At 48.9% G+C, this 71,510-nt stretch overlaps 2 protein-coding genes and 2 long non-coding RNA genes across 4 annotated transcripts; 1 reads left to right on the plus strand and 3 right to left on the minus strand.

Annotated features, from left to right (window-relative positions):
• Positions 1–29,403: 29,403 nt before the first annotated feature.
• On the plus strand, positions 29,404–31,538 carry LOC149326921 (uncharacterized). Its single transcript, XM_089562975.1, has 3 exons — positions 29,404–29,924; positions 29,987–30,199; positions 31,351–31,538. Exons 1-3 carry the CDS (start codon positions 29,722–29,724, stop codon positions 31,505–31,507), a joined length of 573 nt encoding a protein of 190 aa, XP_089419101.1. The 5' UTR covers positions 29,404–29,721; the 3' UTR covers positions 31,508–31,538.
• Positions 31,539–38,047: 6,509 nt separating this feature from the next.
• LOC149326922 (uncharacterized) lies at positions 38,048–38,830 on the minus strand. The gene is made up of 2 exons (XR_016286176.1): positions 38,662–38,830; positions 38,048–38,523 (listed from the first exon to the last, which is right to left on the minus strand). It is a non-coding gene; the product is annotated as an uncharacterized LOC149326922 (long non-coding RNA).
• A 463-nt stretch (positions 38,831–39,293) lies between these two features.
• Positions 39,294–39,966, minus strand: LOC149326923 (uncharacterized). The gene is made up of 4 exons (XR_016286177.1): positions 39,875–39,966; positions 39,671–39,789; positions 39,472–39,591; positions 39,294–39,386 (listed from the first exon to the last, which is right to left on the minus strand). It is a non-coding gene; the product is annotated as an uncharacterized LOC149326923 (long non-coding RNA).
• A 1,324-nt stretch (positions 39,967–41,290) lies between these two features.
• On the minus strand, positions 41,291–45,196 carry LOC149326924 (uncharacterized). Its single transcript, XM_089563650.1, has 10 exons — positions 44,662–45,196; positions 43,390–44,163; positions 42,986–43,159; positions 42,791–42,866; positions 42,611–42,721; positions 42,275–42,523; positions 42,045–42,216; positions 41,763–41,911; positions 41,485–41,682; positions 41,291–41,409 (listed from the first exon to the last, which is right to left on the minus strand). The coding sequence occupies exons 1-9, from the start codon at positions 44,965–44,967 to the stop codon at positions 41,501–41,503; spliced, it is 2,193 nt and encodes a 730-aa protein (XP_089419776.1). The 5' UTR covers positions 44,968–45,196; the 3' UTR covers positions 41,291–41,409; positions 41,485–41,500.
• Positions 45,197–71,510: the final 26,314 nt, after the last annotated feature.

The following is a 71,510-nucleotide window of genomic DNA, read 5'->3' on the forward strand; positions in this document are numbered from 1 at the left end:
TTTTGAAGTCATTAGGGAAGAAACGGAAGAAGTAGGTTTTGCAAAAATTTTTATTGCAATAGATTTCAGAGGCGGACGACATTTATGGTCTAGGACTCCCTTCATTATTCACTAATCGATATGAAAGAGAGCCCAGAGGTTCCTCAATCAACAGATGCATTTCCAGGTAGGAGTCTCAACTACCTGATTTGTGGAATGTTCGCAAATCTGTTACCGGCAGTGAACAGGCCATTCGTTGTGAGTAACGTGCTTCGCTAGTTTCTGAAGCCTTTCATCGCTGAGGAAGTTAAGCGCCTGATTGAGAAATGCAGGAGCTCTGTCAGCAACGTGGCGATACTGTGGATCGAACATTGTGCCGTACCCAGAAATTCTGGACCGGACCATTTTTGAGCGAGAAACCGTTTATGGGCGCACCTCTTTCATATAATCTAATATTTGGCTTTAGCACCCAAAATTGTTGCTGATTTTATTTACAAAGCCTATTTAAACAGGCAGGTCGACCCGAACTTGATGCGTCAGCGGCACGATACCAAAACTTATTGTCCGGCGTGCGCACTTCCTTGTTCTTTCAGGGTCCATAGGTAGCGCGTGACAATATATTTGCAGGTGACCCGACGCCATCTTGTAATTTTTTTTTTACCATTCACATTTGCCATCGTCAAAAGCATTCCTAATCAATTTTCTATGGCAGCCTTAACTGTTCAAAGCGATCGGTGGAAACACTTAAAAAGAAAGATGTGGCTACACGTCAAAACAACACTACCTTCAGTACTGCCTTGAAAACTTTGTCCCTAATAAAATAACAAAATCACGCAAAGCCTCTCCCTGGATCACACGTGAAGTCCTGCAATTGAAAAGAAAAGTGAAACGTTTGAAACGTGGAGGCGCCAGTCGTTCCATTATTCAGTCTTTTCAACTATCCCTTAATGCAGCTGTGAGGACCGCTAAACGCCATTACTTTGAATACAGACTGCCTAATTTCATTCGAACTTCACCTGAAAAATTTTGGAACCACTTATGTCAAAAGAAAAAACCTATTGACCGAATAATGCACGACGGCAAGCCTATCACAGATAAAAACGATATTGCTACGCAATTTAACCGCTACTTCCACAGTGTCTTTGCTAATGCAAGTGGGGAACACGGTCCTTTTGAAACGCCCTGTACTATGCCTTTTGTTACGATATCAAGACCTGGCATTGTTGAATTGCTCCTAAACCTGAAAACTAAAGCGTCGCCAGGCCCTGATAAAATTCCGAACGCTTTCTTGCGCCGGTATGCCGAAAAGCTTTCCGAGTTTCTGGTTGTTATTTTTCGCGCATCTTTGTCATCAGCTGTAATTCCTTCAGAGTGGAAAACTGCACGTGTTGTTCCTGTTCTAAAGAAAGGGGACGCATCACTGATATCAAATTATCGTCCCATCTCTCTCACTTCAACCTGTTGCAAATTACTAGAACACATAATAACCAAGTTCATCATCGGTTTTCTTGACGATAACAATATCCTTTCTAACGTTCAACACGGGTTTAGGAAGGGCTATTCTACTGTAACGCAACTGACATCGGTTGTTCATAGTTTCGCATCTGTGCTTGATAAAACCGGCCAGGCTGATATTATTTTCATGGATTTTAGTAAAGCATTTGACCTCGTCTCCCATTTTAAATTAATTGACAAGCTTAAACAAGTTGGTCTTGCTAACTTCATAGTTAACTGGGTTTCAGCTTACTTATCTAACCGACAGCAGTTTGTTAGTATTGACGACCATTATTCAGACAGCCTGCCTGTCTCTTCTGGTGTTCCCCAAGGAAGTGTCCTCGGTCCCCTGTTATTTTTAATATATGTGAATGACATTGTAAAAGTAGTTACTCATCCCGTTCAAATCCGGCTGTTTGCAGATGACTGTGTTTTGTTTAATGTAATTACATGTCGTGAAGACCAACTATTACTCAATTTAAACCTAAACAATATTCTGGATTGGTGCAACCAGTTGGACATGAAACTTAACGCTCAGAAAACCGTGTTTATGAGATTAACCAAGAAAAAAAACAGCCTTTTATACCCTTACGCTCTTCCATCATTTCCACTTTCGGAGGTAACTGAATATAAATATCTTGGCGTGACGATAACTAATAATCTAAGCTGTAACAAACACATAAGTAACGTATGCGCATCAGGGTTTCGTAAACTTTGTGTCCTCAAGCACAAACTGAAGAATGCTCCTGCGGACTTGAAATTTTTAGCCTATTCATCATTAATCAGACCCAAGTTAGAATACGCTTGCATTGTCTGGGACCCATTTACTAAAACTAACATTCAAGCGCTTGAAATGATCCAGCGCAAGGCCATTCGATTCATCTTTTCGAAATACCGTTCAACCGACTCACCTACTGCCATAATGCGAGCAAACCGAATTCAAACATTGCAGGTAAGACGTAAAATACTCAGATTAAAATTTCTTTTCCTTCTCAAATATAACAAGTTGTCAATGTGCCCGGATCCCTACGTCAAGCCATTTTCCGCTCCACGACCAACAAGACATCGCCACTCTGATTCACTAACTCCATTCACCGCCAGAACTAACCTATTTAAATACTCCTTCTTCCCCCGCACCGTAACTGAATGGAATGCTTTACCTTTAACAGCACTATGTGACATTGACTCCATTGAAGAAATAGAAGATTGACGCCATCTAACTTATTTGCTTTGTATTTCGAATTTTCTTTCAGTGTTTTATTTTGTATATTCATTTTGCACTGTATTGCCCCTCCTGCTAGGGCCCAGAAGGGCCTGCAGTATTCTGTAAATAAATAAATAATAATAACAGTATCCTACAATTTAACAATTTTCAAACTTTTTCCCTGAGAAAGCTGGACATGCGTAACCTGGAAGGTGCACATGCGTTAACCATGAGACCTTGCCCTTGTCGCTACACTGTCACTACACTGATCCTCTGAACTTCTTTCTGACTTTGCTGTGATGTTCGGGCAGCTTACTTGTATCCGTCGCAGCTGTCTCTAGCTTGGGTCTGTTTCTTTCCATTCTTCTCCAGACCTTTCTCTGAGGCTTTGTCCGGTGAGATTCCACATTTATCGGCAGTGCTCCATTTGCTTCTCTTTCTTAATGCTTTCTTTAAAGCTCTTCTATGGGCCACACCGGGTTCATTCCTAGTTGCCTCATTCGAGATGTGTTCCCGCGTTTAAGCCACTGTTTCAGTCGTTTTTTGTTCTTGATCGACAGATTTTTGTCTTCGGACCGGTGTTTTCTTTTTTTTCTTCTTTCTGGTTCTTGCTCGAGCGCAGTGCACGAAGCATGGCTCAGGACTCATTGAAGAATCATTCTCCTCAGTTGTGGTCAGTACTACTTCCTCAATTCTCTTCGTCAGTTGGTTACTTTCAGCGCAGTCGCAAACAGACCTTTCTCTAGTCTGCCCCTTTCCTTCCACTGCGCAGTCTTCTTCCTCAGGGGCAAAAATTTCCTCGCCTTCGTCATAGGTGCAGATTTCCCCCCTTCTTTGCAGGAAAAGCCTTCCTCGTTGCCCGAGGGTTCACTCGTAATGATTTCCGGGTTTTCCCTGAGTGTGCTCTCTTCAGCTATTACTACGTCGGAGCTCTCGTTCTCTACGAAAATTTACCGCTCTTCCTCACTGTACCTACCGCAACTCTATGGTGTGCAGGACTGTGATTTTTCGCTGGAGCTCCGCCTTTCGTCCCCTTCAGGTGACTTCAATAAGGTGCATTCTGACTGAAACGTCAGGTTGGCCTTCTCCTCAGTGCCTGCTACCTCAGCATGTGGATGCACTTTCAATTTCCCGAGGAAGCGACACTGCAGTCGGTTCTTCACTTTCTGTGGTTTCAGCTGCAGGAACAGGCTGTTCCAAAGCCAAGCTCTGACTTATGGAGCTACTTACAACCTCTTCCATGGTTGCTAACAAATGATACTCGTTAGTCTCGAACCCGGCCTCTCCGGGGTTAAGCTCTACTAGCTTCCTGGCGTCGTTCAAACGCCGAATTTCAGCAAGCTTCCTTTGAATGATTGTCATATCTCTTTGAAAAGCCCTTCCGGCCTCTTCCTCCCTCCTCTTCCATTCTCTTTCTGCTGCTTCTCGAGCCCTCTCTCTTTCCTGGTCCACCCATTTCCGCAGTTCGGCTCCGGGCATCCCCATCTGGATGCCGGCCTCTACTAGCTCGTTTAGCTCCTTTGGGCTCATAATTGGAGACCGAACTCTTCAGAGCAATGAATACCTCTACACGATGAACCTCACTACCCGCTTCGGCGCGGCACCCCACAATATCGCTCTGCTGCTATCACTCGTTTACGACCTCTTCGTAAACTCCTCCCAACTCTTTACAAACACCAAACGTCCTGTCGTGGACGCCAGAATAAATGTCACTCAACTTCACGCACTTTAGCGTGCGGTCCCAGAAATCCGTTAGACTGTGGGGGGATAGCGGTCTCGGACTCAAATGAGGTGTCCCCGAATCAGCGTGGCAAGCTCAGTGGAGACCAGCTGCCACGTGACAAGAGGTTTTTGGTCGCTTGCTGCCCAGCTTTCGGCGGTCGCAAGCCAGAGAATGGGTTGGAGCCAAAGATTTACAAACAAAACAAAGTTTATACAGCAATGAGTCGATGGAGAGGGTTTCACAATCACTAGCACAAGCACGTACAAAGTTATTAACAAACCAATGCAATATGTACAAGGTTAAACTCGAGAGAGACTACACTAGAAAAGGGATATTGCACCTAAAGTGCACTAACACAAGAGAGAGGCAAAGAAACAAAACACAATTTCTTTACCGGGCGCTGCGACAGGCCGACGACCAGAGGTCCACGATGATGCCATCCCGCAGGCTGGTGCGCGCTGCCTCGTTGAACCCCTGCTTGGCGAGCGGTGTCCCGGGAGTCGAGCGGGCGTGCTTCACTGCAGCTTATACGGTGCCTCAGACTACACTGACAGAGGTCAACGCCCCTCTTATATAGGCTTGGTCCGCGTCTGTTTGTTGTACGCGCCAAAGTAGGCGCGGACATACAAACAGTATCGGCCGGCGCCGTCTCCTTCTTGTCGCGCCGGGCTCGCGTCCCTGATTGGTCAAACGCCGGGAGTGGCTTCGAGGTGCATCGGGATTTTTATGTCATGGCGCCGCCGCCTACACGCGAGTGAAGAGGAAGAGGGCATGTCTTAGCGCACGCAAGGCTACACACTCTCCGCTGGTTTCGGGTAGAAGCGTCGCCGACGTTATGGAACAATCGACGGCATGGCTGACGCAATCCCCCCGCGCGCCCCATCGGCGAGTGCTGGTGGAGGGGGCAGCCACACACACAAGGCTAGCTCTCCGTGGTTGCCTTCTCCCCCGCTTTACGACCCGCGCTGGCGAGATGCGTCCGCGAGGCACTCTTTTGGTTTCTTAGTTTCAAAATGCGCCCCATTTGGTGGCACCATTCAATTGTAAAAATTTAAACCACCTTAACATTTAGCACATAGTGTGTCCAAGCCACACAAAATTTTACTGGAAACTAACATTGTCCCTTACAACTTTTAAATTTCAATCGCTTCCTTTTCTTACTTCATTAAACGAATGCGATATTTTCTGTATAATTTTATGTATCAGGCACAGTTATAGGACCACACGCAAACATTTCTACTTCTGTTAAAATATTAAGCAAGGCGATCGCAATTCACGATTTTTAGAAATTGATGTTCACCATTAGTAAATTTGAGCACATGTGAGCAACAGAGGAGATATAATTTTGAGTAAACAAGCGTTCTGCGCGGCCCGGGAATTTTGAGCGGTCAGGATGGAGCGGTGCGAGGTGCTGGCATCAACGCGAGGCTAGAGCTAGGCACTGCTGCACCACGTCCTCGCAAGCGGCCTCAGGCGAACGCTTCTATTACGCATAGCACGAAAACTGCAAGATGATAGCGTAGCAATCTTTGCACGATCAAATTCGGCGCATGTCCTCTATAAGAAGCGAGATGCCTAACGCTCTGGGAGTAGCAGTAAAAATTGCATCTTTCATTCGTTTTGTTGCAACGGCTTACAATCTGAATCAAAACTTGCCTCGCATAACTCTTTTAAATATTCTATTTTTTTTTGTTGGAACAGCTTCCAAGCAAATTTTGCATGGTGAAGTAAAGTCAATTTGTTCTCCTGCATTGTTTGACTATCACGGAGCTGAGAAGCGAAAAACATTGCTGCACGGGTAAAGTTTTGCTTGCAGCATGTAAAAACAATCCTTTAGTCTTCATAACCCCGACCGCCGGGCCGCTCTACAAAGTTAAAATTGAAGGAGCCGTTTAAATATTACATTCTTAGAATTGAAGAAATGCTAGGAGCGCCTTCTGATGGAGTTAATGCTTATGTCATATTTCACTAATTTGTCGTGAACTTTCCTGAATCACCGCAGTGATTCCAGAGTTGAGTACGCACCCTCTCCTGCAGTGAATACAATCGGTCTATTGCGGAAGCAGTAGCCACGGGAAGAACGGAACAGCGGTACCATTGAGTAGGAGTCTAAAAGGCTGCGTCTTGACTCTATGTGCGACTAATTGCATTACTTTCTAATTATTATGAGTTTACAATGTAGTTCGAGTCGAGCGGCTCTTTCCTCAATAAAATGTGCCAACGCAAAGACTCCAATGAGCAGTGACTAAATCTTAGACCCAAGTCAGAGCACGCGCAGCTCAGTAAAAGAAATAGTTATTTGGTTTTGTTTATCGGGGTTTAACGTCCCAAAGCGACTCAGGGTATGGGGGACGCCCCAGTGAAGGGCTCCGGAAATTTCCAACACCTGGGTTCCTTTAAGGCGCACGGACATCGCACAATACACTGGCCTCTGAAATTTCGCCTCCATAAAAGTTGTACAGCTGCGACCAGGTTCGAACCCATTGCTTTCGAATCAGCAGCCGAGCGGCATAACCACTCGGCCACAATGAAGGCCTCGTTAAAAGAAAGCAAGCAAAATTTTCGCGTCAAGAGAAATTTTCATTCGCCAGCAATCGCACAGTGTCCTGTACGTGCAGCTCGGGAACAGAGCACAGTGGCCTGCTGTCACGACATTTACTCTATTAGCAGCCGGTGTAGCTTTGGAGGGCTGCGCGGAATACTTGAATGCCGATAACCTAAAGATTGTACAGCCGATATTGATACGTGATAGCAAACTAAAACTGATTTGCGACAGAGATACTCGATGGTATCATCGATACACATCTGAAATCACCAAGATTATAAGTCTAGCAATATGGTTTGCTTAGTTTAATATACATAGTTTAATATGCATGGCGTGGCACCGAAAATTCTACAAAATTTTAAAAAAACGCTTTATGAGCTATGAGGGCGCTTTTTAGGAATGCCATTGTCAGCGATGTAGCAAATTTGAATACAACTGAGGCTTGCTATTTAGGAGGCTAATATTGACGAATATTGAGTAATTAACCTAACAACTAATGCGGCTAGGCTTCTTAATTATTCAGAGTCGTGCAGCTCTGCGTACTTAATGTTCATATCCGTCTTTGAGTTTCCAAAACGTGCTTACTCTCGGCGCTGCGGCTCAATAAATTTTGGTTATTTCGGCGCGTTACGTGCACTGGATAGGTTGCTTTTCCTTGAAGCTTCTCTAAAGCACTGTATTTCTGCATGATGTAGCCAGGATTTGCTGGGCCACATCGCCGAGGGTGTCGGTGTTTTTGAAATTGCAGCAGACGATATGTATATTACTTATGGTGGGCTCACACCTCTCTAGAATAAGGAGCCTGACAGTAGCGGCTTAATAAAACACGTTGCGAATCTAGTGCAGCCCCATAACCGAGTGCCATAACGACCGAGCCACCTTGGGGGCAATGCAGACACTCACTCTCATGTCTTCATAAGTTAACTATTGAATATTACTTAGCCAGCTTGCTAGTTAGAACGTCTTAACTGTATTCTGATGCATTATACCGCTGAAAAAGGTATGCCCAAAGAAGTGCTCTTGTAACTCAAAAAGCCTATTTAAAAATCGTGCAAAGCGTGAGATGACACACCTGGTATGTCACACTGTACTTGAAAGAGCTTGAACGAATCCGGCCGCACAGATGTCTCTAATATATTTAAGCTCCGCTGTCAGCGCACCTGGTGTCGTTAAAATTTCAGCTCTAAAATGCAGCCATGGTGCCGTTTATACGACCACTTCCATACGCAGCCTAGAAAAATGTTTTTAATGCTAATGTTCTGCATGTGGACTGGTCCCTCAGCATTTCACTACATACGAATAAATTTGAAAGTGTTTGTGATGCTCTTCGCTTGTTACAGGAATTTTTACAGGTGGCCTCTGTCTTTCCCTGCTCTAAAAGGTGCATGCTCCGTGCAGTTGTGAAGGCGTAACAGTTTATCTCCCAGCAATATGTTTACCGGATGTTTGCAGTTGAACGCTATTTGTTAGAGGCTATAAGAACAGCAGCAGAGAAAGAAAGGACTGCAAGTTTTCAGTAGGCGAAGCACGTCTAGCTAACCTCTGTAGTTTAGACTTTTGTAACTAACAGTGATTACAGCCTGTTGTCAAATCATCGATCAGAAACAGCCACGGTGATCCAGTCTTCTTTGAACGAAACAAATGAAGAAAGAATTTGTATACAGAGAATACGCGCTGTTTGCCCCGTTGTATTTCATGAAGGTTGCATTTATTGCTCCAGCATTAAGGGTCTCTTTCAGTATAGAAACCGGCGTTGTTCTTGGCATGTCGAGAAAATCACTATTGCCCGAGGAGGCTGTGACATCACAACCTCCTCGCGCAAGTAATTAAAACAACCCAAAACAGTGACATAGTAAAACAATCATGACTTCGCAGCAGAATTTCTCAGTGGTCTACATGATAGGGGCGTCACTCGAGCACCATTTCTTAGTGCCTCTGAAAGAAAAGCGATTGTTCTGAAAAGAAAAAAATGTCGAACTGGAGCTGGAACCGCTGTCCCATGAGTCGTGAGCCGGGCGCTTGACCACTGAAGAATCTTTCTTTTTCAGTATTGCCTTCAAATGCGTGCAAATACAATACGACACCAGTCAAATGGTTACATACCAAATTGCAGCGCCCTTAGCTGCGACTGAACATTCTAACTTTCAGTGCGAAAGCATTATACATCCCGTTAGCACAAAAATCGGCGCCCGTCGCCGTCCAAGCCAAGAAATTCCTCAGTGATGTCACCGTGCTTTCATATGACGTCAGCATTAGACCACAAGGGAGGAAGTCTAAAGGAAAGAAAAAAATTACCGAGCACTGCGCTGTGTTGCATTGGAACGTAAGACACTTTTTCTGCAAGACATCGTTGTCTAACATCACTACATATCCCCAGTATGCTTTACCGTCATACACATCACAAGGCGTTCACCTCGTGCCATTGTTACACACTCGAACGAACACAGATATCCACCTCGTTCATTTAAGTCCCTCTTCAGTGAACAGGGCGCCTTGGTACGGGTGTTTGTGGCGAATTGGACTGGCCGCCTGAATGGTTGCCCCGGTCTTCACGCATGTGTATGTCTCCCGCAATTTTGATACCTTGGTGGAATGCAGTGTATGATAATGTGCTACTGCATTGCGGAATAGTGTGCGTGTGTAAGTAAAGAATCAGATAAGTCAGCGAGGTTGACTTCCATGAAATAAATAAAACAAAAAACCCCTTCGTGGTAAATGCGTTGCTTGCCCACCTGGCACCCAGAGGGTCTCGGTTGGAAACCAGTGCGGGGTAATTTCTTCTTCAAATGTGGTCACGTGAGAGGTGCTACTTCCTGTGGACACATTTTGTGGAGAACGTCTGAGGACAACTTCCGGTGACGGGTTTTCCTTCACTGAACCTTATAATACTTTATCATTAGGAAGTAAAATTTTTTCGCTAGAACTTGGGTGCATTCCTAAATATTAACACCTTTAGACGGCTTCCATATTAATCCAATTTAGAACATAGCGTAACTTTATGGCTATTTTTTTGCTGCAGCACGACCACTTGTAGAGCTTCTAAAGCTGAATTTTAAGTAAGGCGTAACCTTACTGGTTCTCAGCACCCGCTATAATATGGTAAGCATAGCTCGCCCGCAAGGCAGGGCGCGGTGTGTTATGGAAAGTGTGTTTAACGCCAGTAAGCTGTAGGGTGCTATGGAATACCACGAAGTTGATGGCTGCGGGTTACTAAAGACCATTTCTTTACGTGCACAGAGGTCGCACAGCGCGCGGACATCATTTCATTTCCCCAATGTGTATGCGTATATGATCATCGTGTTAGCGCACCGAACGTGCTGTTCGGTGAAGGATTTTGTTTTCAAAAGCAGCGCGTTCTTTTCTACTTTATGCTTAACTATTTTTCTTCCCGTAGGAAGAAGTTATTCATTTTACGTACATTGCAGAAGTGTACTTTATCAGCCAATTGTTAAATACTCATTGTGAATTGAATCCAAGCATGACAGCTCTGCAAAGGCCAGGGAAGCACTGTAAGATATTAAATTCAAGGAAAAGCATATTTGATGGCCTATTACGTAATGGCTCAACTGGCAAACAAAAAGAGCATATAGGTAAAATTGCGTATGTCTATGTTTTTTCTGTGCTCATATTTTAGCAATCTGGATACAAAACAGATGGGCTGTATTAAAAAAAAATGCTCATGTTGCAGGTACGATATCATCGGAAAAGTGGAGACATTGGATGCTGACCTGCAGCACCTGCTGCCCAAAATTGGACTGGGCGGCTGGTCGTTTCCGAGGATGAACGCCAAAAGCAGAACGCACGACTCGAGAGGGACATCCATGCGTTATTTCGCGGAGCTCTCGCTACAACAGGTGCTTATGTTGTACGCCATATACATGTACGACTTCGAGCTGTTCGGATACACTTTGGACGGATTCGCGAGTCTCGTCGGGTGAAATTAGGAGAAATGTTAGCGTTTATAAAAACTTTGTAACTTACAAGGGAAGTTATGAAGGCTACTTGATCGTCCATCGTTCTTAAAACCCATTGTCGTGCGTTATCTCTAAAGAACCGAAGTACTTGCAACGCGATACATGTAAATAGCATTTCGACTTCCTTTTGCGCCTTGTATCAATCTCGACCTTTCGCGAATCACTCATTTGTATATATACATGCAAATTGATAGAATAAACGTGCGCGCTAGTAAGCGCTGTGTTTGTCTCTTCGGTCTGCGTCTCGGTCTTTTGCTCTGTTTTAAGTAGTAGTTTGCAAATACAATTTAAATGCTCACCCTGTGTGTTCCCTCGAGGTGAACGGACGGGAGCAGCTTTCAATATAGCGCTCGAGCGGTACGACTAGGGATAAACTAATGCGAAAATGTATAAAATATATAGCCTTTGTGAGTCGCGATGGAGAGTGAGAAGAGAACGGAAATTATGAAAGAAGCCTGTGGCAAAGAGATTAGCGGTAGATGCAGTTATAGGGAGGTTGAGATCTGCCTTGTAGAGGCCCACAGGGGCAGTCTCGAGAGCGTTTAGTCTGAGTGAAGGTAGCCTAGGGTACAATGTACAAGGCCTTGTTGAGGGCCAGCGCGTGGGCAACTTGGCACGCATGAGCCTCGTGCAGACCTGAGCGTCGAGCGACCACGGGCCGCAAGAGATGAGCTACCGAATGGCAGGTGGTGACAGCATGGTGGAGGGCTTGCACATTCTTCGCCGCATGCAAAGGGAAGCCAAGAATTTTTGCACTGCGTGACGACAGGAATGGGAGAACCAGAAAGGTGGAGAGCGACGAAGTGATTTTGTGAGCGCTGGTAGGAGGACTCATTGAGAAGGAGAAGCTCGGATTTCTCAGGAGCAGGAGAGAGGCCAGCGGTGGTGAGAAAATGGCTGAGGCTTAGCTAAGGTTAAGCCTAGTCAGATGCGAATCATATTGATGGCTAGGCTTGGTAATATATGGCTTTCCTTAGTTGAATACTTGGTCATTTTAATACAACCACTAGAAGTGTAGCAAGGATTGCCGTGGCAGCTATATACGGGATCATCGGTGAATTGAATGCAGAGTGTACAACCGCTGCCCCAGCACCGGCTACAACAGCATTCTTGGCAACCATGGAAAGCACACTGGAAAGCTGAGGCAAGCTCAGCTTTATACCGCTGCTCTAGCGTCACGTGGTCAGCTGCAGCGCCTCTGATGTGGAGCCTCCACCGCCGCGGCCGACCGCGCGAGCCGGCAGCCCATCTCTCCTCTGCTGTGACGTCATGTTGTCACGTGGTCAGCCGCCGCGCCTCTGATGTGTAGCCTTCACCGCCGCGGCCGACCGCGCGAGCCGGCAGCCCATCTCTCCTCTGCATTGACGTCATGGTGTCACGTGGTGTCACGTGGTCACGCTAAAGGTCAATGGTAGCTACACCGCCGCGCTCGACGGGCTGTAGTGTAGCTCTAGTAATATGCTTCGCATAAAAGGAGTCGATGAAATCTAGGCCACGTTGCAGGGTGTCCTGTAGGTGACAGGAAGAGCCAGACGAACACCAGAGAGTGAGGTCATCAGCGTAAAATATATGATGCAGATCGGTTTTCGCTTATCCATCAGGGTTAGTGGTTATTGACTCAAGCGGGTATCTCGCCCATTCGTCTATCCGTTTACCTCTCCTATTCCCACTTCGTCTCCCAATCTTCGTATCCTTTCCCTCCCGACCAACATGTCTCCCGTGCTGCACGCCGGCTGTCGTTATGCGGCCGCGCAGCACCATTCCCGTCTCTTCGATACCCAGGGTGTAGGCTACACGGATGACTCCGTGGCTCCTCCAGGTTCTTGTGGGTACGCCCGGCACCATCCCCACCTCCCTGCTCCTGAAACCCACACCAGCGGGCCGTGTCTACGCCCTCCGGATGCATTCTCTTTCGAGGTCCTCGCCATTGCGCATGCCCTCCTGTCATTTGCCCTCTTTCCGTATCTCTAAGAGTACACACTCTACTGACACTAACAAGCCTCTATACACAACTTACAGAAACACACCCTAACCCCTTCTCTCCAACAGGAGGTCGAACGAGCGGTTTCCGCACTGCAGCCTTCCATTCTTTTCCTCCCCTGGGTACTTCGGCATTAAGGGATCGACGGCAAATAGCTGGCCCATCAGCTAGCCTGCGACACACTTTTCCGGGCACCGTTGATCCCCTGGTCCAAGCAGTCGCAGGACGGTGGGATACTCGCCCTTCGCCGCACCATAAAAGAGGTCTACCTCGAGCTCCGCCTCGACAAACGCCTTTACCCTCCCGCTCATTCATCATTCACGGTGTCAGAGGCTGCATTCATCTGCTGCATTCATCTTGATGTGCCAAAGAAAGCGATTCTTCGGCACATCCGGATTAATGCAGCAATCATCCTGTCCCGCCTCTTTCTCGCCCACTATCAATCGGACACTTCCTGTCCCAACTGCCCTGTTTCTATGCGGACCTGGCCAATTACCTCCTGTATTGCCTGGCTGCTCAGCAGCCGGGTTCCTTGCCCCCACCTTCTCTATACATCACCACCTGGCTCGACTGACTTTGCGCTGAAGGGGAAGAACAGCGACTTCTGGTCGCCCAGGCGGTCGACATGCTCGGCCTGTAAATTACGGTCGAATAAAGGTCTTCTACTACTACCGCTGCAGCCTTTTATGAAAAAGCCTTTAGATCGAACCAGACTTCATCAAAAAACAAGAAAGCCACGAGCACAATACCCTTAAGATAGCAGCTGCACAAAGAATTCACTATTAGTTGTACCGCAGAGCATAGAGCTCTAGAGAAGTGTTCTTTGATCTTTATAATGTAGTTCCGGATAAGCATCTATTAAAGAGAAATGTATTACGGGAAATGCTTTAGTACCACAGTATTCGGTGAAGGCATACTGAGACATGATGTTTTGCCTTTAAGGTAAGGCCATGGAGACTAAGCGGAACGGATATCGCGACGGTGTAGAATAAAAGTATAAGTCGAAGGCAACACCCACAAGTCCAGTTTTCAGGTTTTATTTTCGAGAGACAACACTACTAAAGTAAGCTCCGACTTCAGATGCTACGGATAGAGCAAGCACGGTGAGGCAAATTAAAAGCTGCTATCGAAGGCATGTTTTGTTATGTTTTTATATGAACATAAGTATTAAGAGTGCTTGCAAGATACCACAGTACTTGAAAAAGCATTCCTGTTGGCAATTCCAAATTTAGGACAGCTGCTTTATTTATTTGAAGAACAAGCACTATCATGCTAACGACACCCGCTAAATGCCACTCTGTGCTCGCGGCAGCACCACGGCTCCATCTCCAGCTAATGGGAGACTTGTGCCAATATCCGCAGTAGTAAGGGAAGGGGAATCTGCGCATCGAATAGCTGTGACGAAGACATTTTGGTTTCCTGCAGGAAATATTCAATCAACCAAGACGTGCTCCGCATGCGTTCCAGTGGCAGTGCATCTTTCGGAAAGCACACTTTTTTCCCGTATCATTTTACTTACAGACGTTACAATGTTACGTTCCATCAAGAATAATGGCGATAAAAGGAGCACAGACTGCCCTTAAACGCCGAAGACCAGCTCCGGTGCCCGAGATAACTACTTGCGACACCAGCGACGTTGCAGTTAAATATAATAGATATTTATATTTTCCCTTTAGCCCTGCAAGAGGAAGGAGGTAAGAGTTAACGGAAGCCATAAACGCTATGCCAGAGAATTGAAGTGACCTCGAGTCATCCCACAAATCAGCAGCGACTTGACGCGCTGCATATGTTTTTGAAAAACAGGAAGACCGCAGCAGTGCAACATACATGAGCACGAGTAAGCAAAAATGCATTGTTTTTATGACGGTCCACTACTTTTCTTTTATTGAATAGATGCTGAATAATGTGTTACTGAAGAAAGAGTGGCTTTTTTTTGCTATTAAATGTTTCGCATCAAGTATAACATTAAGCTTTCACGGCGGCAGTCAATATCTCCGCAGATTTGCTTTCCCCCTCGGCAGGCATGCATTCTGTTCGCTATTAACGTTCCTGCTATCATCGAAATCGTGACCAGCACAAAAAAGAGGAAGACAGCAGATAGGAAGGAGGAAGCCCAACACGAACGCTTGTTTTGTGTTCTCGTCTTCTTCTCGGCCTCTTCGTTTTTTTTAAGCTTTAGAGCCATGAATACGTACCATTTAGCCCAGCTTCTCACGTTCCGCATTGCTTTTGAATGCCAGCTTTAACTACTCGACTCAAGCAATGCACATATCTTTAAAGAAATGATATTGCAACGCATCGGAAGAATGAACTATTTCATACAATATTTCGATAACTTTATGTCACAATACTTTTCTGTTGCCTCATATTTACAATTGGAGTGCGATAATTCTGAACGGGAGGTGCAAAAAGAACGGGATACTATGACACCGTTTGCACTATGAATGAACCCTCTCTAAATGCAACAAAAGGGGTTGACTCCGCTTGCAATGAGAGCCACGGTGTGATGAATTCTGTGTTAAACTAGAGGATGCAGAGGACAGCAAAAACAGGAACAAAAAGCAGAAGCGTAGTGCCATGTGGTTTTTACATTGCAATACGTGTCTCCTTTTTACTTAACCTGTAAACGTTCGAGCTTTACGTACAGATAGATAACAACATAAGTTTGATTTCGCGATTTAGCAATACTTATTTATTTGTTCACATACTCATGGACCCTGACTGGATTATTATGTGAGGGAGGATACATAACTGGGCTGCGAAACAGAAGCAAGTAGAAGATGGTTCTTTTAACGTCATTATGCGAGAGCAGGCAACCAACCAGAAAATAGAACTAAATTGACACACTACACAAAACACTTCAGAAGAAAAGGCTGCATATTTGTGTTTGTTTTTTTTTTGAAAATAGCAAAATCTTAGATGCGAACAATATTGTGAGGAAGCCTCTTCCAATAACTGATTGCATTGGTTAGGGCTGATGAGTCGAATGCGGTGGTCCATTCCGAAGTGCGTTTAAAACGGAGGTTATTAATGAATCGGTGAGATCTGCGTACCGGCTTTCTAAGAGGTAGTGTGAAGGAGTGATGGCTGTACACAATTTCATGGAAGAGGCTGATAAGTGAAATTATTCTGCGAGATTCTAAAGATGGAAGCGATAATGACGCCTTATCGTTAGTTATGCGGGAATGTCGGCAATAGTTTCGGGAAATAATGCGAGCGGCGCGACTGTATACACGCTCTATGAAATGAAGTTGGGTTGGTGGGGTGACGAAATCGAAGATGCGTATTTAGGTTGTGGGCGGACAAATATTTAATATGCGAGCTGCCGTGTGGTAGAATGTGTACCTCTGAGGTTACGTTCTAAATAACCCAATGTACCGTTAGCTTTGGCAGTATTTTTTTCTATGCGGTTTTCCATTAGATATTAGGTAAAAAGTGGACGCCAAGGTACTTGTATGACGACACAAGGGGGACTGGACTCTGGTTAAGCGAGTAAGTGAAAAGGTAATTGGACCGTTTACAGCTAAATGTCATTAACTGACATTTATCATTGTTGAGGGACATTTTCCATGATGCGCACCATTTATTATTGCGGTGTAGATCTTCTTGAAGAGCGATGTGGTCATTAACACAGCGGATTGAGCGATACATAACGCAATCTTCAGCAAACATTCTGAGTGTTGAGGTAATGCTTAACTTTAGCTCATTGATGGAAATGAGAAACAGTAACGTGCCTATTACACGATTTTGCGGTACGCCTGATGTTACATCAATTAAAGGGGATGAATGGTTATCAGTAGATGTGTTTTGTTTGCGAAATTATAAAAAAGATTCTTGTCCAAAAAATTGTTAATGAATCGAGACGCAACGATGAGAGTTCCGCTATTCAACGACAGTGTGGAACGCGGTCGAAGGCTTTAGCATAGTCGAGGAATATACAGTCGATTTGAAGATTAGGGTCCATACCTTGAAGCAGCTCATTAGTAAACGCAAGTAGTTTGTCTCACATGGTAACCGTTTTCTCAACCCGTGTTGCTTTGAAAAGAAGAAACCGTTGCCTTCTAAATGTAGTGCCGTGTTAGATGCAATGATGTGTTCGAGAAGTTTGCAAGATATACATACCAGCGACATTAGTCGATAGCTAGGAACAACAGTTCGGTCACCGGATATGAAAATTGGGATAACTTTTCCAATGTTCTACCCGTATGGTATCTGTACTGTTGAAAGTGATTGCCGAATTATAGGAGTTAGTGTGACACTGGAATGAGTCTTGGTATACATAGTGTTTGTTTCACGATAGGCAAACGGCGAACTAAAAGGCCACGTGCCTGTATATGGGCACCGTCCCCTCGCCTGTCTGTATCTCGATATAAGCACATGCGTGCTGGTTTCCTTCTAGCGTACAGGAATACACCACACGCAACCACCCAGCAATCTCCGGCTTCGCTTTTGATCGGGTGACCTCTCAGAACTCGACTCGATTTACTTAAGCCTAGTACGCGTTCAGTGGTCGAGCAAAAGCAGTTACGACAAACTCGCAGTCGAAGAGAACTTCAGAGAAGCTTTGTCGTTGGGGACAAAGTGTTTGTGAGGAACTGTAGAAAAGGTCGAAAATGGTTAAAGGCAACGGTGACGTCACGCTCAGGGCCAGTGTCTTATGTGCTACAAGTGACAACACCACGTGGGGTCATGGAATGGAAAAGGCATCAAGACCACATGCCCACATGGCAGGAAGACCCGGAGGCAACGTCCGCCGACCACGGTTGTGGCGCCATGGCGAGGACTCCTGGCAGCCGTGGCAACCATCTGGATAATCGACGGGTATTGATGAACACAGTGCCATGCAGCCACGAAACAACCAGCGGGCACAGCTGAGGAAGATCCAGGGGCGGTTGCCGCAGGAGGAGGAGTATCGACGGAAGCCCTCCGTTCCGAAGACATCGGTCACGACTCGGGGTCTTCTCCTGGCGACAGGGGCCATGAAGCCTCAACACGACATCGGTATCCGACAAGGGAAAGATGTCCCCGAGATCGGTACACACCAGCGCCGTGATTTTGCCAACCAACATTTGGAACTAGAGTTTGAACCGTTAACTTGTTTCGGTTATTTCTGTATAACAACTAACCGTTTCTAATAAATGTCAACCATGTGTAATGAGAGCATGCATCGTCTAGGGAAGAGGAAATGTAGTGTTTGTATCACGATAAGCAAACAGCGAACTCACGGCCACGTGCCGGTATTTGGGCACCGCCCCCGCGCCTGTCTGTATGTCGATATTAGCACATGCGTGTTGGTTTGCACGGGCAGTCGTTCTACCAGCGGGACGCGCGGTCTGACGGCCGGCTGACAATAAACCCGAGTTCTTGTTACACCTCGGTTACAGTGTCTCCCAAGACACAACACGCATCGTCTCCGCGGCCGGTGTGAACGCGCTTTAACACGCCATTGTCCAATTTAAGTCAATCGCTTAAACACGACGGCGCGGCGGTATTACCAAAAATTATGTAGTAAAACAGAATTACCCTTGAAAGGGATCTATCGCACGACCATCCCTAGACATAAATCTGTCGCGCGACAGAGGCCACGAGAGGCTGTTGCGTCGTGTGACAGACAGCACGCCAGGCACTGTTGACGCGTGAAGATAGGCGTTTTGAAGTCTCTCGCGGGACTAATCCCACGACAGGCAACTCTGTCGAGGCGCGCAGTCTTTGTCGCGCGACACGACTATTTCTGTCGCACAACAATACCTGCGACAGAATGCTGTCGCGCGATAAATCTTGCGACGGGCGCGTCCTTCGCACGACAAAACACAGGAAAGGTATCTGTCGCGCGACAGGACCCACTGCAAACACCTTTGTTGCGCGGAAGAACCCACGAAACGAACCTCTCGCACGACAAAATACACGACAAAAAAGCCTGTCTCGCGACACAAAAGATCGTGGCGCGAGGGATGCGCGACACAAAATTCTGTCGTGCGTTTTGATCGCGCTGGGTTACCCAAGCCATGGGTAACCGAACATCTATACAAAAGAATGAAAGAAAGGAATAAAATCTTTAATGCTAGAAAAAATAGTGATCCCGCTTTGCTTGTGGAGTACAAAAAGATCAGGAATAGACTGTAGACTGAACTCGGACCTTAAAAAGCAAAATCTGAATTTTATGAGAACAAGTTTATCCAGACCAACGCAGAAGAGAAAAAACATGGTACATGATTAACTGCCTTATGAGCAGAAAGCAGGATTGTGATGCTGTGCAAGAAATAACAAATGACAACAAGCATAGGAATGGGCAGGAACTGGCCGATAAAATGAATGTTCACTTCGGGCAAAATATGTGCACCGAAAACTGCCCGCAAGGAAAACTGCCCGCAAGGACATACCCTGCTGGAATCTATTATGCTTTTGCCATCAACTTCTGCTGAAACTGAGACAGAAATTGGGTAACTAAATATGATGAAACAGGTGGAGAGGATGAAATAAAAGAATTGCAACTGAAATACATGGCACCTATTGTTAGCCTAATACTAGCGCATATTAATAATGCGATGCTTCAGTCTGGAGATTATCCTGAAGAACGAAATGTTGCCAAAGTCACACCCGTGTATCTAGGTGCGGGTGTATTACACATCAATACCTATCGGTCGATTTCTATCCTTCCAGCGTTTTCGAAGATATTTGAAAGAGCTATAAGTGATCGGCTCGTGTCCTTTTTAAGGCGGAAGCCTTTAATACCTTATTGTTGTAAGCAGGAGTTGTCGACAGAAATTTCACGCTTTTCAATTGGTCGAAACAGTCGTGACGTCACAGTGCGCGAATTTCAAACGGGGCCAACTGTACTTTGGCTACTAACCATGCAACCAATTAAAGGGATCGTATAGTGATGCTCCAAGTAATTTTGACTGAGTTTAGTTAATTGCTTACCTAACCAGTTAGTCTAATTGACCTTTCTAGTCAGACCAGATAAATAAATAAAACCGAGTAAGAAATTGGCCGAGCTTGGGAATCGAACCCCGGTCTCCAGAGTGCGAGTCGAGCACGCTACCACTCCGCCATGCCAGCTCGATGGTTTGGAATAAACAAAGGTGCGTCTAGTGAATACGGTGTCTTCGTTCACTCCCTTCTTCCTCCTTTCCCGTTACGGCGAGGTTTAGGTGTCCACCGAAATATGAGAGACAGATACATTTCCTTTCCCCAAAAACCAAATTACCAACGAGCAAGGCGTATTTGTCCGCGTTTCAGATTGGTCCAAATTGTCGTGACGTCACCGCGCGCGAATTTTGACGGCTGTCCACCGAAATATGTGAGACAGTTACGGCGCAACTTCCTTTCCTCAAATACAATTTTCGACTAGTGTCTACTGAGATATGTGAGACAGTTAATGCGTAATTTCCTTTCCTCAAATACAATTTTCATTTTCTTCATTACGGCCCCTCTTTCTTCTTTCACTTTCACTACCTGCCTTCCTGTACGGTGCGGCTCAGGTGTCCACCGAGATGACAGAGAATTACAGGCCCATTTCCTTTCCTCAAAAAGCGTTGCGTTCAAAGGGCAACACATCGCGCCGAACGGGTGGTGGCGTTCTTTGGACTCTGTGGCAGCGCTACAACACGCTGTCGCGTTCCACTCCTAAAGGCGAAGCTTAAGCGTCATTAATTGGCAGTTAATTAATGAACCAAAAAAATGTGCCGTGAACAATTGCATAGAAGAATGCAGCTCTCAGGCTTTCGCCTTTCACCACTTTAGCCGCTAAAGTTACTCGTAATTTTTTTTGAGGAGCTTTGGATTATTACACCTGCCCAGTACGGGTTCCAAAAGAAAATATCAACGAAAATGGCTGTGATTCATTGTAAATAAAATATTGTAGAAATTATTGAACATAATCTTTTCACCCTACTTTTATTTTCAGGCGTAGAAAAGCGTTCGACACTGTACACCACAACATTTCGATACAAAACTTTAATTGTATGGCGTACGAGGAATAGCACTCAATTTAATTTGAAGTTGTGTATGTGGCCGTTACGACCATGTTGACATTAATAGCATATCCTCCAGTAAAATGTAAATTCTATACGGTGCACCGCAGGTATCGATTTTAGGGCCATTTTTATTCCTATTATACATAATTTATACCACCTCCATGCTGGCTTTACTGACGTAGCTTTATATTCCGCGACACCTATCTCTTCTTCACTCTAGCAAACAAAGCAAGCTTGGAAAAAGCTGCTAATGAATACTTACTTAAATTATCAGGATGGCTTCTAAAAAAGAACTTTAATCTAAATACATTTAAAGAGAGTGCACAATATTGAAGCCCATAAATAGGCTCGACTATACAACCATAAACATAGCGTGTAATGAAATTCTCCTAGAATAGGTCAAAGAACGAAATTTTAGGGCGTATGGTTCAGCGAAGAGCTTTAATAGACTACGTATATTAATAAATTAAAAGATGAATTCGCGTTAATAACTAGGAGCATCTGGAAAATCAGGAGTCTTATGCCTAACTCTTTAAATCAGGTATTATAATATGATCTTTTTTTGCTCTAGGTTGAGTCATGGTACAGTCTGGTTGAGACAGTCTAAATGTCATGGTAGCAGTCCACCTTGGGTTCAGAATGGTACTAGTGGGTGGCCAACTGCAGGCTACGTTGCAGCAGATCGCACATTTATTACAAATAGCTAGGCAGCCAAAAAGGCTAGGGTTCTGTGTGTTAACGTCTTTCACAGGCTGATGAAAATAAAGTATTCAGAACTTTTCTTTGTAATCACCCTTTCAAGCGGCAACGATCGGCAACTGCTCTCAGGTTTAAGGCAGCTCTTCCCTGAAGAATTTTAGCCGACCTATATGCCTTCATTTCAATAACTTTATCGGATTTGTCGTGCGCACCAGTCAAAAAGGAAAGGAAATATGAACTCCAGGTTGTGGCTAACACCGCATGCTGAAGGAATGCACCACGCAGCTGCCTTGGCTTATGCGGCTTTTACGTCCCGAGCGACTGAGGCTATGAGGAACGCCACAGTGAATGGCTGCAGAAAATTCGACCATCTGGAGTTGTTTAACGTGCACTGGCATTGCACACTACTCGGGCCTCTAGAATTTCGCCTCTATCGAAATTCGACCACCACAGCCGGGAACGAACGGCGTCTTTCTGTTCAGGAGATGAGCGCCATAGCCATTCCGGCTCGTCTACAGAGCCGCAGTACCCGGCATTAACCCGTTCTCGGCGGCCGCGTTTCGATCGAGGCGTAACGCAAAAGGCGTCTTTGTGCTGTGCGATGTCGGTGCACGTTAAACATCGTTTACGGCGTAGATGTCGAAAGCCGCACACAAAATGAGCAGCTTAGAGCACAGATCGGGCAACTGCTCGCCAAAATTCAAAATTTGGAAGAAAAGCTAGCTGCCGCGACGGCTATCCCGAGTCCCGACGCCATGGAGAGTGAGCCCGAACTGCCGCCCGCGTTCGCGTCGGCAATGGCCGCGATGGAGGCGCGCCTCACCACCCAGCTTCAGAAAATGGTAGAAACGGCTATGAACTGCATGGAGTCCAAATGCTCGTCATCGGTCCCTGCAGCCATTAGCCGCTGCATGAAATCGAAAACCACCCGAATCAGTCGGCGGTTCGAGGGGATCCAAGCCTTCAATACGCACAAGAAAATTATCTGCAATCCCGGAGACGCGGCATCGCAGGACTCCAACCCCGCACCCCCACCCAGTGCTAGTTGTAGGCCAGAGTCCAATCAGCCCCCGTCTCTCACCTCCAATCCTAATGATGGCGGCACGGCCTAACAAGCGTTCCCCACCTCCGAAAACACACACGTTGGTAACCGTAACGCAATGGAATTGCAGAGGCTTCAAGGCTCGCCAGAAACGCGCGAACCTGCGCCTCTACTTAGAAACTTTCGAGGCTTTACTCGCCGTGGTCGCCCTGCAGGATCCAGGAGCGGCGGCGAAATTGACTAACTATGTGACGTTCCAGCGAGACCCCTCGTCGTGTCTCCTCGTACACAAGTCGTACACAGCCACCGAAATCGACCTCGATCTCAACATACCGTACTCGTACGCCATGGGAAGGATCCTTCCCCTTTGCCGATCGGATCCTCCCTTGCACGTACTTAATGTATGCTGCTCCCCAAAACTGAAGCGAGTGACCTTCGCGGACCTCTTTAGCCGTGCACTTAAAGAGGCGGGTCGCGACCCCCTGCTGATTGTGGGCGATTTCAACACCCCTAGCCAGCTATGGGGCTATCGTAAGGAGGAAGTGCGCGGACGCATGCTGGCGGAGTTGGCGTCCACACTGGGCCTCACCCTCCACACCGACCCGGCATTTCCTACTCGCGTAGGCAACTCGGTGACCCGAGACACATGCCCGGACCTGACCTTCACTCGCAACATAAGACACGCAGACTGGATCAACACCGAGGATACCCTCGGCAGCGACCACTCCATTATCAACACTACTGTTTATACACGCCCCCTAAAGCGCCCTAACACACTAGCACGCATCCCCAATTGGACCACCTTTCGCCAAAATTTCCCGTCCGACACCAACACGAACATAACAGAGCAGGGATACGGAAACTGGTCCCGGTCAGTCATATCGCACCTTCGCTCCCACGAGAAGCAGATACAGCTCACCGAGGTGGTCACGGACGTGGACAACCACCTCCTCCACCTCTGGGAAGCGCGCCGCGGCCTCACGCGCCGCTGGAAGCGCCAGAAACACAACAAGAAGCCCAAAGCGCGCATTGCGGACCTCACCCGGCAGGCAGCAGAGTACGCGGCCCAACTCGCTGACTCAAACTGGGTAGACCGCTGCAACACGGCGGCGAGGCAGATGTCGAGCCGCAACACGTGGCGGCTCTTCCGAGCCCTCATCAACCCAACACATACCCGCACAGAAACGCAAAAGCAACTACACAAAGCCATGCACTCATTCCAAGGAAATACAACGCAGTTGGCACAGGCGCTCCGGGATCGCTACCTGTGCGCAACTCAGGACGCCCGCAGATCGGCCTACTCCTACGCTGGCAGAGAAAACTCAGAGTTGGATAAGCCTTTCCAGCTTCACGATCTGCAGGCGGGTCTGACCAAAATGAAGAGGGGCACCACGCCGGGCCGGGACAAGGTCACCGTCAAACTTTTGGCGAACCTTCCTGATTCAGCGTAACAGTGCCTTCTAGAATACATCAACGCGATATGGACGGGGGAAACCCCGCTCCCCATTGACTGGAGAACGGCCCTTGTCACCTTCATCCCGAAGGCCGGAAAACCGATCGACACGGACAATCTCCGCCCCATCTCTCTCACCTCGTGTGTGGGCAAATTGATGGAGACGATGGTGCGGGATCGGCTGTCCGAGTACCTCGAACAACACAACACCTTCGCGGACACAATGTTCGGATTTCGCCCACATAGATCCGCACAGGATGTCCTGCTCCAACTCGACCGCGAAATCTTGAACCCCATTACACACCTCCAAAACGACAAAATAGTCCTTGCGCTCGACCTGAAAGGAGCGTTCGATAACGTAACTCACGAGATCGTACTCACACATTTGAGTCAAACTCACTGCGGCACCAATACCTTCAATTACGTTAAAAAATTTCTCACGGACACACTGTCCTACATCAGAATACAGGACGAAGAAGACGGACCTTTCTTGCTCGGCACGAGGGGGACTCCACAAGGCGCGGTGCTGTCCCCTCTGCTATTCAACATTGCCATGATGCGCCTACCCGCCCTACTGGGTGCGGTCGAAGGGGTCCAGCACGCGCGGTACGCCGACGACATCACCATCTGGGCTATGCAAGGGCGCCTGGGGGATATGGAGACCAGCCTGCAAACGGCCGCCAGCATAGTGGACCGCTATGCTCGAGACTGTGGTCTGCAATGCTCCCCGCAGAAATCGGAATTCGTGCATTTGCGTCCCTCGCGCACATGCTCGACCCAAATCAATCTCTCGTTGCAAAGCGGTCCCATTCGCGAATCCAAGGAAATCAGAGTCCTCGGACTTTTCATACACAACCAGCGACGCTGCGACACAACACTCGCCAAGCTCCGGCAGGTGGGGGACCAGGTGGGCCGCATGGTCCGCCGGGTTTCCAACAAGCGCGGTGGGTTACGATGCAAAGACGCCTTGTGGCTGGCGAACGCATTCGTGACCAGTCGAATCTTGCATTCGACTCCCTATCTCCACCTGCGGAAACAGGAGGAGGATGCCCTCGAGGTCGTCCTCCGCAAAATCATGAAACGAGCGCTGGACCTCCCGGTCTCTACCTCTACCAGCCGCCTTTTGGCAATGGGGATGGTTAACACTTTTAGGGAGCTTCGGGAGGCCCACCTCAACAACCAATACACTCGTCTCACAAAGACATGGTCGGGTCGCCGCCTTTTAGCCCGACTTCACATCCAGCACACTCAATTCACAGAGGAGAGATGCCGCCTTCCCGTACACTGGAGACGCGAACTCCACGTGCGGCCTCTCCCCACCAATATGTCCAAAGAGGATCATAATGGCAGGCGCCTGGCGCGGGCGGAAGCCGTGGACCGCCATTTTCGGAGCAAACCAGGAGTCTGCTACGTGGACGCGTCCGGCCCGGACCACAGGGGATGGTACACGGCCGCGGTCGTCCACGAGGGTGAAACAGTAGACGCCCTTACTTTCAAGGCCCAGTCAGCAATTCACGCAGAAGAGGTTGCCATCGCTTTGGCAGCCTCTCACACATCCTCCAAATACATAATCACCGACTCGCGAGGGGCTTGCCGTAACGTCACGCAAGGGTGGGTTACTCCCCTAGCTCATCCCATTTACCAAAATTGTAGCCGAGACTCGGATCGCGCGCACCTATCTCTCGTTTGGGCTCCAGGTCACCAAGGCGTCCACGGAAATGAGGCAGCCGACGCCGCCGCCCGCGCGCTCCCTCTCCGGGCATTTCCAACGGGACCCGACGCCGACCAGGACACTGATTTCAATCCGATTTATACTTTTAAAGAAATATGCGAGTATTACAAATCCACGCACCAAACTCTTCCTACCCCGTGCAAAGGGCTGGGGAAGGTCAATGAGCGGGTACTCCTGCGCCTGCTCACCAACACGATGTTGTGCCCGGCAACTCTACAACATTTCGATCTTCAATTCGACGGGCGGTGCTCACACTGTGGGGAGGTGTCTGACAATTACCACATGGTGTGGGCCTGCCAGCAGAACCCATCCCTACCCCCTATCCCAAACCCCACCCGTGAGGACTGGGAGGCGACCCTGTCCGGTTGCTGCACCCTCGAGGCCCAAAGGGCCTTAACGCAGCGCTCCCGGGCTGCGGCAAACGCCAATGGGGTACCTGACTAGGCATCCCACCTAGTGATTGTAAGGGCGTGACCCTTCAAGTCACGACCCCCAACAGCTCTCCCTATGATTTAATAAATGTTTTCACCACCACCACCAGGTGGTCGAAATTATTCCGGAGGCCTCCACTACGGCCCCTCTTTTTCTTTCTTCTTTCACTGCAACCTTCCTCCCTCCCTTACGGCGCGGTTCAGGTGTCCACTAAGGTATTTGTGACAGATACTGCGGCATTTCCTGTCCTAAAAAATTACAAAAAAAAAACATTATAAAAAGTGTATACGTATGGGATCATTAAGTTGTACTTGCTGATTGTGAGTTGTTTCTGGACGAGAGTTTGTGACAGCAGCGAAAGGATAGTCCTGTGTGTTTCACGTGTGTTTCTACTCACTGTATATATGTCATCTCTCATTCAATAAAATTCAGTCGTGAGTCTTCGCGCCTGCTATGCACTTCTGTTTCTTTTGTGCGTGTTTTCTGAAGCAATACTCCCATTTTCAAGACAAACAAGCATGAACTAGCCCAGCTTGCCACTCCAATGCACCAGAGGTGGCAAATATAATGCTGCAGGCCGTCCCAACAAAAGCGCGGGAGGGAGCTTATAGAAGCCTGAATTATTTCCAAGACCAGTGGTTGATACGTTACCTTGCTTTCAATTTTTCTATTAGATATCAATGCTTACACGCCATAATTATTTTTATACTTTCTAGGGCTCTACCGCCCCTTTTTATTCATTTGAACTTCGCGCTCTCTCACCCAGTCATCTAAGTGCGCGCACAAGGCTGCGCAACTGCGCATGACCGAATGGTTGCCCGCCAGATGTAGTACATAACGTGAGTACGGGAGAAGGAGAGGAGTACAGAACGGGAGTAGCATCGGCACGCCTGGCACGTAGTGCACGTGTGGTGTTCACGTGTTAGGCAGTAATACCATGCGTTCAGGCGAAAATAATAAATAATTAACGGTGCTTTAGCTTTGGTTAAATCGAGTGAGAAGGGTTAGCTTCACGATGGTTTAGCCTGGAAAATACCAAACAAAGGTTCAACAAACAGCACAACAAGACTTTGCCACTCTAAACTATCGTGAATCTAGCGCTTCTCACTGTGTTTAACCAAAGCTAAAACACCGCTAATTTTTACGTAACGCACAGCGTTCCAGGCGAGCGGTTCCAATGGTGCCATAGGATTAGTCAAGCTATTCATGTGGTGCGCGAAGTGCAGTGCTAGCGAAAAGAAAGTAGACCAGCAGAAGCCTTGGTAGTAGGTGAACGCGATGACACAAGGCGTTCTCGTCGCGCCGGAAGACAGGTGAACAAAGTGCCAGTCTATTCCAGTTACCATTGCACAAGTTAGACCACAGTGCTTATACTATACGCTGTTGCGCTGAACGTGTTGCTCATTGGCCACGGGCAAATGTGCAGTCGGGCCACTGAATGCTTTTTTCATGGTGCGCCTCGATGATTTTTTTCTTTCTGGCAGTGATCACGCACCTCTCCTTAGATGGTGAAACGAAAAGCCATCTGTGGTTATATCGGTTTGCAGGGAGGAAGATGTACGCGATTGCTGTTTTTTAGTAATATCACTCGGACTTCGACTGTTCGCTTCATGGGTGCTCTATGATGGATCGAATCGCCAAACTTAGCAAGAGCGGCTGCATGCGAACAAAGCACACGGCTGGATGCCCGTAGCCTCATAGCATCTTGCTTAAGCTGCGCGCAGCCTGCGATTCCCGTTATTGAATAATCGCAATGTTTGGCATGTTCAGGGTGACTCACGCGGCGTTTACTCCTTGCAGCATGCTCAACGTCTCTGGCGAATTTCGCAGTCAACTTTTTGCTTATTACAATAGTAGAAAAGCTTTTTCTACCTTAGGCTGTTCATATAAGAAGGCTTTGTGCACTATGAGAGGCGCCACCTAGCACATCATGCTGGTCTAAATCGGGCGCTACAACACTCGTGAGGCTTTTTCCGAGCGTTCGCTTCTGCTAAGAGTGCCTCAATGCGTTGTTACATTCCTGTGAGTGCAGTTGTGCACCCTCGGTAACTCGGGCAGTTGCAACTAATCTCGGCTCAGTGCCAGTACACAAGCGACACGACGGAGCGGTCGCTGGAGGAGGGCGCCGAAGTTGTTGTGACAGTCTCTTCATGGTCAACTCGAGTTCTGCACAGTCTTCAATCAAACGAATTAAATCTGTATCCAACAGTCTTCTGGCATTTTTTCGCCGTGCGCAGCGGCAGAGATCACCTGACCTACAACGTCAATGAAAAAGGACAAATAGAAAAGGAAACGTATGGAAAAGAACTAATATAGCTGTCTTCTGTGGTGATTCTGCCACTTCGCGGTTTTGTCTGTCCAAATCCAGTGCATGTGTACGTTTCCAAACGGTTACGATAGCACATTAGGCAGACCTGCAATTCTTCTCACCGGGAATATAAACGGGAATAACAAAGTTCATCTGTAAATGAACGGAACGAAAGGCTTCCGGTAATATCGGGGTTTTCGTGCCGGGTAGGCAAAACAATGCGATAGGCAATGGAAGGAATTCGGGTTGCGCGCAGCGTTAGGAACAACCTAGCAGGCGATTTCCACCCTTGCCTGTGCGTTATGCACATCACGGCAACTCTCGCCGCGTTGGTCTATTCACTCCGTCGTAGGACGCTGATGAAGGGAACAGTCCACTCTTACGTGATGTTGTGGAAAACACGCAACACTCTGCATACAAGGCGCATAGTAATACGCGCATGTGAAACATGAAATGAAAAAATGTGCATACCGTAACCAAGCACACTCCACATTAAAACAAGAGCAAACCTCTACTTCGCATGGGGCATTACTGGGCAGTATATGTGCCGTTCCGTAAAGATATATTTGCGAAAGTATTAGAATTTGTCCTTTAGTGCGCACTATTGTTTCTCTCCGCCCCTCACTAAAACTTGAACCGACACAGCCAGCCACTGATTCCGCGCATTCGTGGCAGAGATTAAAAAAATGGTTTTGAGGAAAGGAACTCGCGTGTATATCGTTGGCCACGCGAACTGCAGTGGAAGGCGGTCGAATTTCGATCGAGGCGAAATTTTAGAATCACGTGTACTGTGCGATGCCAGTGAACGTTAAAAAAAAAGTTGGAGGCTTATCAAGGTTAAAGGTGCACTGAAGAGGATTCTGAACATGTCTTTTTGCCGCGGGAACTTGATGTACACGTTCCCAGCATTCTTAGGAGCTGCGACTTATTGCCCTGTGTGGCCGATTTCCTCAATTAAATCTAATTAACGTCCGGCTCCCGCCTTTTTTTTTTGAATTCGGCCTCATACGATGGGAGGAGTCTACCAACGCGTCGAGTGCCTTTCAGCCAGTTCCGTGGAGGCTTGCCGCTCCGTCATCGGCGGAGTAATACGTAGTAATACGCGGAGTGACTTTTTGAAAATGCGCACGTTGTTGGCCGAACTACGTTCAGCCATTTGTGTTTTTGTAAGCCGATGAGATGGACATCGACGATCTCACAGAGCTTGAAAGAGAGATTCTTCGGCGGACGGCAGATTTAGGCACCATCTCTTACGATAGTACGCCTTTGCGCGATACGGCCGAAGATAGCAGCAGTGGCCATCCGTCCGGCCGTACCACGGACGAAGACTCGGACGCCGATGGCTCCGAGGACGGCTGGCAACGAGTGGGAAACGTGGACTGGTGAGTGATATGAACTCTATTATGCTCGTGGCACGCATCGCTGACATCCGTTTTCTGCGAAGGTGCCAGTGCGACGGCTGCGCTGCCATGCCGACAGCCATCGAGAACGTCTGCTGCCGGGAATGCCCGGCCGCCGTTAAAAAGCAGCCGGGACACAACTGCATCACAGCGCACCCCGAGTTCGGGTATCTTTGCCTGGACGAGGGTGTGCTGCAGCTTGCATATTTAAACATGCGGCATTACCGGCAGCCAGGCATGGGCGACACCGCGAACGAGTAAGTACAACTGCAAGCTTCACGGATTGCGTAATAACGCTACCGGTGCTAGCTCTTGCAACTACGTTTATTGACCACAGTGCGATCTAAAGCGCATACGCATGCGGTGCTGTTCTATTTAAAAAAAACGACAGAGAATGCCTAAAACTTCGTATACAGTGCGGAATCACGGTGTGCTATGGCCATAACCACTGCAAAAGACTGCAGCTGTCCACTGCGCAAACAAATGGGATCAGGATAGTTTGCACTGACAAAGCCCATTACTGTGCAGGAGACAGACTCATTCTCCTTTCAGGAATTAGATTACGAGCTATATAGCATAAGAAGCATGGAACCTTTTTTTACCTTACATGCTGTCATTTTCAGAAAAAGGAACCTTATTTACAGTTTCAGGAACGGCTGAAAATAAGGCAGACCTTATTGACTGCTAGTCTAATACATGTCCGGGTTCAGGTACGTCGGGATTTTGGCTGGTTTAAATTTATCTTTATTGCAGTTGGCAGCAACTGCTGAGCCAATTCGAAATTTCAAAGGAGATTGTCCTATCAGAAGTGGGCTTCTGGCACCTATATATATAAATTTCCTTAGTTGCAGTGATAACATAAATACTAGTAAGTGTGATGAAAAGTGTGCTTTTGGAGCATTTAGCAGAGTTGTAGAACTTGGTTCCCATATATGGAATTGTACATAGTGTATATTGCCGCCCAACACCTATCCTTTCTTACTATCGCTCCCCCCTTTCTTTCCCTCTCCCTGTCCTTTTATTCTCGCTAGCCGCAGCTCAGGTTTGGATGGCAGATGCCGCGGCTAGCAACATCGTTAGCTTCCATTGTTATTTTTTTTATTATCAATAAAGAGCCACTAGCAACAACAAGGGAGGTCAGCTTGAGACATCTAGAAAAGAGTGAACATTGGGCCTCAACCTTGGTGTGCATGCTTACTCAAGTCACCATTGTTTAGTGTAGTTACAGGAATGATTGTTTTTGGTTCAAATGAGTAAATATGCAGAACAGGCACTCTTCTGGCTGAATTAAAAAAATTAGGAGGCGGCTAGGGGTCAGAACATTCTGTCCCCTCCCGACTTGGATGCGCATCTGATCAACTTCATCCTGTGTACTGCTTGCTACATCTAATCATTGGCATTGTTTCAGGCACTACCGGTTTGCTGCCTACAGGCAGTGTGTGCTCTGGCTGTGGGGGCGGCTTGGGCGCCACAACAGAAGGCCCCTGCCCGCCTGCATGGTGAAGGCAATAAGGGCAAAATATCCTGGTGAAAACCATGTAGGTTTTCAGCTTGCAACTCCTTAAAGCGGGTAGACGACGACGACGACCAAGAGCGTGGGAAGATTAGAAGACGACAACGAAGTTCGGACTGTGTTCTCGGTGCCGCTAGCAGCTGTTCTTTCCTATTTGTAAATATATTCTTTCCCGCAACATATTTGGTGGAGGTGCGGCTTTCCCCTACGTCTACCAACGACGGAGCTCCGCAGCGGCCGCCAGTTGCCTTCCCTCATCATGACCCAAGACGCCTCCCAGCAAACCTCAGCCCCGGCCATGACATCACTCGTTCTTTCTCCCCCTTGTGACCCTGGGACATTTTCTGGTACCGACAACACTGACGTCGACGACTGGATCAACATGTACGAGCGAGTGAGTACCTACAACCGCTGGGATCCGACCCTTATGCTCGCAAATGTAATATTCTACCTAAAAGACACTGCCCGGGTCTGGTATGAGACCCACGAAGACCATCTAACCAGCTGGGACGTGTGCAAAGAGAAACTCCGCGAATTGTTTGGACCGCCGCTCGGCCGAACACTTGCTGCTAAGAAGGACCTCGCCTCCCGAGCTCAAACATCTACGGAGTCCTATGTGTCGTACATTCAAGATGTGCTGGCCCTCTGTCACAAAGTTGACGCCAACATGCCCGAGTCTGACAAAGTCGGCCACGTGTTGAAGGGAATCGCCGACGATGCCTTCAACTTGCTCGTATACAAGAACTGCACTACAGTCGACGGAATTATTAAGGAATGTCGACGCTTCGAGGAAGCCAAAAGCAGGCGTATTAGCCAGCCGTACACACGCCTCCCCAACACGGCTGCGACTTCTTCATGTGAAGACCTGCGACACAGGGAAACTTCAGCGCCCCCAGAAAATGTGACCCGCATCATCCGACGCGAGCTCGAAGCTATGTCCCCTGCCCCCCTGCATCTACATGATGGCGACAACCGCTTGCCTACCATCTCTCTGGTACAAGCTGTCGTCCGCCAAGAGTTTGCAAACCTTGGTTTCCAGCCCGTCAGCCCTGTACGGTCTTCACCACCACCCGAAATCACTGCGATTGCTCCTGGACGACCTTCGTACTTCACTCCACGTCGCCGAAACCCTAACGACTGGCGGACAACCGACGACAGGCCCATTTGTTTCCATTGCCACCGCATTGGCCACATCTCCCGCCACTGTCGAAATTATTGGTCCCGTCGCAGCACATACCGTCCTCTCAGCTCCCATCGCGACGACGAACAGCCCAGCCACTACACGCCCCCTCAAGCCCAGCACGGTGCTACAGTCGACGGCCAGATTCCCCGCTCCAGCCGCTCCCCGTCCCCCCTGCGTCGACAGTCTCGTTCGCCCCAATGCCGTCGCTCCTCTCCTGGCCCCTACGGACGCTCGCAAGCGGAAAACTAGACGCTGCAGTGTCTGGAGGTTATGCTGCAGTACAGCCCCAGTCCCAAAATCCTCGATTAGCCCTTCGTGCACACCATAATTTGCTTGCCATTCATGTCGATGGAGTGCCTGTGAGAGCCCTGATCGATACAGGCGCGCACGTATCCGTCATGAGTTCAGCCCTACGACGCCGCCTCCGAAAAGTACTGACCCCTGCACCCAAAGCCGTTCTCCGCGTTGCCGACGGCGGAACGCCTCATGTTGTTGGACTATGCACAGCCCGTGTGACCATATCCGGCCGCCATACATCCATTCTGTTCTCTGTTCTAGACCAGTGCCCTCATGCAGTCATTCTTGGCCTCGACTTCCTGTCTGAGCATTCAGCCCTCATTGACTGCGCCACTAATGTTGTTCAGCTTGACCTTCCTCTTTCTGCTGAGTCGCCGTCCCCAGTTATACAGTCTTTGTGCTGTCAACTTTGTTCGTCTACCGCCTCAAGCCGCAACTTACATTTCTTTCTCATCTGTTCCCCTGTACCTGATGGTCACTACGTAGTCACTGCGGAACTTGACGTCGCCCTGACGCGCAGCATTGCGCTTCCACACATTGTATTTACATTGTCGGCCAACCGCGCGTACCTTCCTGTCCTGAACTTTGGTTCATCCATCCAACCGCTCCCGCAAGGCATCTCACTCGCCACGCTGTGCCCTGCTGCCGAATGTGTGATATCAGTGGTGGACAGCTGCTTACCTTCCACTCAGCAATGCCGGTTGCCTGCAGCCCCATCAACAGTGAACCCAACGGACGACTACCCTGACATGATCGCTTCTGACCTACCGCTGATGCAAGCTCGCGATATTAGGTGCCTCTTATCATCTTTCCGCGACATCTTCGACTTTGATAGCCGTGTTTTGGCTCGGACCTCTGTGGTGACGCATCACATAAACACCGGTGATTCCGCTCCTCTCCGCAGACGTACGTACCGAGTGTCCAGCGCCGAACGCACCGTCATAAATCAAGAGGTGGACAAGATGCTCGCAAAAGACATCATCGAGCCCTCGTCAAGTCCTTGGGCTTCACCAGTCGTCCTGGTGAAAAAGGACGGCAGCTGGCGCTTCTGCGTTGATTATCGGCACCTCAACCGCATCACAAAAAAAGACGTATATCCACTCCCAAGGATCGATGATGCCTTAGATTGCCTCCACGGCGCCAAATATTTCTCTTCAATTGATCTTCGATCGGGGTACTGGCAAATTGCCGTTGATGAAAAGGACCGCGAGAAGACCGCCTTCGTGATGCCTGATGGCTTATACCAGTTTAAAGTCATGCCGCTCGGCCTCTGTAACGCCCCGGCTACCTTCGAACGAATGATGGACTCCCTTCTTCATGGCTTTAAATGGTCCACCTGCCTCTGTTACCTAGACGATGTTGTGGTTTTCTCGCCTACTTTTTCCACGCACCTCGAGCGCCTCTCCAATATTCTGACAGTGTTTCGTAACGCCAGACTTCAGCTGAACTCATCGAAATGCAAGTTCGGTTGTCGCCAACTCACTATTCTCGGACACCTCGTTGACGCTTCTGGTGTACGCCCAGATCCCATCAAAATTCAAGCTGTGAAGGACTTTCCTCTTCCAAGGTCGTCGAAAGATGTGCGCAGCTTTGTCGGCTTGTGCTCGTATTTTCACCATTTTATCAAAGATTTCGCCGGCATCGCTCGTCCCCTCACCGATCTTCTGAAGAACGACACCCCCTTTACCTGGGGCCCTGCTCAAGAGAACTCATTTTCATCCCTCGTCCATTTGCTGACCACTCCGCCCATCTTAGCACATTTTGACCCGTCGTCTCCCACAGAGGTTCGCACCGACGCCTCCGGATATGGCATCGGCGCCGTCCTAGCCCAACGTCAACAGGGTCAAGATCGAGTCATCGCTTATGCCAGCCGCCTACTTTCAGCCGCAGAGCAAAATTACACCATTACTGAGCGTGAGTGTCTTGCCCTTGTCTGGGCAGTAGCTAAATTCAGACCCTACCTGTTCGGCCCTTCATTCGCTGTTGTCACTGATCGCCATGCTCTCTGTTGGCTGTCTTCACTAAAAAATCCCACCGGTCGCCTTGGTCGCTGGGCATTGCGCCTCCAAGAATACTCATACTCCGTCGTGTACAAGTCAGGGCGCCATCACCAGGACGCTGAATGTTTATCGATACCCTGTGGAACCACCTGACCTAGAGGACGCAGAGACCCTGCCCTGCCTCTTAGCTATCTCTGATCTTGCCGATATTGCCAACGAACAGCGCCACGACTCATCTTTACGACCTATCTTTGATGGCATCCGTTCTGCAAACCGATCTCCGTCTCTGAACCTTTATGTGCTCCAGAACGGCATTTTGTATCGCCGAAACCTACGCTCCGATGGCCCTCCGCTCCTGCTCGTGATACCCCAACGTCTACGCTCTTCTGTCCTGGAAGAACTGCACGATCTGCCGACAGCCGGTCACCTTGGCGTGTCCCACACGTACGCTCGGGTGCGGCATCGCTTCTTTTGGCCTGCTCTCTATCGTTCCGTCAAGCGTTACGTGGCCACTTGCGACCTGTGTCAACGTCGGAAAAGGCCCTCCACTTTGCCTGCCGGTCTTCTGCAACCCATCGACATACCTCCGGAACCTTTTCACCGTGTTGGCCTCGACCTTCTTGGCCCTTTTCCAACACGTCCCTCTCCGGCAACAAGTGGATCGCTGTCGCAACTGATTATACGACTCGGTACGCCATCACGCATGCTTTGCCGTCCAGCTGCGCTACCGATGTCACCGATTTTCTTCTGCAAGACGTCACCCTTCACCACGGCGCCCCTCGTCAACTGCTCACCGACCGCGGTCATTTTCTATCCAGAGTAGTTCACGACATTCTTCATTCGTGTGACACGCAGCACCAGCTCGCGACAGCTTACCAATGGGCTTACGGAAAGGTTCAACCGCACGCTCACCGACATGTTAGCCATGTACATATCGCCAGACCACCGAGATTGGGACGCAGCCTTGCCTTATGTGACATTTGCATATAACTCTTCCCTTCATGACAGAACAGGCTATTCTCCTTTCTACCTTTTGTTTGGTAGGCATCCCACCTTGCCTTTGGACACACTCATGCCGCCTTCTTCAGCCCCCACCACTGCTTACGCTCGGGACGCCATCTCCCAGGCCACGCTGGCGCGCCAAATAGCACGTAGTAGGCTCCAAGCCTCTCAAGTTTCCCAGAAGTCAGCCTACGACCGCCATCACCAGGCCGTCGAATTTACCCCAGGATCACTCGTCCTTCTCTGGACGCCCTCTCGCAGCGTCGGTCTCTCCGAGAAGCTCCTTTCGCACTACCGTGGCCCTTACCGTGTCGTGTGCCGTGTTACCGACGTGAACTATGAAATTGCTCCCCTTGAAACCTCGCCATCGTCCTCTGGCGCCACCACCGACATCGTCCACGTCTGTCGCCTTAAACCTTATCACGACGCTCACACGTCGCCGCCCTAACGCCGAGACGGCGTTTCAGCAGCCGGGGGTCCTGAAGTGGGTAGACGACGACCAAGAGCGTGGGAAGAGTAGAAGACAACAAAGTTCGGACTGTGTTCTCGGTGCCGCTCGCAGCTGTTCTTCCCTATTTGTAAATATATTGAACCATTGAAATATATTGAAAAATAGTGAACCATTTCGCACCTCATTTTTGCTTCCAATGCGTCACAGCATTTACAGATTGCATGCAGACCATTTTTGGGAATGTGCTTAGTTTATTCAGTGTCTGTGTAGTAGTATAGACAAAGTCTCTGCCTGACAGGCAAGGACAAGCTCGTCCTTGTCATACCTCAGCACCATGAGAGGTTGCTCAACTACACTCACACTCACGGCCACTTGCACTCACTTACACTCATGTCCACTCGCATTCACAAGCACTCATTCACGTCCTCTCACACACTCGCACTAATGTTCACTCACATTCACAACCCGTCACCCAAACTCATGACCACTCACTCAACCGAACAAGCTTCGCTTGTGTGGTTGAAGAGCTAGGCCAAGTAGATCAGGCTCATTGCATGGGTCTGGCCCAATAAAAAAAATTATGGCCCGAGCAGAGCTCTACAGTGCACACGGCCGGCCATAGAAAAAAAAAACGAAGCGTCCACTGCAGTACTCGAGATCCCACCTTACGCTAGTTATTGCTGAGAAGTTGACAGTCGTGGTTTCAGCAGCAAGCATTGGAACTCTGTGTACAGAGCTCGAGCCGTGTAGGAGGCATGTCAACAGACATCTGCCTTTCTAGCTGTGGTAATGCGAAATTCGATAAAAGGATCGGACACAACTCGTATCGGTTCACTGCACCCGCGAGCCTGCGCCCATGCCAACGGTGAACTAGTAAGGTGAACAACAACGAAATATTTCCATTCTCGCGCCAGCGTAATCCTCTGCGTCATTTGTAAATAGACACCGGTATGGTGCCTTATGCTACCTCGAGCGCCTTCGGCAGTGAATATCTAATTCCCTCAGCTATCAACAGAAAAAAAATAAGCACATGCAACAAACTTCACTGTCACGCGGCATTTGCCTCCAATCATGACCACTCATGCTCACAGACGCGAGTGAGGTGATAAGAGTGCACTCACGAGTGAGTGTGCCGACCCACAGTCCTTGTAAATCGTCCAAAGGTAGGCATCCTACGCACCCGAACATGGGATTTCAGCTTTCCACTGGCAGGATAAAGAACTGGATCACCTCATACCACATTTTTGCTTGCAGTGCATCAGAGCTTTTGCACATTGTAATTCATCCAGACCACTTTTTTTTGGAATGTACTAAGCTTATTCAGTCTCCGTGTAGCAAAGACTTATTTGTAATTCAACTGCTCTATAAGAGTTGGTTTAAAAGGCTTACAGAACTGTGGTGGTGGACCAAAACTTTCAGACTTCAACTAACCTGCTGATACATGAACCAACAAGGTGTGAACCTTCCACATCTTCACAAAATTTTGTTCTGCAGCTCATCAAACTGCCATACACAACTGAATCGCAGGAAATGTATTTGCCTAGCAGCGTTTCAAAATCAGTAAGTTAGGTGGCTCCATTGCTCTTTTGCAGCATAATGTATAGCTCTGTATTTCAGCCATGCGGTAAAGTACGAAAAGATGCACAAAGCCACTCAGAATAGCAGTTGTAAAATAGTTTATTGACTTGCTTAGATGTATCTGCAGAATCCTTCCGGCACTTGGTAGGTGGCCGGGATCCTGCTCAAATCTGAATGCCTTTTGGTCCGCGGGTGCAAGCACCACTCTTATCACACTTGCCTCAATTGCTCCTCTGCCAGTCAAGGGGAATGTAACTGCAGGTGCACTGAATCAAAGTTTATTCCTGCTAAAAGTGTCTTGCAAGTGACTGCACAAATTGCAGAGGAGAACGGCCAGACTGTGATAAGAGCATCCCTATCCGCCAACTGGGATACGCGCTCTCTAGCAGGCAGGTTCTGCCGAGAGAAAAATCTGTGTGATCTGGCTGAACCAGTCATTTTTCTGCAAAAGATGTTGGTTGCCAAGGTGACCATTCAACAAAGGATACATGTCTTGGCATGTCCATACAATCTGGGGCCGGGTAGACAGGAACCTGGGAATCTGTAGCTGGTTGGACCTGCATGCAAGAAACTTGTAAAAGTATGTGCTGACAAGACGTTCATGTCGACCTCCGTTACAGTAAAGGGGAAACGCACATCTTGCTGCTCGTCAGACAGTTCAGACTTTCAAACACGCTGGATGTTGTCCCCCTCACCTTGGCGAAAGCCGATCGTTGGTGCTGGGAAAGCACTTATGCTGGCTTCTGATGCATCAGAGAAGGATCGCTGACTCTTGGCGCTGCTCATAACTTCCTTGTCAAACTTTCAGGTGCGCTCTGGAAAGGAAATTGGCGCATGATATTGTTCGAAAATACGCCCAGAATGTCATTCATGCAGAAGTTACACATGTTACTCACTGAAAGTTGGAAGTGTTTGCATGGGACACAGTGTGAGTGATGTCATTGGCAGCCATTGGTCCTCATTACACTTGCAAAGTAGGATTCCGAGCCCTGCCACGAAGATGCTATGTCGGCCTCTGGTGCAGCAGAAGGGGGAACACGCATCTTGCAGCTCATCAGACAGTTCAGAGTTTCAAACACGCTGGATGTTGTCGCCCTCACCTTGGCGAAAGCCGATCGTTGGTGCTGGGAAAGCACTTATGCTGGCTTCTGATGCATCAGAGAAGGATCGCTGACTCTTGGCGCTGCTCATAACTTCCTTCTCAAACTTTCAGGTGCGCTCTGGAAGGGAAATTGGAGCATGATATTGTTCGAAAATACGCCCCGAATGTCATTCATGCAGAAGTTACACATGTTACTCACTGAAAGTTGGAAGTGTTTGCATGGGACACAGTGTGAGTGATGTCATTGGCAGCCATTGGTCCTCATTACACTTGCAAAGTAGGATTCCGAGCCCTGCCACGAAGATGCTATGTCGGCCTCTGGTGCAGCAGAAGGGGGAACACGCATCTTGCAGCTCATCAGACAGTTCAGAGTTTCAAACACGCTGGATGTTGTCGCCCTCACCTTGGCGAAAGCCGATCGTTGGTGCTGGGAAAGCACTTATGCTGGCTTCTGATGCATCAGAGAAGGATCGCTGACTCTTGGCGCTGCTCATAACTTCCTTCTCAAACTTTCAGGTGCGCTCTGGAAGGGAAATTGGAGCATGATATTGTTCGAAAATACGCCCCGAATGTCATTCATGCAGAAGTTACACGTTACTCACTGAAAGTTGGAAGTGTTTGCATGGGACACAGTGTGAGTGATGTCATTGGCAGCCATTGGTCCTCATTACACTTGCAAAGTAGGATTCCGAGCCCTGCCACGAAGATGCTATGTCGGCCTCTGGTGCAGCAGAAGGGGGAACACGCATCTTGCAGCTCGTCTGACAGTTCAGAGTTTCAAACACGCTGGATGTTGTCGCCCTCACCTTGGCGAAAGCCGATCGTTGGTGCTGGGAAAGCACTTATGCTGGCTTCTGATGCATCAGAGAAGGATCGCTGACTCTTGGCGCTGCTCATAACTTCCTTCTCAAACTTTCAGGTGCGCTCTGGAAGGGAAATTGGAGCATGATATTGTTCGAAAATACGCCCCGAATGTCATTCATGCAGAAGTTACACATGTTACTCACTGAAAGTTGGAAGTGTGTGCATGGGACACAGTGTGAGTGATGTCATTGGCAGCCATTGGTCCTCATTACACTTGCAAAGTAGGATTCCGAGCCCTGCCACGAAGATGCTATGTCGGCCTCTGGTGCAGCAGAAGGGGGAACACACATCTTGCAGCTCGTCTGACAGTTCACAGTTTCAAACACGCTGGATGTTGTCGCCCTCACCTTGGCGAAAGCCGATCGTTGGTGCTGGGAAAGCACTTATGCTGGCTTCTGATGCATCAGAGAAGGATCGCTGACTCTTGGCGCTGCTCATAACTTCCTTCTCAAACTTTCAGGTGCGCTCTGGAAGGGAAATTGGAGCATGATATTGTTCGAAAATACGCCCCGAATGTCATTCATGCAGAAGTTACACATGTTACTCACTGAAAGTTGGAAGTGTTTGCATGGGACACAGTGTGAGTGATGTCATTGGCAGCCATTGGTCCTCATTACACTTGCAAAGTAGGATTCCGAGCCCTGCCACGAAGATGCTATGTCGGCCTCTGGTGCAGCAGAAGGGGGAACACGCATCTTGCAGCTCGTCTGACAGTTCAGAGTTTCAAACACGCTGGATGTTGTCGCCCTCACCTTGGCGAAAGCCGATCGTTGGTGCTGGGAAAGCACTTATGCTGGCTTCTGATGCATCAGAGAAGGATCGCTGACTCTTGGCGCTGCTCATAACTTCCTTCTCAAACTTTCAGGTGCGCTCTGGAAGGGAAATTGGAGCATGATATTGTTCGAAAATACGCCCCGAATGTCATTCATGCAGAAGTTACACATGTTACTCACTGAAAGTTGGAAGTGTTTGCGTGGGACACAGTGTGAGTGATGTCATTGGCAGCCATTGGTCCTCATTACACTTGCAAAGTAGGATTCCGAGCCCTGCCACGAAGATGCTATGTCGGCCTCTGGTGCAGCAGAAGGGGGAACACGCATCTTGCAGCTCGTCTGACAGTTCAGAGTTTCAAACACGCTGGATGTTGTCGCCCTCACCTTGGCGAAAGCCGATCGTTGGTGCTGGGAAAGCACTTATGCTGGCTTCTGATGCATCAGAGAAGGATCGCTGACTCTTGGCGCTGCTCATAACTTCCTTCTCAAACTTTCAGGTGCGCTCTGGAAGGGAAATTGGAGCATGATATTGTTCGAAAATACGCCCCGAATGTCATTCATGCAGAAGTTACACATGTTACTCACTGAAAGTTGGAAGTGTTTGCATGGGACACAGTGTGAGTGATGTCATTGGCAGCCATTGGTCCTCATTACACTTGCAAAGTAGGATTCCGAGCCCTGCCACGAAGATGCTATGTCGGCCTCTGGTGCAGCAGAAGGGGGAACACACATCTTGGTCAGTTCAGACTTTCAAACACGCTGGATGTTGTCGCCCTCACCTTGTTTGGTCTAGCCTCACTGGGGACCCAGGCTGAAGCGGGACCTCCTTGCTTCCACAAGGTCCTGAAGAGAAGGCCTTGTGAAGGCCGAGGTCATTGGTGCTGGGAAAGTACTTGTGTTGGCCTCTGATGCATCAGAGAGAGATTGCCAAAGCTCGCTGCTGCTGATAACTTCTTTTACAAGCTTTCCGACATACTCTGGAAATGAAATCTTCACATTACTTCATTCCAAAAGGCTCCCCTCAAGTCACTCATTTGGGATGAAGCATAATACTTACTGTAAGTGGTAGCTGTTTTGATGGGGCACACTGTGTGATGGCCTTTTCGCGCCTTGGTAGTCTTCATCATCCAGCGTGAATTGCCTTCCTTTGTCTTCGCCTGGGACCGGTCTGCATTTTCATTGAAGTGGAGGATGGCAAGCTGCGTCCTGTAAGTTGAGGATATCGCATCGGATGGCAATGCTGCCTAATGATCTGGAGTACGTGGATGTGGTTACGTGCTGACTCTTGGAATAAACCAACTGCCTCTAGACAGAGGACAGAACTACAATATAATATTACCTTGCGAGCATCCCTGCTGGAGAAAATGCCATAGACTTTGGCGCGAAGTCAATCAAGATGCTGTGGAATGCCTCCAGAGCAAACGTTTGGCCATGGGGGGACATCTGTGTGATATCCTTGAGGAGACGCTTGTCCTCAGTGATGTGCTTGAATTGCTCGTATGCCTGGGACTCTTGAGGAAAAGGTATGCTTTAAAACAAGTTCTTTAGACAAGGGCAAAAACAACTCACTAGGGTCCATCCAAACTCTTGTCTCCTCTGGCATGTCGCTGTGGAGACACCTTGGGTACAGTCCACCATGTCCAGAGTGCTGGTTGATGACGTGATTTTTCATACTCCGCCAGACGTCGACGACCAGCTCTGCATTGCCCCCTCCAGCGCGGGCTGCCCAGTACATGTGGTTGGTAGTTGACTGAATCCAGAGGTCCAGCTCCTTGCATCCAGCCCGCTTGCTTGCCGCAGCTAGCTTTTTCTTGACACCTTAATTTTAAAAAGGCATATCAGGGAAGCCTGCAGCACATTCTGTGCAAGCAAGCATCTTTTCAATCATGCTCTCAACTTTCTTACCTTTTGAGATGTGCCAAATGTCAAAGTAGTGCTTGATCTTGGGTTCACGGGTCTGCATGTGCTTTCGTATGGCAGGGTGACGGTCAGTTGTGAGAGACCGGATCTTGATACCTGTGTTATGCATTGTCGGTGGGATAACGATAAATTGTCTACCATATAAACCTTTGTGGCATGCCATACATTTCTCCTTGAAGAATTCCAGCTGCTTGATTAGGCCTTCCTTCTCCATGTTCACGCTGGCCATTGCCTGCTCCGACTGCATGAAGACGGGTTTCAAACATTACATTCCTGTATTTCCACTCTACATACCAACGGCTTACATAAATATTTATCACTGAATTACTGCAACAACTTTCCACAGACGTGTCTACTGACCTCCCCCAGCTGGACCTGGACCGAGTGAAGAATTCTGTTGATCTGCTCAACATGCGTGGTGTATGTCAGGAACTTGGCAGAAAACCCAGGGGAGTCAAATCGTCCATCACCGGTGACATCAACCTCTTGGTTGTTCAACTGGTCCATGAGTTCAGCTTGTTCTTGTAGCCAGATCTGTTCAAATGTTATTCCATTTCTTGACTAGCCCAGTGTAAAATTACAACTTAGTTTGATTGTGCACTACTGCAGCGGTAGTTACTACAAAACAACAAAAAAGTGATGTCAGGAGAAGTGTGTTCGTTTAATCTGAACTTCATTTCTGCCTTCTGGCTAACGAGAATTGAACTTTTTTGAAAACATCTGGTCAAGCTGGGGTAAATATATCAGTATGGTTTGTTGGTCACCTTTTCTATCGCAGGAAAAAGGAGGGCATCCTGATAGTTGTAGAAGGTCCGGTCACTTGGGACCTGCACATTCATGTGGCGCAGCATCCTCAGTGTGGAAGCTACATTTGCTCCTGAAAAGAGGAGGTGGCTGGACAGCAGAAGGTTTCCTGCTGCCCTTCCATTGATGACAGGCTGGCTGTTCCACGTCCGGACATGCTCCAGAGGACAGATGCTGATGACATTGATGAGGCTGCCTTTGGTGGTAATGGTGGTTTCACAAGGCCTCGAGCACTCTGGGCATGTCTGGAACAGCTCCCTCAGACAGCTCTCAAAGACCAAGAACTGCCGTTCTTCTTCTGGGGGGGCCGGTGTACTCTCTGCGGATGACTCACTGGAATCAGAATAGTGCCAACTGTTAGGCCCAAAACCCATGCAGCTGTGAAGAGCCCACCTTTCGGTATCGTCATGGTAGGTTGGAGAGTAGCTGGAGTCAGAGTCTAGCCTGTCACCCTGTGGAGATGTGCAGTCAAGTGGATCACTGCTGCATGTGGCCGGGACGAAGGGTGGAAGCAGCAAGGGCTCCTCTGTGACACGGCCAGGAGAAGTCGCAGCTGGCGTCACTGTAGGGAAACAAATATTCATCCACACAGAATGGACGAAATGCAATAAGGACTTACAGACAACTTCAGATCTAGTGCTGTGTTCGACAGAACCATTGTCCTGGTACGGACCACTGCTGGCTGCAGCTGTTGAAAGCCTTGCCTCAGAGGGATCTGGTTGAAGATCCTTGCTCTGAAAGATGGTTGTACAAAGGCCGATCAGTCACTTCGGTTTACAAAGCTGGAGGTGGTGCAACATAGCATTTCAGGATTGCTCTACATTCCATGCCTTCACTATAAATACACCGATTTGGGAACTTGATTAGTTTCTATCGGGTGCACGGCATCGTGAATCACAGCATTTACAACCAAACGCCATGTCTGCGCGAAATTTGAGCGCGAACAATGCACCGTTTTAGCCGGCGGAAGCATTGTACGGCGCGCGTAAAATTGCCGAACAAGCTGTATCAAAGTTTCTAAGCTTATTTAGCCGACCCCACACTTACGAACGCGAAGCACGGAACACTGTTACTTCTTTCGCTTCTGCAAATGATGACCATTCGCGTCATGATACAGCCACGTAACTTTTAGAACAAACTATATCTTCAGCCTGACGCATGTTCGAGTCGGCGATCCTACAGAACGACACTGTCGAGCCATGCTAAGAAAATTAATTCATAGAAATACTTACCAGTACTCTTTGGCGCTTCGGGGCTTGTTGCTCGGTTCCATCGACGACGGGAAGTCGAAGCGTGGGCATAGCGTTCCAACGCAGGCGAGAGTGACTCACGTCGGGCCGATGGAAAGCGCTTATCTCGAAGTGTTCAGAGCAGAAGCGGACACACTTTGGTAGCGTCTCGGTGTTATCGAGCCCCGCGCAACGTAGCCATGCACTACGTCGCGGTTCGTCCTTCGGCAAGGCGAACAAACGTAGGCCCTTGTGCCAATTTTTCTTAGTCCGATGAGGGCACAACCTCACCGCACAAACGTCCGGCATCGCGAAAATATCACTCGCGAACCGAACAACACTCGCAACAAAACGCGATGGCGTCCCACAGATCACACGAAAAAGTGTAGATCCAAGGATGTCGCAGGATAGCAAAAGTAGGAAGTGGGGCACACAGGACCTTCTGGGAGTAAGGACCGCGTGCACCAACAACCGACAAGTAAAAGAAGCGAGGCGAGCGCTTCCTCGGAGCAGGCCGAAGCCACCGCGGTAGGGCGCATCACTCCTATGGCAGCAGACAAGGAGAAAACATAGTCCGGCTGCTTCGGGCTTGTTTTTTTTTTAGTGATACGCTCTATGAACCACAACTATGTCGCGGATTTATCAAATTATTGTATCCTGCGTGTCCAGAAAGAGTAATAGAAATTAGTTCGATTATTTTCGCGGTTTTCATTTCACTTCAGTCAAGTCATTGGCGAAAGCAAATAGTCCGCGCGTAATTTTATTTCTGTTGGCTTATTTTGCGGCTATATTATCTACGAATGCAACTACTTATTCACGGAAACTTAAAAAACAAAATAAAGCCAAAGCAAAGCCTCCACAGAGCTGACTGAAAGGCACTCGACGCGTTTGTAGACTCCGCCCATCGTATGAGGCCGAATTCAAAAAAAAAAGGCGGGAGCCGGACGTTAATTAGATTTAATTGAGGAAATCGGCCACACAGGGCAATAAGTCGCAGCTCCTAAGAATGCTGGGAACGTGTACATCAAGTTCCCGCGGCAAAAAGACATGTTCAGAATCCTCTTCAGTGCACCTTTAAGCCCAGTGGATGCGAAGCAGCCTTCGTTTTGCATTCTTATTATTAACGTCCTTAGCGTTTGGAGGCATCTTGACCGCATACACGCCCGGCGCAAACACGAACGCGCGGTTGCGGGCACAGAGACTGACGCGACGGCGGGCGCGCGCCGCTTCATCCCTGGCGTGACGTCACATATCACGTTATGCAGCGATGGTGGCGCCGCCGCCGCGTCGCGCGCGACGGCGCGAACCGAAGCGTGGAGGCCTCCGCCGAGCGACGTCCGTCGGCGCGATTTGAGGCCCCATCTGCAGCCGGTGTGACGTCATCACGTGACGTCACATCATGTGATCTCACTTCAAGGTCAATGGTGGCCGCCACCGGGCGTCGCGCGAAGGCCCGAAACCTACGTTAATATGCTTCGCATAAAACCCAGGCGGTCGAAATTTCCCGAGTCCTTCACTAGGGTGTCCTTCATAGTCTGAGTTGCTGTAGGACGTTAAACCCCATAAACGAAACGAAACGGAAGACAGTGAAAGAAGAAATTATGAAAGAGGCTTGGTTTGGTTTATGTGGGTTTATCTTCCCAAAGCTACTCAGGCTATGAAGGACGCCGCCATGAAGGGCGCCGGAAATTACGACCATTTGGGGGTCTTTAAAGTGCACTGACATTGCACAGCACACCGGCCTCTAGAATTTCGCCTCCATCGAAATTCGAGCAACGCGGCCAGGATCGTACTCGCGTCTTATGGGTCAGCAGCCGAGTGTCATAACCACTGAGCCATCGCGGTGGCTGGATGAAACAGGTGCCGTAGTGAAAGGCTCCGGAATGATTTCGATCACCTGAGGATCTTTAACGTCTACCGACATCGCATAGCACTTGGGTGCCTTTTTGCGTTTCGCCCCCAAAACGCTGCCGCCGAAGTCTGGTTGGAACCCGGGAACGCCGGGTCAGGAGTCAAGCGCTCTAATGGAGCCACCGAGACGGGTGTGGCACAAATCCCAGTGGCACTTGTTTGGCTGTCCGGCTTCTACTGTTAATAACCGGAACCAATCTTTGTGTGCGATGATGATAATCGAACCATTGCTGGCCGAAATGGTTTGTCCGCCCTATCAGAGCGAAAGATATGAAAGCAGAGACGTTCTTCTGACCTTCTGAACTTTGAAAAACGAATTCCTGTTCGCGCAATTCTTGACCAAGAAATTGCACCATAATTGTTTTGTGAATTGCAGGCAGTGATCGACTTTCTTTTCTGAAGCTTCGGATGAGCGGTTGCCCTAGTGCCCTAAGACTGAAATCATATAAATCTATTCTAAGGCCCAGTCTCGAATATGCCTGCATTGTATGGGACCCCTACACGGTAGACGATATCCAAAAACTAGAAAAAATGCAACGTCTTGCGGCACGATTCATTTACAACCGTTACAGGCGCCTAGACTCTCCTTCCGCCATGTTGAAACTCGCAGACTTAGAACCACTGGCAGATAGAAGGAAGAAAGCCCGTCTCAACTTCCTTCATTCATTATACTTTTCTCGACTTGGTATCCGACCTGAAAATTACATCGTTAATGATTCCACACGAGCCTCGCGCCATAAGCATGCCCTTAGCCTGAAACCTATTTTTGCACGCACAGATGCCTACAAGTTTTCTTTTTTTTCGAGAACAGTTTCTCAATGGAATGCTCTACCGGAGAATTCTCCGTTGTTTTGTAATCATTCTTGATTTTCACTGCTGGTTTAGTAGCTGTGCTGTAACCGCGTTCGGAATTTTACTTTTGCGTTGCTTGTTTTGTTGTATTTATGTCGTTCGTTACTATCGCATCTGTTTTGCTTTTCCCTCCTGTATGTATTTCCCTCTCGTGCTTGGACATACAGCATGTCCGCAGTATTCAATAAATAAAATAAATGTGGTTCGTTTACCAAAAGATTGCGAAAGTTCAATGAGGATGACTCAGGGGGACCTGGAGTTGCTACAGGCATTATTATTTTTGAAATGGCAACTAAGAATTAAGACCGATATTTAGGCCGTCGTATATAAAATATAGTGACAGTGGCTGCAAGGGTTTAAGCACCATGACAAATATACGGATAAAAGTACTTTTTTAAAACCAATCTGCTTTAAGCCGTTTATCTTTTGGGCGGATCATCATTGTACAGTGTTGTCCACTTCCGACTTGAACATGACTCCCTGCCACCTCTATCGCGAGCAGCGCCTGCGGTTCCACACAAGCACGGCACTGCATTTGGTTTGGTCTGAAGAAGCAACCTGAAGGAGCAGAAGACAAGCTCAGTCGCACAATGCCCATTGTTTGGAGCACCGCCATCACAGGGCCGTGCCGCATCGCCTAAACGCTGCACCACTTAGCCAGGAGTGGTATGAAGGCTAGCAGGGATCAATGAACGCAAACTAGTGAATGACCCGCATATATCGCAATCAACTCTTTACGCTATCATGTCATACCTTTAAGGCGTAGCTTTCGTGTCATTTCCATTTTTTTTATTCCACAATAATTTGGTTGGTTGGGTTATGGGGTCTAACGTCCGAAAGCGACTAAGGCTATGAGAGACGCCGTAGTGCAGGGCTCCGGAAATTTCGACCACCTGGGGTTCTTTAACGTGCACTGACATCGCACAGTACACGGGCCTGTAGAATTTGTCCTCCAAAGAAATTCAACCGCCGCCGCTGCGATCGAACCCGCGTCTTTCGGGTCAGCAGCCGAGCACCATAACCACTGCGCCACCGCGGCGGCCCAGAATAATTTACTGCGGACACTGCTTAAGCAGCTGATAATTTGTATATGGACATTCTATTATAATTGTTATGCTGATACAAATATATCAAATGCAATGTCAGTTTTACAAATATATTGTAAAGATATAAAAGTTATCGGGGAGAAAAAAATCCCTGAATGGTTGCGTATACTTGCCTTCATCAATCGAAGAGGCTGCAGAATTTCCAGTGCGGGAATCCACCGTAGTATTACGTGGTTCTTGGAGTGGCAAGCCGACGTCTGGTTGCGATAGGCACTCACGCAGGGCACGGTAGGCGACGCCGTATACGTCCTCGATGTTGTTCTTATGCACGCAGAGCAGCATCCAAGGACAGTATCCTATCGCCGTGCGCAGAGCTACCATCCCTCGATGCTGAATGGTGTTGCCGGAATAGTCGATGGCCAGTAAGGGCTGCCCCGGCCACAGAGCTACATGCACGGCACTTTGTGTCTGGGCCGGGTTCTCCGGCTCTTCGGTCCGCAAGCAGGCGGTTACCACAGTTCTGTGCACTGTCCAGCCAAGTGTTGCTTCGCGATGCCCAATTCACAAGGCAGCTGCAATGCACATCAGCTGTGCGGGACACTCATCATAAGCAGGTGAAATCCCAAGGCAATGGACCCGCCACACGTATATGCACTGGCGATGCGCCATCCAGCAGCGCAGCCATGCTATCCGCCGGAGACGGAATTCGTCGCGCTCAACAGCTTGGACGCCTTCGCATACGGCACGGTGAGTGTGGTACGGCGGCAGTTCCCGGAGCCGCGGCAGCCGCCACAAGTTCTCTTCGGCCAGAAGGCAGAGATGCGCTGCTTTGAAACTACGCAGCATAAATTGAAGATTTGACATGTGCAAAGCCGCCATTGAAGAGCCGCTTCTCGATGCGTATGCGCAGCTCTTTAGCCAGCGTTCGTCAATGTTTGGAAGTGCGCTTCTCGATGAGGTAAGAAACGTAATCAGTTCACTGGCACCATTTTTTTTTCACTACATACATATTGTTACCGGTGAACTGGTTACTCAATAAGTGAACGAATCGTGAACGAAGAAGTGGCGGTGCGCTGGACGACGACAACGTTGACAGTGAGTAGCTGGGCCCTTGGAGTCTGAGCTGAGTGCTGGCCATCTCAGAGCAGCCGCCAATATAGACTTACCGTAACGATAATATCGTAGCATCCCCGTAACATCTTTTGGTGGAGGTCGCGGGTTCGAGCTGACATGCCGACGACCCGACGAGCCGACGGGCCGAACCGTCGAGCTGACTACCGATCCGACCCCCCTATCTGCGCCTGCCATGCCAACTGTCGTCGTGGCCCACCCTCGCGACCCGGGCACATTCTGCGGTACAGATGGCGTGGCCGTCGAGGACTGGCTCTCGCTTTATGAGCGTGTTAGCCAGCACTAGTGCACTGCACGGGCTCGGGCCGGCCCAAAAGCCCGGGCCCGGCCCGGCCCGGCCCGCGGGCCGGGCCGGGCCGGGACATGATCTGTTTTGCCGGGCCTGGGCCGGGCCCGGGCCCGGGCCTGAAGTTGCGGGCCCGGGCCGGGCTCGGGCTTAAAGCTGCGGACCCGAGCCGGGCTTGGGTTCGTACAGAAACGGCTGGTGTCCGACTATTCCTTCACTATTGCAGAGTGAAGTACACTACTGCAGCATTGGAGCAGCGACACGGATGAGCTATGGGTTATAGAACGCGCTGAGAAAACAACTAAGCTTTATTCATTGACTTATATATTTCCTTATTTCCATGCCGCGGTGGCTTAGTGGTCAAGGCGCTTGATTACTGAGCCGGGGAACCAAGGTGTGCTCCTAGCCTCGGCGGCCGTATTTCTATTTAGGCGGCAACCATGACACCATGTACTTTGTAGTATCATTGCTCGTTAAACAAAGCCAGGGGGTCGGAATGGTCCGGAGCACTCTGCTTCGGTGTCTCTCACAGCCTGACTCCCCTTAGGCCCTTAAGCCCCAAAAACATAGATTTTATATGTTCCTCATGTGGAAAAATTGACAAACTAAAGCGCGTTTGGTTTTCTTTTTGATCAGCTGACGGGAACGTCACCTAAATGAAATAGCCACAAAAGCTCGCGAGAGTTTGTAAATCTCATCTCATAACCACATCTATCGCTCCTCGCTTCTTCCGCCTGGTTGTCATGACAAGTGTTTAGCCCTGTAAGTTATCACGTGGTTCGCGCGTTATCTTCTGCTCCACCAGTAAGAGTAAAATTCAACCGGTCTTAATTGGCTATTGATCGCTCGTCATCCCAAAACATATCTATACACTATTGGAAATGCATTCGGGAAGAGCATATTAGTTTAGGACGGTTATAGTCTTCAAACACACACCGTGAAATACTCAAGCCTTTTAGCTTTTCGTTTCTGCTAAAAGGCAACCAGTTCGGCTATGAGTTCAACCTGTGAGATCGCGTTCACTAAAAAGATGTCATCCCACTGCTTGCTAGGCAGCTTTAATGCTTATACTTCGCGGGCGGCAAAATAAAACTGATTAAACTCATGATGGAATGCGAAGTAGTCTATTACGCGCGTATGCGGCCCTTTTTATTTCTCTCTCGGAACTTCCGAGTTTATCTTTGCGCACCTACACGAGATCACTGTCCAAAAGATGATCCTGGTGAGCACTACTCTTAATCATTTCTTTCTGGGTTAAAAAGAACCAACTTTTTGCAAGCCAAACTGTGGCTTCAGAACCTTTGTCGGCCAGTTTATCGGTCTAGCAGCAGTCTACTTGCTCAGAGTGAGCACCTCAAGCGATACTGTGAAACGGGCCGGGCCGGGCCCGGGCTGGGCTTTACTCCGGGATTCACGGGCCGGGCCGGGCTCGCTAGAGCGATAATTTAGCGGGCCTGGGCCGGGCCGGGGCTTGAAGCCGCGGGCCTGGGCCGGGCTCGGGCTTCAGGTCTCGGGCCCGGGCCGGGCTTGGGCCTCAAATTGAGGCCCGTGCCGTGCTCTAGCCAGCACAACAGGTGAGCCGCCACGCTGATGCTAGCCAATGTGATATTTTATCTTTCCGGCAACGCACGCGTCTGGTTCGAAACCCACGAAGAAGAAATTGCCACGTGGGTTGTCTGCAAACAGAAGCTCCGTGACCTCTTTGGGAAACCAGCTGGCCGTCAGCTTGCTGCCAAAAAAGAACTTGCAGCTCACGCCCAACCGGCCACTTAATCTTATATTGCATACATCCAAGACGTCTTGGCATTTTGCCGAAAGGTCGATCACAACATGACCGAAGACGATAAGGTAGGCCACATTCTTAAAGGCATTGCCGACGATGCCTTCCACCTTCTTCTATGCCGGGACTTCTCTACGGGTGACTCAGTTCTGCAGGTGTGTTGACGCTTCTAGCAGGCCAAGCACCGGCGCATTGCACACCGCTTTGACCGCCTGCCTAACACAGCTGCAAGTTCCACGTGCGAGGATCTGCCGACACTGAGGCAGCCTTCAAACCCAGACAACGTGACTCGCATCGTGCGCCATGAACTGGAGGCCCTGGCTCCTGTACGACAAACGCGCCCTTGTCGGACAACACCCTGGCCACAATATCCCTTATTCAAGCTGTCGTCCGTCAGGAGGTCGCCAACTGGGACATGCCCTCCAGCCATCGTCCCGTGGAACCTCGGAGTGCGAGCCCCATCTCTCCCGTGGTTGCTACCGCTGCGGTCCGCAACACCTTCGCCCCAAGTTACCCAAGATATCGCAATCCAGATGAGTGGCGTACCCCTGATGACAGGCCGATCTGCTTCACGTGCTCGCGCGTAGGCCACATCTCTCGCCACTGCCGCAGCCGGTGGTCCGCACCTCCCCGACCTTTGCCCTACGTCGACAGCCGTTATGACTATGGACCCCGTCGATTCACGCCTCGGAATGACCCACCCAGCGCCGAGTCCCCACCGCCTCCTCGTGGAACCAGCCGCTCTCCCTCCCCGACAGCCCACCGTTTCCGCTCACCTCTTCCGCACTGCAGTTACTCACCGGCCTCTGCCGGCCGCTTCGCGGGAAACTAGCCAGTGCAGCTCCGGAGGTGATGCTGCATTGGTGCCCCGACCTGAAAATCCTCTACTGACCCAGCCTTCGCCCTGTAATCTGCTCGATGTTTTTGTGGGCGGTGTTCCTGTTTCTGCCCTCATTGATACTGGTGCCCAAGTCTCGGTTCTTAGCTCATCCTTTTGCCGTCACCTCAAGAAAGTCCAGACCCCTGCCGCTTCGCCCACCATTCGCGTTGCCGATGGCAGCACTGCTGCCGTCACTGGCCTGTGCACTGCCCGCGTCACTCTTGCCGATCATCATATCCCAGTTTTGTTTACCATCCTCGAACACTGCCCTCACAATGTGATCCTTGGTCTAGAATTTCTAACCGCTCACTGTACCCTTATCGACTGCTCCAGCGGCCTTCTAAGATTGGACCTGCCTTTCAGCTCAGCCGACCCACCCTCAAGCTCCACGCCCCGCCTTCGCTCCACCGAGTACGCTCGCCTGCCCCCCGACTCTGCCGTTTATCGGCTAATGTCACCACTTCCTGCGGTTCCTGATGGGGACTATCTAGCCTGCCCACTCGCCGATGTCGTTCTCTCTCGCAATGTTGTTCTTCCGCACCTCATCGTGAGCGTTACCAAGAATAGCACCTACCTTCCTGTCCTCAACTTCATCTTGTCACCACAAGTTCTTCCTGCAGGCATATCGCTTGCTACTTTGTCTTCTCTCACCGACTGTACCGTCACTGCTCTCTCACCTGGACCGCCTTCTACTGTCTCTAAAGCACCCGACATTCCGGCCAACGTTCCTCAATCCATTTCTGCGATGATTGCTTCTGACCTGAGCCCCGAGCATGCACAGTATCTTCACAACCTTTTAGTGTCCTACACTGACATTTTTACTTTGCTTCTGCTCCCCTGGGTCAAACATCGGCAGTGACTCACCGCATTGACACCGGCGATGCAAGACCTATAGACCGGAGGCCTTATCGTGTGTCGCTACCATAACGCCAGGTCATCCACCGGGAGGCTGATAAGATGTTGGCTAACGATATCATCGAGCCTTCCAACAGCCCTTGGGCATCTCCTGTCGTGCTCGGGAAAAAGAAAGACCAAAGTTGGCGGTTTTGCGTCGACTATCGTCATCTCAACAAGGTCACGAAGAAAGACGTCTATCCCCTTCCGCGCATAGATGATGCTCTGGACTGTTTACATGGCGCCCGCTACTTTTCTTCCATCGACCTTCGTAGCGGGTATTGGCAAATCTCTGTTGGCGCAAGAGACCGCGAGAAAACAGCCTTTGTCACCCCTGATGGCCTTTACCAATTTAAGGTCATGCCCTTCGGCCTTTGTAACACCCTTGCCACATTGGAACCGATAATGGACTCGTTACTCCGCGGCTTCAAGTGAGCGACCTGTCTTTGTTACTCAGATGATGTAATTGTTTTCTCGCCCTCTTTTGAAACCCACCTGCTTCGCCTTGCGTCCATCTTGGCACTTTTCCGCCGCGCAGGTCTTCAACTCAACTCGAAAAAATGCACTTTCGGCCACCGTGAACTTTAAGTCCTCGGCCATTTGGTGACTGCGAGTGGCATACAACCTAACCCTGGTAAAGTTCGTGCCGTCAGTGCTTTTCCCTGTCCCCGCTCGCCCAGAGATGTCCGCAGTTTCATCGGTCTCTGTTCCTACTTTCGCCGGTTCGTCCCGAACTTCGCAGCCGTCGCTCGCCCTCTCACCAATCTGTCGCAGAAAGGCGTTCTATTTTCCTGGGGACCAGAGCAGGCTACTGCATTCTCCAGCCTTATCGCCGTCCTCACCAACCCTCCTGTATTCGCCCGTTTCAACCCGTCTGCCCCGACTGAACTTCGCACCGATGCAAGTGGTCACGGAATTGGCGCCATCCTTGCTCAGCGACAACGCGGCCAGCACTGCGTGATTGCGTACGCAAGCCGTCTTCTTTTTTCCGCTCAGAAGAATTACTCCATCACAGAACGCGAAGGCCTGGCTCTTGTTTGGACCATTGGAAAATTCGGCACATACTTGTTCGGTCGACCATTCACTGTTATAACCGACCACTACGCCCTGTGCTGGCTCTCCTCTCTCAAGGAACCTACTGCCCGTCTTGGCCGGTGGGAACTGCGATTGCAAGAATACACCTTACGCCTTACGGAGCGTCTCAGCTGTACGCTGACAGATATGCTCGCCATGTATGTATCCGACAACCACCGAGACTGGGACATCAGCTTGCATTTGGTCACCTTCTCGTACAACTCTTCGCGCCATAATACTGCTGGTCACTCGCCCTTCTATCTTTTCTTTGGACGAGACCCCTTACTGCCATTCGACACTCTGCTGCCCACAGCCGGCCCTGTCACTAAATATGCGCGAGACGCTATCGCCCGAGTAGACGCCGTCCGCCAGGTTGCTCGTCACAAGCTCTCAGCCTCTCAAGAAGCTCAAAAACACCGCTACGATGGCCTGCACCGTGATGTGCGCTACATTGCCGGATCTCTCGTCTTGCTGTGGCTACCATCCCGTTGTGTGGGGTTATGTGAAAAACTTCTGCCGCGCTACACAGGTCCTTATCGTGTATTACGGGCAGTGAGCGACGTAACGTACGAGATCACCCCCCTCCACACAAAGTCCCCGCCCGCTCCACTGACATCCGAAGTCGTTCATGTGGCTCGCCTCAAGCCCTATCATCTACCCTCGACATCGCACGCCTAACACACACCGGGACGTTGCCTTCAGCCAAGGCGGATAGTGTTACCGGTGAACAGGTTACTCAATAAGTGAACAAATCGTGAACGAAGAAGTGGCGGTGCGCTGGACGACGACGACGTTGACAGTGGGTAGCTGGGCCCTTGGAGTCTGAGCTGAGTGCTGGCCATCTCAGAGCAGCCGCCAATATAGACTTACTGTAACGGTTGTGGGTTCCTAAGTGGACACAGGCCACCACCCACCGCGGGTTCGAGCTTCGCGCGAGCCAAGGGCCCCGATCAGCCGTCACCACACACACACTGGGACACCGATGCGGTGCACTCAACCTCCGCTGGGAGGAGAGCGATTCGCCGCAAAGAAATAGGCTTCCAAGTTCACAAAGGAGACGTTTATTCACGTCATCCTTCAGCAGGTACACACGCACTCAATAGTCACCCCGTCCCGGGGCGCGCGAGGAGCAAGGCTCCGCTGCGCGCACGAAGCGACTCGAGCAATGTGCGCCGCTAACACGCCGCTGCAGGAGAATGTCCCCGCGGCAGTGCTGTGATCTCTCTCTCGTGTCGACCGTTGGGCCGGTTGCGAGAGAGAGTGGGCAATCAACGCAAGGTACGCCTGTCGGAGGTCGCTGGACCCCGCTGGACAGGCTCGAACCGCTGCAGGTCAGAGGACACGTGCGGGAGAGCTCGAGTAAGCACTGGTCCGAACGGCAAAGGCCGGCACGGACAAACAGTAACGTACGCACCTTACGCTGTCTCGGAGGGATCTCTCTCTGGGCCCCGCTCGGACGGTCGCGCAGTGCGCGGCCACCAAAGCGGGTCCCGGAATTCCCGCCAAAAGGCGCCAATGGCAAAGGCCATTGGGGAGCCGGGGCGGAGCTGTGGCCAAATGACAGTGATTAGTCACCTAGCCGCCTCTCCACCGCCTGAGGCGGGAGCAAGGGAAAGAGGAGAAACAACGCGGGAAGTCGGCACGCCGCGCAACGGCAACGGCGGAAAGCCAGGATTCCCACACGGTAATACCGTAGTAGCATCCCCGTAATAATATAGACGCGAGAGTCTTCGCGTGCTTCTATTAGAGGAGCGCTCCGAGCGCTCTCGAGTGCTGCTGCTGATAAATCTCATTCCATATGTGTCGCTTGTACGAATAGTTTGATCTAATGACTCACTTCAAACCCTTGGCATGGCGCGATGTCCTGATGACATAGCGCAAGGACATTTCATCATTCTTCATGCTGAGATTCTACACTACTTTTGTGGAAGATACGGAAGTATTTATGTCCTAAGAAGCATTTTCAAGTGCATCCGAAACAAAAGAAAAAAATGCGTTGTGTAAAGTTATCAGGTATAACAAATACTTGCGACGCAATTCTCTGAACCATATCTTAGCTTACGAGCCTCTGTAGAAAATGTTCCTAGCTTATTGTCCTCATAATCCTAAGTGCTTTCAGGCTGTCAAGCTAAGGACCTGCCCTCATACTCGATTACGCTTGTCGGCCGGGCACAAAAAGAAAGTAATTGGGGACTCTAGCTTTTGCTTTTCTGCCAAACGGATAGTAGCGGAAGAAGTGGCACGTGCTCACGACGGCAGCTACAGGCGGGAGATGCTTTCTTTGAGCGCAGATGCATTCCATCGCTGTATCGGCTTGCACACACGTTCCAGTTTCTTAAAGCAACCATTGTGATCAGTGGCTTTCGTTAAGGCCAGGAAAAGGTAAATACCTGTATATAGTGGAAACATGCCATTGATAGAAGGCCATACGTTCAAAGCTTGATGGCTTGTGGAGGGAAGCCAGGGAGTTGTCGGACGTGAATGGAAAAGCGAGGGCAACAATACTTATGCGCAAAAACATAACAAAAGATAGGCTACCTGAAAAGAACTTTTAAAGGTGCAACGAATGAATGCAAAGCTAGCAGCTTATAGATCCCTGGTCAGGCCTCTCCTTGTATAGGCGTTAGGCGTGTGGTCACCTCATCTAATTCATGACAGAGATAAAGTTGAGTTGGTACAGAGAAAATCAACCACATTCATTTTTAACCGTTATGATCGCAACTTCTCTTCTTCAAATCACTGCCATGTGTTATCCCTGAATTTCCTCCAGCATCGAGGGTAGTGTGACCGGCTTATCATAGTAGAAGCTTGGGCTTGGTCGACGGTTCACTTGCCACATAGCGCAAAAAAAAACAGGGACACAGGGAGACACACAGGACGGGCCTGTCCTGTGTGTCTCTCTGTGTTCCTGTATGTTTAGCGCTATGTGGCAAGTGAATGGCTTATCATGCTGCACAAAACTATGCACAAGTCCGTTTCTTTAGCTGCCCCCATTTTATTCACTAGTCATTCTGCACGTGTGACGTGCCGGACCGATCTTATGAATATTACACCGTTCAGGTCTTTGCTTGGTTGCAATAAATTTTCTTTTTTCCCGAACACAGTTCAGATGTGCAATAAACTTGATGGTTCGTTCCGACAGCTACCACCTCAGCAGTTTTTGAAACAAATGCCGACTTATGTACCGGGATTTTCATTTCTATGCAATGTCAAGTACCCCTGCAATGTCAAGTACCCAGACAGCAGTGTCTTTAAATAATAATACTGTCACAAACTAGAAGGAGGGCGGCCACATATGCAGAGGGAGATCTCATAGCGGTCGAGTTTAATCCTACAAACCTGAACAGCACGAGGGCTCCTGACGCGACTGTGTCCGCATCGTCGTCCTCTCTCCTCAGGGTGGAGGTGGCGCGGCACAAGCTTTTGGCATTAGTCTAGCCTACCCTCGTGAAAGAAAAGCGTCATCCCGGTGCGGAACGGATCAATTAGAAAACACGAGAAAAACAAAAAAAAAAGAAATGTAGACAAGAAAATTAGAGGGTAAAGCTGACACATATTTCACAAGGATGAGAAGCTGAGACAAACAAAGGACAGAATAATGTGCAGAAGGCGGGAGAAGTGTTTAATATACAGCCTTAGGAGCCCTGCAGTCACGTGAGAGTTGCGGGATCAAGTGGACCACATGCACAGCATTAATTCGTGCTCGCCGACGACAACAGTTCCGTAAGGAACAACACCATAATTCTTGCTCCCGACGTGGCCGAGGACTTCATATAGAGTGAATTAGTAGTGCAGGAATATTTCACCGATTTTTGCGGAAAGTGGTCGACACTCAGGTACGGTCAGACGGGATATAGGAATTTCTGTATGGCCGAGGTTGTAATGTCGGGAGTCCATCTTCTGCGGCTTTTTCATGAGTAAGCGAGCCAAGTGACGCATTTGTTCGGCTTGGGCGACGATTGTGCCCGCGTCTGGTGCGACGTCGTCATCCGCGCTCGAGAGCTCCTCGTACAGCACCATCTATACTTCTCTCTCGTAGACAATACGGAACGCGTTAAAGCAGGATATTTCCTGAATTGCGGTGTTAAACCCGAAGGTAAAGTACGGGAGTATCTGATCGAACGTTTTGTGTTCCGCATCCACCTAAATTATATCCGCGAGCGTCGTTTTCAGGATTTCTGTAAGCCCAATTATGTGGGGTTGATCTCCTCCTAGTTTGTGACAACTGATAGACGTACTGTAAGGAAAGAACGTACTATGGACGTACTATACCCGCGGCCATTAGTTATATCATCGCTATTCGTGAGGCCGTTGTGTTTTCATCCGCTTGCCGTGACGCAACAATTGGGCAGCTGCTTTCGGTGAAGAACAGCAAAAGATCGATATAAAAATTATTTTGGGACTAAGAAAAAGATTTAAGAATAAAGAGTCCCACACAGGAAAAATGTACATAGATTATGTTAGGACTAAAAAAAAAGTGCACACCTGCCTGAACAGGATAGATATAAAGTGGTAGAGTATCTTTCACAGACGGTCATCCGTTCAAAACATGGCGGCTTGACGGCACACACCAGCACAATCTCAGATGTGAGTGGCGAAGGAAGCGAGACCATCAATATAAAGAAAGACTTTACGTGATAGTTTACATATTTCTTAAAGCTTACGCTGTGGTATAACATACATCGTCACGTGCACAAAAAAAAACAAATTAACCAGCGTTTCAGCCTTCAGCGCTGCACACGACACCTGGACGAGGACAGAAAACACGGTGAAACGCAGCGTTCCCCGGAATTCTACACATGGAAAAAAAAGCGATTGGCAAAAGACATACACTCGACAAAGGTTGAAGAAAAAAGGAAAAAAAATCTATTGACGCTTAATCACCCCTGCCGGTCCGTTGATCACACTATAATGAGAAAATGCGGCACTGCCTTAAGTTGCGACAAGTTTTCTGGAACATGTGTATCCCTAGAAGATTGTGTCGTGTTGGTTGATCGTATGTTGTGTCGTGTGAATGCAGAGTAATTCCGTGAGCAAGCGTGCTGATATAGATATTCCCTAAGCAGCCACACGGACCACGTCCTACACGATAGCTTGGCCAGTGTCATTTGATGTTTTGTTAAAGCATTTGAACTATTATTGCATTGACAGATATGAACCAGGATCAGCCGATGGGTGTCGCCGGGAGACGTCCAAGCTGTAGCAAACTTTATACCTTGAGTTCTGTACACGAGGTAACTTTGGACAAGCTCGGAAGGACCAACAGCCTTGATCTGCTGGGATAAACCACACACATTCGCAAGCCGAGTGCAAAAGGCGCTGCCACCGCAGAAACTCCAGGATCTGTAATCAATACCCACGATAATATTAGGTTGTCAGAAATAGTTAGCGATTAGCACAACCAATCTTCTGTCGGTGTGGATAAAGTGGTCATATTAGGTTTCAGATCCGCGCAATTCAGAACCCGAACGCTCACATTTCGTGCTGTGGTAGCGAGCTATACCTGGGGGCCCTAGAAGTGCTTCGTACTCCACGCTGGTGATCGATGGCAAATAATTACGTGAGACTTGTTCTTCGCGTCAGTGTGCCTCATTGTGCGTGCCTCTGGACACCGGACCATGCGGGGGAAGGGCTTGACCTGACCGTCCTCGCTTTTTTACGGTGTAGTTAATCAAGGACTAGCTACTACAGCTCTTCCAGCATCGTGCATGATTGTGAATTGACGGAATATTCCAGACTTTCGTGGCCGTCTCTGCAGTGTGTGGCGAACATTCAAGTCGTTTCCAGAGCAGAACAGAAATGATTTTTTAATGTATCTCGCATGGACCACAACATGGTAATGCCTAAGCTGGTGGAAATCGGGGAGGAGCTCTGCAAAACTAAACTCTTCCTAATATCAGGAAATGCTTGCTTAAGCTATGTGTTTGTAGGTAGGCCGATATTCTTGTCACGTCATTGGCAAGCATTGGGAGAAAGTGGCCGAATTTCGTTTCTATTTCAGTCGCCTTATTGCGAATGCATCTCTGTGACAGGTGGCTACACTATGCAAATCGCAAACGCTTCGTGGGAAATACTAGGCGACCGCTAAAGGGCTATCGAGAGACATTGCTGCGGTCAGTTCACAGGCGACGACTAAACAGACCAGTTTATTAATTAATTAATTATTTATTGCGTAAAATTTCAAGACCCATTGGCACTACAGAAAGGAGTGTTGAGTTTGTAACATTAGTTGCAGAACAGTAACAACAAAAAACACTTTAAAGCACCTTTAACCGCGATCTTTAAGTGAATGGCATCACAAATGGAGACTGTGTGGGCGAGAAGGCGGTTCCATTCAGTAGCTGTTCTTGGCCAAACGGAAGAATGGTGCGAATTAGTACGGCAAGTTGGCACTCCAACCTTGTGTTGATGATTGATGCGTGATGAGGTGCAGATGGATGCGCTGAAAAGATTTTCTTTCAGGAATGGATTAAAGAAGTACGTTTTATGAAAAAGACATAGGCGCAAGGTTCCACTGGTTCCACTGGTTCCACTGGTGCATTGGTTAAGCGATGCGGCACTGCCCTTCGTTGGCAGGTGTGCCAACGTTGGAAAATGAGAGACTTAGGCTGCTCTTCCTGCGCACCTCTCAAGAGCATTCATTAACTGAGCTGCCACCCGTCATGGTGGGCACTGCGTATAGGACAGTCCAAGGGTGCTTGATAGCATCCAAAGTCACACAAGCGGGCCAGTAGAAACGCATTTCTGGCGATGCTGGGTGTCAGTCATGGTTCAGCGGGAGATCATTCGTCAGTGTTCAGCACCTTGCGCGATTTAACAAACACGAGTATATTTCGCAGACGCCGGGTTGGTAAATGGAGAGTGGTATCTACTGTAGCAGGCAGACAAAAGTTGTAAAGAAGAAGGAAAGAAGCCAGGCTAAGCACAGCAACACGAGGCGATGTCAATGCCGCTCAAGCGCAGGTTCATCTTCGTATTTCGCTCAAATCTGCGTCTTCATTTATTGCGTAAGCAATACTGCGCCAGGTTTCGAGCCGTCGCGTACCTCCCAGTCGTGGTCACGGTAGACCTTTAACCGCAGTGAGGTCACAGAGAAGGAGCGCCGTAGCCATAGCAACCGTTTCAGCGTATCGGCGTCATTACATAAAGAAACTCTGTCGAGGCTGGGAATCGAACCAGGGCCTTGGGCACTTGAAGCGGAGACGCTACCACTCCGCCATGAATGCTCAAGATATTAGCATTAATAAAGGCGCATATAGTGAATGCAAGGGTTTAATAAATAAAATAAAATATATAAAAGAATACAAATAAGAACAGAAACGAAAAATTAGCTGAGGTTTATCTCTGGTTAAACCGGGCAAGTTGCGTGAGCAGTGTCGATAGCGCTTGACTAGGCGCGCGGCGGCGGCGGTCCTGCCATCGTAAGCAGCGTCGAGAGCCGTTGCCATAGCAACCGTTTCAGCCGCGCTCCACCAGGCGGCAGGACCGTCGCTGCGCCGCCGCCGCGCCACTTGTCGCGCGCTCTCGACGCTGCTTACGCAACTTGCACGTTTAACCAGAGCTAATCCTTAGCTATTTTTTTACAATATATACAAGGTGTTTCAGGGACTAATTAAAATTTTCTAAAAAAAGGTTTTTAGGGTAAAGATGTGTATTTTGCAGCATACTATAACCAGTTAAACAGCACTTGCTGGGCGTGTTGGAAAACCAAGCTTACAACTACACAGCGCAAAGACAAACCCGGAAAAGTATGGAAACACCACAAAGCGCTGACATCACCAAAACTTTAATGCCGCTTGCAGCGTAAACAAATACCCTGTTGCGCGCATGTGCAGCAATGAAAGGAAAAAGGAGATGTTACGCTTTATCTGGCACCGGCATCACGTTGCACCAAAACCGACTCTCCCACGAACAGGCAAGCAAAACGCAGGCTAAAAAACTATCACGCACGAACCCAAGAGGCCCAGGGTTAAACCCCCCTATCCGTAACTCAGTGCAGGTTACATTCCTAAAAAATTGCCTCTCTTCTTCGGAACAACCACAATAGTTCACAAATACTTGAACAAAGTGGCGAGGGAGATGGAGGAAGCTTCTGAAATTGCTGAGAGAGTGGACAATTGGTTTATGGTTTATGGTTTGGTTTATGGGGTTTTACCGTCCCAAAGCCACTAAGGCTATGAGAGACGCCGTAGTGAAGGGCTCCGGAAATTTCGACCACCTGGGGTTCTTTAACGTGCACTGACATCGCACAGTACACGGGCCTCTAAAATTTCTCCTCCAAAGAAATTCTAGCCGCCGCGGCCGGGACCGAACCCGCGTCTTTTGGGTCAGCAGCCGAGCACCATAACCGCGTAGCCACCGCGGCGGCAGAGAGTGGATAATTGTGTCAGCACTCCACTGGTGTTCTTGAATGAGAAAGAGAGCCAATTTCGCTTCACAGTGCGAGAATACACGCGCTTTCGAAAGCATGTATTCGAAGCAACCCCTCCAGTGCAGGTAAAAAAGCCAAATTTTCACGAGCGACAGCGCCAAGAGTAAGCGCGTTTTCGAAATTCTACACTGTGATAGGGCTATTACCAACGACCGTCTGCAAAACAACCGGCTACAGTTGCGACTAGGTGCCCAGTTTTACTAGTTAATAAGTTAATTACCAATACTTAGTTAACCAGCTTACTACGACAGAATATTCATCGGTTTTGTAGCGTCCGCCAAATCTGATAATAATATGCCGCAAATCCATATTTTTACACTAAAAAGCCTATTTTTGAATTTTTTAAAGTGTGCGCTGAAACACCCGCCATATACACGTCTAGCGGGAGGTCCATAACTCAGAAGGACGGTTGGCAACCTGACACAAGACAGACTCCTGAAAAACAGACAAGCCAAAAAACAAATCATCATTGTCAACTAGACTACGTTCACTGCAGGACAAAGACCTCTCCAATACCTGTACATTTAACCCTGTCCTTTCGCAGCTGGTGCCGCCGTATCCCCTCAAACTTCTTTATTTCACTCGCCTTCGTAACTTTCTGCCGTGCCCTGCTACGCCTGCCTTCTCTTGCTATCCACGCCGTTCCCTAGTGACCGCGGGTTATCTCGCCGTCCCATTGCATGCCCTGACCAAGCCGATTTCTTCTTCTTCACTTCGGCTAGATTATCATTCACCCCGGTTTGTTTTATGACCCACTCTGCGCTCTTCCGCTAGCTAGCTCTCTTGTCCTCAATTAAATTTGAAGCCTGTTTAGTATCCAGCACGCTTTTGCCTCGTGGGTTAATGCCGGTAAGAAACAGCTGTTACAAACTTTTCTCTCGCGGGATCGTGGTCAACTACTTCCATAATCTCACGAAACAGGCAAACAAAAACACATCGGATAAAGACGGGGAATGCACAATATAGGTGCTACCGCACTATAGTGGGACTGATCCTAATAAATCGAACGACTAGCATTTCTTCTGATGTCATGGCAAGTTTTTCAAGTACACCTCCTGAAACAGGTGCTATATGCGCTATGCGCGGAGTGCAGGCAAACCCGGTGCTTATCGTCAGAGCATTGCACGTTGTTCGGTCCTTCCCTATTCTACACATGGTACTGCAGCAGTATGTTGTGCAGGAGGAGGGGGTGGTAACGCAGGTTCTATAAAGCACACGCCTTTGAAAAGAAAGCGGCTTCATGACGCTCTGGTGGATTCCTTAGTAAGGCTGGAAGTTACCGCGTGCTTGAGAATCGATGTAAGTAAAAGCCCTCGCACGCACATTTCTAAAAACTTTTGCGATGTTGACACACGAATTACTGTCAGCACCGTACCCGTTGAAGTCACACAAAACCTAGTCTTATTTACCTTTTTCTTTTCAGCGTGCTCTCCCTGCGTGAATGAATTTCATTTGGTTCGCACGGGTGTTATACCATGCATAGAAGCTGATAGCTTGTCTCCAGCGTACGTTTGCCAGGTGAGCGGTATTAGAAAACCGAATATGCCTTACTGTTCGCAGCAGCTGCTAAAGAATTGCGCGAGCTTCACGGGAGAGCAAAAATTTGCAATCATGTTTTTGTTTTTTTTTCACTAGCAGCTCTATGAAAAGCGCAGCAATCGAGAGACACGGCGCCAGTTTTCAAGAAACATGCTTAGTTATTCAGCCATTCGGGCTCTCCATACAAGAAGCGGAAGCGCAATTTTTAGTTACCCGCTACTCACGTTTTTCTTTTATTCTGGCAAAGCCGGACAGGTAGTTTATTGCTCACAATCCGATTGAGCAAGCGCTTCATGACAACTGTAATCAGGACTGATACACGGTAAGGCTGCGCCATGATAAGAATGCGAAACTAAAAGAATACAGCGTTCTTTCCTAAAACATGGGCAGCAGAATGTCACCAATATATCGTTCATATAATTTTATAAGGTCGAGCAAAATTCTAGCCCCTATCACTGCGGTTGGCTATGAAGGATGCGATAAGACAGTTTTAACTGGCCGGTTTTACGGTCCCCTCCGCTTATGCTGGCCCGCTCAAAATAAGCATAGCGGGAGTGCGGCGAGCAAGTTGTATAAAAGCAAATTGTTCTGCTGGTAAAGTTAAGAAGAGTGGTTTTGACTTGTGACGCCATCTAGAGGTGAAAAATAGAACCGATTGTTGAACAAACTCAGAATTTGTGCTTCTAGTACAACCTGCCACGCTGGCTCATTGGTTACACCGCTCGGCTGCTGACTCGAAGACGCGGGTTCAATCCCGGCCGCGGCGGCTGAATTTCAATGGAGGCGAAATTCTAGAGGCCCGTGTACTGTGCGTTGTCAGTGCACGTTAAAGAACCACAGGTGATCGAAATTTCCGGAGACCTTCACTAGGCGTCCCTCTTAGCCTGAGACGCTTTGGGACGTTAAACACCAATAAAATAATAAACCAAACCTTTTAGTTCATATCCACTGTGCGGATTTCAGGGAGTGGATTCCAAGAGACGGAAAACGTACCCGGGGGCGGCAGAAAGTTAGGTGGGCGGATGAGATTAAGAAGTTTACGGGGATACGATGGCCGCAACTGGCAATGGACAGGGTTAATTGGAGAGACATGGGAGAGGCCTTTGCCCTGCAATGGTAATAGTCAGACTGATGATGATTATCAGTTCATATCTCTTTGTGTTTGTTTGCTTGGAACTTTACTGGTTTTGAGTGAACAAGGTTGCTTAAAGGCACCTGATCGGGCAACTCAGTGAAAGAAAACGCGACTTGCATTGGTAGTTTATCCACACCGACCAATGCCGCACTCTTCGTGCGTGGCGCTGCTTTCAACAGCTATTTTAGTGTTTTTCCTGCTCTCTACGCTGCGCAAAACAAGAATTCAGACTGCGGCAGTGTATGTTCCCTTTCGCGCTATTAAACTGTAGATAAATACACGATAACTTCATTTCGAAACGTTTGCAGTTGGTCGGGGTGAACACTTCTGCATACCAGTGCACAAACGTCTGCTCATTAGCAAAATAAATTGAGACAGGCGTGAATGCGGCGACTTTCTCGAATATGCTCTCTATTTATCTGGAAGTAGCTCGTAAGGAGGTTAACGCGGTTTTCGCAGCTCGCAACGTCCAATCGTGCTTTGTTTCGATTGCGGCATTTTCAGACACCCGCTTCCACATCAGCTCACAGTCGCGCTAGAGGATTCACCACGACTACGCCGCGGTGCAAACAGCGAACTTTGTAAATTTTAAGCGCTTTCAACGATTTTAGCCTATAAAAGCAGCCCTTGAGACAGTGAAACTGGTAAGCGCTCTCAAACGCGACCGTCGAGCCAGAGGCAGACATCTTGAACTAACCAGAAAATCGGAGGCATTTCCATACGATGCGACGCTGCACTTAACCGGCGCGCCTGCACAACGGAGGCGCCGCTCCGCTGACCCGCTAGCGGGTGAGCGTGCTGCACGTGCACACTTGAGCCTCCACCTCGCTAAGCTCTCTAGCGGACCGCAAAACCTGTTAGCTAAAAGTGTTTAATAAAGATTCAACTGGGAAGCATTAAAGGCGTGGCTCGCAGCGTCAAGACAGTTCGCTTAGAAACAGGCTCGCAAAATCACTGAAGTGCCTGCCTCACCGCTCGTATAACTGTTAAGGCGATTTTAGGATTTTTTTTCTCGGCGACAGCAACTTTAACATTTCTTCCTGGAACGTTCATCCAGCTGCGCATCATGAAATGACGAAAAAATTCTAATATATGAGAAACATAATCATAGTCACCCTTCAAATCATCGCTGGCGCACGCGCCGCGGAAACTGATAATCATATCGCTGCTTCAAGAATAGGCCACGTGAGGTCCGCAGAATCGTTGGAACGATCGCGCCGCGTTTCTCAGTGCACTAGGTGCCCCGTCAAGATGTGGACGGTGCGACTGAGTGGTGTTCCAGAGCAAGTCAACCACGGTGCCGTTTCCATCAACGGCAAGGTATACTCGTTCGGCTCTTTTCACGAGGACGGGTCTCACCCCTTAAGGAACCTCGTCGACGTGTCCATCTTCGACCCTGCAACGTCGCAGTGGTATATCGTGCTAACACATTCGCCGTTGAATGGCCAGCCGAATAGCATTTTTCGTCGCACCGTTGTCGCCTATGGTCACTGCGCGTACCTTTGGGGCTTGCGGAACGGCTGGCAGCCGGAAAGCGTCCTTTATTGTTTCGTCACCAACACCATGACATGGAGCTGCCCTCAAGTGAATGGCGATGCGCCGACACCGCATTACGGCCCCTCAGCTTGCATGGTCGGTCAGCGCATGTATATCTTTGGTGACGCGGATTTTGCCCAAGATGTCAGCGCGCTTGACCTGGATACCATGGAGTGGCATCGTGTCCCCACCAATGGAGAAGTCCTTGCTCCGCGATCCTTCCACACAGCCTCTTTAATCGGGACCCGCATGTACGTGTGGGGAGGTGGCATAGCTGCCACTTTTCTCGCTGGTCGCGTTGAAAATGTCTACTCTTTATACTACTTGGAAACAACCACCTCGACCTGGGTGCGCCCACAAGTACAGGGCGTTCCCCCCGTGGCTCGGTACGGGCATTCAGCCTTTGTCTACAGAGGCGAGCTGTACATCTTTGGGGGTTACAACCAACTTTTGGACACTTTCTGTGCAGACATGCACAAGTATGACCCCGAGACATCGTGCTGGACTGAGGTGAAGCCGTGGGGCTCAGGACCGTCTGCCAGGTGGTTTCCAGGCTGCTGCATTTCTGGCGAAAGAGTGTTCGTGTTCGGCGGCTATGGCCCGGAAGCGAACGTGCAGGAAGGGGAGATTATTGAGGAGCAAGCGACGCTGACCGATCTTCACGTGTTGCACTTGGAACCGACACTAGTGAACTTATGCCTGCTTGCGGTCATCGATGCACGACTGGATGTAGGCCATATCCCACTGATCAGAAATTAGATCAACGCTATCCTGTCACCCAAATCGAAGTCGCTAAGCAGATGCTGCACTTCAAGCAAATGGAGCCCCTTCGACGAATCTATATTTCTCGTCGCCGATAAATGCGTTTTCAACCTAGATACCTATCTCGTGAATAAACACTTTTACTGTAACAACTTTTCGTCTCACTCTCAGTATTCTGACGCAGCAGTGTCGGTAGTGTTCACTTGATAATGATGTAGCAGTTTGTTTATTTTTAACAACACGACAAGTTTGTGCGAAGGCATATTTACTACTGCATATCGATTTCACTCCATACTAGCATTCCTTTTTTGGTGATTCGGGATAATATTATTTCGCTTCAGTCACAAGCTCGTGTCTAGCTGCATGTAGCACCTACAAGACATCTTTTTCAAGGCAGACGGCAGTGCGACTTCCCCGATAAGACAGTAATCCTGCATTTCAGTTGGGCTCCAGGATGGATTCTTCTACATCTGCACTGCTTCGGAAAAGACGCAGTTTTCCCCTGTTCTTGCATGTTGGTCCACAGGTTGATCCGATAGAATATAATCGGTCGCAATGCTGACGACTCTATATTTTCGGGTCATATCTACAGTTTCCTAATAACATCTCTCAAATGAACCGACAACGATCCATGTGTTAACCTTGCCCGGTAGTACTCTTGATGGCTTGTGTATCAGATCGTATAGAAGGTATAGTCGACAGCATGCTGGCCTTAACAAGAAATTTCCTTTTTTATCTCCACGTCGTATCAATACGGATGTGGCGGTGGCGCAGAAGCACATACCGTATCAGTTAGATTCCTGACGAACCATCGCACTACCCCGATAAAATTGGCACTGCGCTTAACAAGTACCGTCATGTGGTTGTCTTCCAGACCTTGCCCACTTCAGGAAATGCAGACGGCAGAGAACCATGCTAGAGGACGCTGTGGACGGCATTGAACAGCGCCTTCTCTGAGCGACTCTACGCATTTTATCGGGAAGGATGATAAGTTCGTGCTAGTCGAAAAAATCTTCCTTTGCGCACGCTTTTTCTGTACAGAAACGCAGCTCGTGTTCGCGGCTTCATTACAACTGCGCAAAAGCGCGCTGTTTTTGCCAAACCCATTTTTCTTTTGTCGAGAGTGAATAACCACGTGGTGTCTGATATAAAAACTGACATTCAAAGCAATCCTTAAACTCAACTGCGACACAAATGCGCGTCAAGTTTTCTTCGTATCTACATATTGCATTTTCTCAGCTCGCTCTGATACATTTTTCTTTCAGTGGCCGGGGTCTTTCAGTGGCGTTCGCGCCAGGGTTCTGACTCCACGGTCACGGGTCGAATGTTGTCCATTTCCATCGAGACAAATTACAAAAACACGTTTCGCAATGCCGGTGCGCGCTAATGAATTCCAGGTAGTTAAAAAATATGGTTCTAGCACGGGCGTAGGGCTAGTGCGTTGATTAAAATAACACAGCCTTCCATTACCGTGCTTACACAGGCGGTACCCCCGGACAGACGTAGTTAACGCTTATACTGTATTTATTATCACCGAGATTTTTTTTTAATGCCGCTTAGCCCAAAGCCCTCAAGTATGGTACTGCCCAAACCCTACGTACAGCCTCGGGGCTCTAAACACGCAAAACACTACCACTCCAAAGCTTTGATGCGCTTCAATGGGGCACGTACCGCTCCCGAGTCTGTGAGAAATGGCAGACGCGCTAAGCTCATGCGTCATTTACTGATTGTCCACGAAGTCAGCCGCTTCCTCGTCGTTAGGTAGCCCCGCGCCGCGTCTTTCATCACTAAAGTGACCACCGCTGAACATCATTGGCTCTTAGTGCAGCCCCTGGGCATCGGCACACATTCTCGAGCCCGCGAAGAGAACGACGCCAGAGGCGCCAGCTGCACGCGAACATAGAAAGTGCTTCGCAGCAAGCGAACATGGTCAGTCAAAGCGTCGCGACGTCGTGCCCGATCAAAGCCTCAGAATGCTCGGCGAAGGAATCCGGGCCGGTCGTGGCGCAGCTGACAGTTTTTATAGGCGTAGCGAAAATACTTCTCGAGTTCCCTAGTGCGGAGTCCTCATACTGGTGCTATTTCTTCAAGTATCAACGTTGAGTGGACAAGCAGAGTTTACTTTCTCCTTAACCTTCTCCGATATTCTCAAGCAGTTATTTGTCTGTAAAAATTCCTGACATTGTTCTGAAGTTTTCTTCCTTGCGAATACAGGCGTGAGTCTAATATAAGAGCTGTGTGCTCTCAGAGCTAGTTAATGCGTATGGTGCCCATGGGGCAACTTAAAGCGCACATAGCGAATTAAAGCGTCCCTTGTGCAACTACGCAAGTTTCTCACCATGGCATCGTTAGGCTCGGGAAGGAATCCTTTTGTAACTTCCGCCCTTAAAACTGCTCTTCTTCGTTAGTCCCTATGCATGTGCTTGGTAGGAATTACTTTGAAGCTTGCGTTTTCCGTATAAGCAGACATGACAAGGGAAATGAGTGGCATTTTATGAGAGGCATTGTAACCAAGCGGGTGCAAGTTCCTATATCTCAAGAGGCCGCGCTCAAGCGACACTAACTCCAATCCCCCTTCCTGTTGCGTTGAAAGCGGTTGGAGGCCGAATAATTCGTATTACCCTCCTTGGCAACGGAAGACGAAACACCGCAGGCGCGGCCGGTGTTCGCAAGGGATCTGCTTCAGGCGTGGACTGGTAAAAATCGGGCCACCTAATGGATAGTGGGCGGATGTAGAGTTGCCCGAGTGCGCCCCGCCGCGGTGGCTTCGTGGTTACAGCGGTCGGATGCTGACCTGAAAGACGCGGGTTCGATCCCGGTCGCGGCGGTTGAATTTCGATGAAGGTAAAATTCTAGAAGCCCGTGTACTTTGCGATGTCAGTGCAGGTTAAGGAACCCCAGGTGGTCGAAATTTCCGGAGCCCTCCACTACGGCGTCCCTCATAGCCTGAGTTGAATGGGACGTTCAACCCCATAAACCATAAACCAGTTGTCCGACTGCTCTGCGTGCGGCAGTGCGCCGCGCTTTACGCAGGTTTTCCTACACCATTTATTTCTTGTTGCGGCATGGTAAAATTTGCTGCGCTGCTAGGGAAGTGTAGTAACCGAGGCTCGGGCCTAATTTAGCAGGAGTAGAGAACACATTTCTGCATTGTGTTATTGCCACTTATATCCTTGTCGTTACTTTCAGTCTAAAAGAAATATTTCTCAAAATAAAGTTTGTCTCCATTACAGAGTTCCACACGACTCAGATAACCTGTGTCGACAACCAGAGATGTTAAGCTTATCGCAAACGGCGCATCTAACAATCGAAGTCCATCAGATTGGACTTCATTCACGCAATAAGTGTGCAATCATTTCGCGCATGCTGTTCGCGCAGTAGAGAAGGATCCTTCTGTGCACAGTGAGTTCACGCAATTTAATGCGTGCACGATGTATCTTGCAATCGTAGATAGCTGCAAAAAACTTCCTAGTACTTATGCAAACACTTGAAAGCAAACCCCTATCACGCTAAGGCCTTCACTTTACGTGTTAATATATGCGACATCAACCGAATTAAATTAACATTCAGATGCACAATCGGCTCCGTTGATGTG

The sequence above is a fragment of the Amblyomma mixtum genome, chromosome 10, assembly GCF_055824585.1.
Source record: "Amblyomma mixtum isolate Tamu chromosome 10, ASM5582458v1, whole genome shotgun sequence".
Taxonomy (NCBI): Eukaryota; Metazoa; Arthropoda; class Arachnida; order Ixodida; family Ixodidae; genus Amblyomma; species Amblyomma mixtum.

Coding starts and splice junctions, on each gene's coding strand:
- LOC149326924 (XM_089563650.1), bottom strand. CDS start 44,967: ATGCCGGACGTTTGTGCGGTGAGGTTGTGCCCTCATCGGACTAAGAAA. Junction 44,164..44,661: donor CGAAGCGCCAAAGAGTACTG/GTAAGTATTTCT, acceptor ACCATCTTTCAG/AGCAAGGATCTTCAACCAGA. Junction 43,160..43,389: donor TTTTTCCTGCGATAGAAAAG/GTGACCAACAAA, acceptor ACATTTGAACAG/ATCTGGCTACAAGAACAAGC.
- LOC149326921 (XM_089562975.1), top strand. CDS start 29,722: ATGGACATCGACGATCTCACAGAGCTTGAAAGAGAGATTCTTCGGCGG. Junction 29,925..29,986: donor CGAGTGGGAAACGTGGACTG/GTGAGTGATATG, acceptor TTTTCTGCGAAG/GTGCCAGTGCGACGGCTGCG. Junction 30,200..31,350: donor ATGGGCGACACCGCGAACGA/GTAAGTACAACT, acceptor GCATTGTTTCAG/GCACTACCGGTTTGCTGCCT.